The 72,089-nt window shown below is 41.3% G+C and overlaps 1 protein-coding gene across 1 annotated transcript; it reads left to right on the top strand.

Annotated features, from left to right (window-relative positions):
• Positions 1–22,115: 22,115 nt before the first annotated feature.
• On the top strand, positions 22,116–66,355 carry DOK5 (docking protein 5; the record flags this gene model as incomplete). Its single annotated transcript, XM_082325656.1, has 8 exons — positions 22,116–22,181; positions 42,914–43,021; positions 54,011–54,125; positions 54,226–54,345; positions 55,099–55,288; positions 56,655–56,790; positions 63,252–63,372; positions 66,288–66,355. 8 exons carry the CDS (start codon positions 22,116–22,118, stop codon positions 66,353–66,355), a joined length of 924 nt encoding a protein of 307 aa, XP_082181782.1.
• Positions 66,356–72,089: the final 5,734 nt, after the last annotated feature.

Here is a 72,089-nt window from a genome sequence, read left to right as displayed (position 1 = left end):
AGCCATGTGGCGTTGAGTAAGAAATGACAAATGGATGCCCTTAAGTTTGGATGTCTGCTATCTGGACAAATGGGGCTTGCTTGAATGAAATCCCTGTAATGAAAGAAAAGGAAATGAAGTGTTTATTCTTAAGTGGATTTTCTTGCTACAGGAAAAACTGCTGGAATGTTTTCAAGTAATCTAGGAAATAGTATTAAAACTTTTTGCTTGAGAGATGGAGGTGTTAGGCTTAATTTTTTAAAAAATCTGAACTCTCATTTCTATAACGTATAGACATAGTCATGCTGATTCTTCTATTAATATAGCGTGATAGAGGAGGGCAATATGCAAAGCACCTTTACTTGTTTGACCTGCTTCAAAGTTCAGTGAGATCAAAGGAAGACTTCTCAGTGACTTCAGGAGAGGTTAAGCACTTAAAAACAAAGCCAGCCCTTGTGCAAGGTTTTAAATATTTCTAGCAGAAATTTCTAGGTAAGAATGTCACAAGCTTAACTTCGTCTTTGCTGCTTTCTTATCCTTTTGTTTTTGGTGATCGCCAAAGCTCTGCAACCTGTTACACCCAGGTCAGATTCTGCATTGCATCTACAAACATCACATCTGCTTATTGATAGATACTAGCATTTCTAACCCACAGGCGTATTGTCGCAAACCCTTTCTGTGCTTTAGTATTGCAACATTCTCATTTGAGTATGTTGTTCTAGCTGCTTTGCTCTTTGTCAGGGATCTAGTTAAGTTGCCTGGTTCTCATTTTGTATTGTATTTTTCTGGCAAGTTTTCCAGGCTGGCGGTCTCACATGTTAATGAGCAAGCTATTGCCACTTTGTTGAGGTGAATTTTGCTCACGTAACCTGTTAATGTCGCTGGGCAAGGTACCAGTCAGCTCAGCCCAGAGTTTTTTAGTATGTGTCACTCTGACAAGAGACGTGCAGTTCTTCCTCCCTGGGACTTTTTATCTTAATGCACCGTCAGTCCAAGCATGCGTCCTTTCTGATGCAGAGATAGCATGTAAAAACCTCTTGCTCTGCGGATTTTTGTAATGATGACTCTGTGGATGCACTTTTTCTTACCTTCTTAATTGCATTTGATGCTGCAGCCCTGTTTCAATGTTCTTAAGTGAACCCAGATTTGTAACATAATAATTCTTTATGCAAGTTCAGGGGAAAAAAAATCATACCTGGCAAAGTAATGACAGAAGTAACAGTTTGTCCTTCTTTAGAACTAAACAAATATGATGATTTTCTTCATAACTGTAGCTACTGTCGATATGACATATGACTTTTTTTTTTTTTAATAAAGCAGAGAACATACAAGCCCATTCTATACCAAGTTTTAAAACTTGTCTGTCATCCATTGAATAGAAAAATTGGGAACAATAAGCACCTGTACTTCTACATAATATAGCTCCAGTAAGTTCACAGAACATATTACATAGAGATTTTCTATGAATTGATCTCTGAAATTGTACATTAGTACATAGGTAAGCTGGAAGATAAAGCAAAATCATACTCCACTGGAAGAACTTTAATTTGCATGCAAATTTATCAATGAAAGATGGATTCGAGAAGGAAAGAAAAAGTAGATCCAGGTATGAGACAAAAAGCATTTATATCCGGCATTAATAATGTATAGTGCCCCTAATAGAGCAGGGAACAGGCACGCTTCCTCTCTGTAAGGATGAACAGTTTTAATAATAATAATGATTCCATACAAGTGAAAACAGTAATTGATCTCATTTACATTATCATGTAAATTATTCATTAATGAACTACATAGAATAAAATGAGACTAGCCAGCGGAAAGACTTTTTATTTGTCTGTGTGTGTTCCTGCCCTCAGTGTGTGATATTTGCTGTACAGCTGGAAAATTCTTAAATGATACATAATTTCAGCAAAGAGCAATTCTGTGCAGATGACACACATGAAAACAACTATCCAAAATGTCATTATACTTTGGTAGAGACTTTTTTTTTGTATATTTCACAATTTAAGCAGAGATATAGCCAAAGCTCTTTGCTTTTAGTTTTCTTATACTTTATTTCCTGCTCTTTGTAATCCCTATACAGAAACTTGAACTTAACCCCTCTTTACTCCTATTACCCCTCATATGCCTTTCACTTAGCAAACATTTAATTTTGCTCTTTCTCCAATGGAATGGCAGTGAAACTGGGTTCATATTTAGGTATTAGTTATTTGCCCTCTCAGAAGAAGCAACGTTTGCCACACCATTTTTTCTAACTTGTTCTCAGGAAGGGATGTTTGTAGAGGCAGTCTGGGTACACGTATGAATAACACTCCATTTCTTTTATTCATTTATCTCTTTCACTAATGATTCAGTCCCATGGGAAGATCCTCTGTTCAAATCAGTGAGATCTGAATGTCATTAGCAACCCTTCAGTGATAGTTTGCATCCATTTCGATCAGCCCTTCTGCTGGCCAGGGAAAGTGGAAGGACTTGAGGGCTGTAGTTGTTCACTATGATTCTTTGGCAGAGATTTGGGGCAGTAGCAACTAGCAGGATGTCTCTTCTGGGTCATAGCTCCTAAAGGATGTTATTAGAAGAGACATTTTTAAAAATGATGTTTTCTTCAGGGACCTTCGTACTGCATCCAACTTGCTGACATGTTAGAAAATAAACAATAATACAGTGCTTTTCGGTTGAGCTTTTCTTCAGAAATCTCAAAGGGCCTTGCATAACATTCATCTGCACTAAAAGCCTAGTGAGATAATTTCATCCATCGCTAAGTACAACTAACTGAGGAGCGGGCTGCAGCAGCTCTTTCACAGTGACAAGATTACCGAATGGCTTTGTGAAGAGAATGCAGAAGAATATCACGTCCAACTGAAATTGTACGGGTACTTACGCTGAATGTAATTACATGTAATAGAGTTTGCCCAGAGCACCAAGAGTAACTACAGATGCCTCCTGAAACCCATCATCACTACAAGAAGTGATGCTGTGAGGCTGCAGCTGCAGTGGGGTACGTTTCGTGGAGTTTTGTTCAATGACCAAACAAAAGTTTAACACGCTGTCTACGAGGAAAGCCATCAAAACAGGGATTAGAGAGACTGAGTGGGCCTTGTGCACAAGTCTGTGAATGTCAGAAGTGCTCTAAATTAATCACATTAAATCTTTATAAATGGGCATATTTTCCGGAGAACTTAGTGAAATAAAATAGATTTAAGTGGTGTCTCATGGGATTCAAGAATGTCAGACTGTACTGATGCGAAAACATCTCGGTTTACATTTCTGATTTTTACAAAAGTGTGTGAGTAAACTTGATCAAGTTTTAATTGGAAAATCCCACTGGCTAAGCTTTCAACTTAAGTCAGTTTTAATGTGTCCTGGGAAGGGAATCCATGAGATAACAGGAAGGATATGTGGGTGTTGGTTTTTAGGTGATATTAAGTAAAACTCTAAAACCAGAGGCAAAAAAATCCAGCAGATAACATGTGGGGGTGTGTGTTGAAACAGGAGGAAGAGCTACTTGCAGTCAATGCTGAAAATAACCATCAAATTCAGTACCGTCATTTCAGCTAGTTGTAAATACTAGGATTGAATTTCCCTCCCCTTTATTCCAGAAATGACTTGTAGAGAGAAGTGAACTACTACTATTTTTCTAAATGCTATTGTGCTTCCTTTCATTGAGGAAATCATGGAAAGAAGAGTGGCTGCACACATTAAGGCCATACACTTTAGTGGGATTTACTGCCTGTGCAGTGTAAAGTACTTGTGAGCACCAGGCAGCCTGCCTGGAGTTATTGAAGACTCCAAAATTTCTGTTGAGTAGAAAAAGTTTCTTGACAGAAAAGAAAGATCTAGGGAAACCTCTGTGTCAAGCATCCCCCAGGACTGTTTGTCCTTCAGCTCTTTGAGCAAGTTCCCTGCCACCTCCATCCGTGATTTCTTCAGAAGTTTGGATCTGAACTTCTGCTTCAGTGTCCTCTGCCAAGTGCCTTTGGTTTTGCTTGCTCACCGTGTCCCTTGCCAGGGTTTCATCCACTGAGTTTGATCAACAGTTTGGCCAATAGGATTTTCTGACCCAAACCTTGTTGCTTGTTTTGCGGGTTGCCTTTTTTTTTTTGCATTCAGGACAATTTACTACTTTTACCTCACCTCCAGTTGTTCTGAGCAGCATAGAATGAAACACAAATTCAAATATAAAATTATTTCCATTACATTATTTCTTTGCTAAATTACTGTGGTTTGAATTCAGAAATTGCAGCGGGCCAAATGCTGTTCCTACAATAACTTCTGGTCTTGTAAAGCAACTGAGAGCAGAGTTTGGTCCGGTTTCCCTGTTGTTAATCACCATAATGGTAAACAAAACCTAATGTTATGAATGCATTAAAAGTAAATGAAAAACAGCATTGCAAAGTGAAGTGGCGGGTGGATGCATTTGCTCATTACATACTAAATAACCCAAGCAGTTAACGCCTTTGCTGGCTAATTGCTTTGCTTTCTACTTTAGACCAGAAGTCGTCATATTTGAATATAAATTGGGGTGCCATGTTCATCATGTACCATTTTTTTATGACTAATTAACTTTCTTCTGCATTTAAACCACTAAAGCCAATTGAACTTCAGACTCGCAAGCACTGTTTTCTCCATTTGGGAAAACACTTAAAATTCCAGCAAGGGATCGCAGACGATCTGAAATTAATTATTGGCTGTTACACCAATACTTCAGATCACTAGAAGAACGTAGTAGTACTGCAAAGATTATTTGTTGTGCAATCACTTTCAGAGCTCTCTGCTATTTGCAGAGCAACCTGGTGAAATATGGACATATTTACAAAAGATCGTTCATAAGAGATCATTTCAAGCACTCCAGTTAAATCTTTTTATTTGGTACATTAATTGCTCTTTTACAATAACAGTGGGGGGTTTAAAAGAATAGTTTTGTTATTGAAGATCCATTTCCAGATCAGAAGGATTTTTTCTTTTTTTTTTTCCCCCTGTAAATATCCACGAAGGTAAGTTGGATTATTGCAGATGGTTTAGCCTGGGGGAAAATATGTATTTTTAACAAATTGTAATTGCAAAACACATTTCCATGATAGAGAGCTCTTGCACTGTTCATCTCTTGAACATGCTTTCTTATTTTATTTAATATTTTGATAACTATCTTTTGCAGCTATAAATGCATAATGTTGAAAAGCCTTTCAAATATGATAATAGCAAGTGCTCTCCCACACATGATGCCTATTACGTGAGTTTTATTAACTGAAGGAAGAGTTTTTGCACAAGGAGGGTCTCACACTCTCAGCAGCAGTGGTGTTCGGGGAGAGGCAGCCGCATCTGGGGGTCAGCAATCAGCCTCCACAGGCTCCTTTTATTCTTGGGCAGATCAGTCTCCCTGCCCCAGGTGACTGTCTGATAAATAATACGGAAAGCTAAGGCGCCTTCTCTGTGCTGCGTGTTTGCACTGATTTAAAACCCAGAATATAGCCCAGTGTAGCGTATTCTGAATTGGCCTGCCAATTTTATTTTTTCTGGCTCTTCTGGGGAAATGGGGGACATGGGGGGGAAAAGCAAACTTCTTTTGTTTTGTCTAGTTCAGTGCTAGCTAAATTCCAAGATAATTTGTGCCAGATATTTCCAGAGAATCTGGATCCTTATGCAGGACTCACCAACCTGTCTTGGTGTGCAGATGTTACGGTGACTGCATGCCAACTTACTGAAATGTTTTCGTTCTCGGAGTGGGTTACTAAGACAACAGTTCCACTCAATTCTTTGAAGCAAATTCATTATTTGAATGAACATAACAAGTCCTTCTGCCACTCCTTGCATTCTCCAGTCATTTTTAGCTCTCACATTGCCTCAGGGTAGTTGCAGGGTGCTGGCTTGTTAATTATACAGTCTCTCTGTTCTCTGAAACTCCTAAGAATATGATGGCAGATGCTGCTGTATGAGTTCTTGTTCAGAACTAGTCCAGGATGCTGGTGTAGAGCAACTTCATGATGATCATTTTTGGCGCAAAAGGCAAGTGCTGGGTTTCTGGTACATAGTCATGTACCTATTCATCAGAAGAATGTGGCAGCATATTGTGGTTTCAGACCCTTGTTATTCAATCCACTCTATCACTCTGTTCCTCATAACATGCACTGGACTGAGAATCAAACAGTGGGATGAAAAGAAATAGACTTGGCTTGAGAAGAATTTCTTTAAGCGTACTAAAATATATACATTAACGGTCCTTAAGTAATCTAGGAATGTAGATCAGATGCAGCATTACAGAAATGGAGCATTACTACAGTGTTGTCAGTGGTCTGTGCAATGTATGAGACGTATGGCATAGATTTAAAATTAGTACTTCCAACATTTTTAAGACTGAGCAGTGAAATATTTTTTTGTCTTTATTCTTTAATTTGAGGCACTTTTCAAAAAAACATTAACTTCGTAGAAATTTGACTATTGCTATGAATTTTGCATCCAGGGTTCTCCAATATAATAAAGATGGTTGGCAGTAGAAATGCTGAAGACAGGGAGAGAGGTTAGATGAAGAAAACATCCTAATCACATAAATCATTACTCCAGGGCAAAATGTAATGAGCATTTTTTAAAACATGAGCTGTCTGCCCTGTGACATCCATTTAACATCGTACCATCATGTCACACCAATAATCTGTTAACTTTAATGAAATCCTCCTCCCCCTTCACGTCACCCGTGCTTTTGATTAGTCTGAAGGTATTCACAACAATACTCAGTATTGATTTCCCTATAAAGACGGCTTCTTGGTCCTCATGGATAAATGTGGGAGCAAGTGACACTTGTGACCGTGCAGATTTCAAATTAATGGGCTACTCTGGTATGACTAAAAGAAATGGTAGGTACCTTGTGGTATTAATCATTTTGTGACAGTCGGTCCTAATTGCACCATTTTTAAACCTCTATAGAAAATTCAGCTTTCAGGGTTAAATCATCCTATTGCATGTCATCCATCCTCAGTGACGTCCACGTTTTCAGTACAAAACATTGAACATAAATGGTGCAGAAGAGCAGATGCTACATTGAGGCATTTTCCAGATTTTGTATCACCTTTGACTGCTGAGCAGAGGTAAACAAGCTCCCATACAGAACACGGTGATAGAAATGTCTTTTCAGTCACAGGTGAAAATCTGGAGCAAAACTAAAGAAACATTTTTATTCAGTAATGGCCTCATTTGAAAGAATGATTGCAAGAGAGGGATCTGTCTGAGAGGCCATATTTATCCACTTGATGCATATGTGCGTTTACTTATGTTTAGATAGGAAAAATAGTCTGACACATTCAGCTTTTACTTCCCCATAGGGGAAATGCAAATATCCATTTAGCTAAATAAAATATGGCCGTCTTTCTGATTGCTAACATATTTTCCTCCTGATCTCTCATTTATAACGCGCTCTTGAATACCAAGGATGTTGATCACTGGAATCTTGTTAATTCCCCCATGGGGAACGGGGCTTTTACTGACTTCCAGCCTTATTAGCAGGGAGACAAATGAAGCTATTTGTCTTATTGTTTTCTCTTTTATTCAACGAATTACAGGTTTGATGCAAATCCCATTAAACTCTCAGTGTGTGTTGGATCATTTTCCTATTGCAAAGCTGCTCTACTTTTTCCGTCTGTTAGCTGTTAGGAAGAGGTGAGAGCCTCCGCCAGCTGTTGTCTGGGCTTGGTGTCGTGCTCCTGATGCTCCTTATCCGCTAGCCAACGTCATTTGCAGAAGTGCGATAATGCCAACATAGTGAAATCGTACTAAAAAAAGTGACTTAACATTTTGCCTGCATTTCAGTACTTGTAAATTAAAAACAAAAAGCAAAAAACAACAAAACCCCCCCCCACCAAACCCCCACATCCCAAAAACCCCAGTGATTCACCTACATGGTAGAGGTGTGGGGCTTCACAGAATGGTGCAAAGGATATGATAATTACCGTGCAGCTATATACATACACAAGTATACAGGCATGCATTTCTCAGTACAAATGGTGCTTTTATCTGTCTTCTACTCTTTATCTGGTGATGATTCATGCAAGATGTTTCTTGAAATCAAACATGCTCTGAAGCATAAAATAGGCATGTCTCCCTCCTGAGATATAACCACCGGGACCTCACAGTGTGCCTGAGGAAGGAAGTGCACGTTCTTTTTCCCCTGTGCAAACTCTGAATCACCAAGAACCTTGTTTGCACTGTGGTTTTGTGGTGGCGGATCCTGTATGTTGCCTCTTTTTCTGGCTCTTGCATTCAAACGAAGTGCTGCACTGAAACCAGAAAGGGCTTTTTCAGACCACAAAAGGGCAACACCATTTTTGCTGGAATTTGTACCAGTTTTAACACAGTAAGGTCAGGTCAAGAACCAAGATTCCTTAATGATAAAAAAAATAATGTTATTAGGGTGACTGTGTTTAAAGGGAAGACAGTGGGCTTTATCAAGAAATAAAGTGGAGCCACAAGCAGCTCAGCTCCTGCAAATCGTGTTGTCTCTAAAATGCTGGAGATGGTGATGGGTCTTGTCATAGCTCTTCCTAACCCCATCCACACTTGGAGGGGCTGGCAGAGTAGCTGTGGGACTGTGAGCATGCCACTGCCAGCCATAACCTCCTGAGCAGCTCAGTTATTGCCTACAGGGGCAACGGGGGTTTTCCTGGAATCAGGGTACGAGGAATGGTTTGCATCCAAAACCAGCAAGTCCCTACACGGGCCAGAGCGGGTGGGGGAAGTCTGGATACATGCCACGGGGAGAGCAGTCGCGTGTCCCTGGACAGACCACACTTCCCACCACAAACTGGGTGGCAGTGGTGGATGTGGAGTGAAACGCAAAGCTGGGCGAGGGCACTTCTTGCTGCTACAGAGTATCGATGGGAAACCAATAAAGCCATGTGTCCTTATGTGGTATCTGCCGATTTGCTGCTGCCGCAGACCGAGTCAGTCTCATTAGCACACCACTTCATTAAGTTTTTCTTTTAATTGCTTCATTGGGTTAAGCTTCAGTAAGCATCTAAGAATATTTTTGCATTCAGCAATAGAGAAAGCAGGAGCTGTACAATACGTGCTGTTGTTCATGGGTTGCCAATGGAATAGAGATGGGAATATTTTTACTTTCACACAGCAGATTTTGGTTTTTTTCCTCCTATTTATGATTAAAAGAGCAAACATCAATTGCTGGCATTACAGTGAATGAGAATTACAAGGAATGAATGTGAGGCACAAATATGATTTTTTTAACTGTTTTTTTTTGTTTTTAATTTGTAATTTTACCAAAGGCCATGAGGATTGATCAGATCCATAATGCCAGGGGACATCAAACTGGATAGTTTCATTGAAGCTGCAGTGGCTACATCTTCCAAAATACTGCTTTTGTCTAATTAAAAAAAAAAAAAATAAAGTAATTTCTGACTCATTCTAAAATCCTTGTCATTGAAAGACTTAGGAGTTGTAAGCAGTAGCGTAATATTTGCTCTTATCTGCCTGTCATATACATTCTCACTTGCTTTGAGTTAATTTGTCACATATTTTGTAATTACCATTAACCATATGAAATCTTCCCTAAATGAGATGCACTGCCGACATGGTCATTTGCAGTTATTCAGTTTCAATTAAGCAGATCTTTTTAATAAACCTGAAACCTTCTTTTGATCTTATTCTTTAGTTTAAATAGCTGCCTTCTAGCTTCATCGTACTGGATTTTGGGTTCTAATTCATTAGTTTTGAGCAACCTTTTTGGCCAAATATCCTTAGAAATATTGCGAAGTTCACATAGGTTGATTTAATCTGTCTTTTTTTCTATGTGTTAAATGACATTCTTGAACTATTACTTTGTTTTCCCCCTTTCCTATATTTATCAGTAAAAATATTTCCCAACTCAATTCATTCTTTACACTAAGTTACAAGGAACTATTTAGTTTCCATATGTGCACGCACACAGAAGTTATGGTGTGACATTCTTGCATGGGAAATGGTTCTGTTGCTCAAAGAGCATTTTATGTGTAGTATGGCTGTTCACATGTAGCTACTTTGGGAAATGAAAGGCAGCAGGTTTTCTTGGCTTTATGTATTTCTATTATCTGTACATGAGACCATTGCAATGGCGTTTCACCATCCTAAGCAGGTAAAAATTGTTGTCCTTGTAGGCGAGGTCTCCGACAGTCTTGTCCCCTGCCCTGCTCCTCTGTTCATATGACAGAGGAGGCGGAGAAGGGGATGGATGTCTGGACCCTGCTAGCCCCAGTGGGGCACACATGCTCTCAAAGTACCATTTCCTTCTTTCTGTCCTGGACCATGTCTCATTTCTGTTCGTTGTCAAACTATTAATTAGGCTTGTTGCATTGATGGGTTTTGTTGGCATCTCGGCTGTGAAGTGAGATACCTGGGTGGGGGGTACCTCCCAGTGCCTGCACTCTGGGAGAGGAGCTGGGCGTTCGACCCATGTCAGCCTCAGGAATGGCTCTGTCTGCTCCTGGCTCTTTCAAAATAGTTTATTTCTGATAAAAACTTTCTCAGAGACAAATTATATTTTGTTTAATATTGATTTTTTTTTTACATAGATGCAGTTTGCATGCAACTGTATGGTTTGTGCTTCCTTAAAGATTGGACTGCAATTTGCACTGGCTCAGTTATTAAATGCTAAAAAAGTGCATAGAGAGTTTAGTACTGTGGCTTTCAATTGTGAAGTACAATTGTTTATGTTTTGTAACATTTGGGAAATCTTTCACTGGCAGATAAGGTAACATCAAAGTCTTAATAGTTTATTTTACGGGGATATTTTGGAGTCTTTCTAATCTGCTTGCATGATTGCTTATCTTCTCCACTGCAACTTGCTGAATGAAAGGATAATCTTCCTTTTGGATTAGTTTAGGAAATTTAGACCAAGAAGTCCACAGTGTTTTATATATGAGAGTATTTTATTGTTGCTCATGGTGCTTCTGCTGAAATTCAATGTTACTAAGTACACACTAGATCAGTTTTTCATTCTGCTTAGCTGGTAGCATTAACTGAAAGTGTCAGTAAGTGAAATCAACATCAAGATATAGCATAAATTTCCTGCCTTTCTTCTAGAAATCAAGGTACAAGCAAAAAATGTCCAGAAATTACAGTGAATCAGTTGCAAAACATTATCTGGGATTATTGACATTGTCTGGGCAGAGATACCCGTTAAGAAATGCGCAGAACTGTGTGAGAACCTAAATCAAAACTCCAGTCATACATCTTCTGACTCCGGTAACTAAAAGGTGGTTCAAACGAAGCTGTTATTCAGGCTCATGTTATTACTCTGAAATTAAAATGCCTAGAAATGTAATTTACAAAATAAAATAAACATAAGTAGTGATATTAAACAAGGAGCTGGGGCTTTAAAAACCTTCAAATTTTCACATTTGCAATCCAGTCTTGAGAGGTGGAAACAATACCTGAACATATCTAAAATGGATTTACAGATACCACTGGATATATATTTTATTCTATCAGTGTTTTCAAGGAACTGTTAACAATGTAGTATAGTCAAGTTCCTTAATTTAAGATGGATACATACAGAAAAAAAGCTCATGGGGAAAAGGCGCTGAAGAATCCTATTCAACAAAATCAATTGCTTACACTTTTAAAGGTAGAAATCTCACAACTGAACCTTTAAAACTAGTAACAGTAGGTATGTGTTTTGCTCACGAAAAGAACCAATTGGCAAGCACATTTATGAAGACAATATGTGCAATTAGATTAGCAATTATACATTTTGTTTTATTGGCAAACATTCCTTCTCCAGTTTGAAACAAAGAAGAAAATGCGATGAGTAGCTTTCAGATGACACTAAATATTACACATAAATGCTTTTCAGCAAATCTACCCCAACCAAGTCTAATAGAAACCCCTGATTTTCATAAAAGGAAATAACATTTGGTTAAAGTTTAATGTTAAGGAAATGAACTGTCACAAAGTATAAGGCTTGAACAGACTGAGAAGGGATGACAGCAACGCCTGTTTCAGACCCAAATGCTGCTAAAATGCCATGGTAACACTCATGCATTATTTATTTCCATGACTAAATATAAGCATTACTTTTGCTATCCCGAACTGAACCACAGCTGGGAATTAGATTTTGCTTTCAATAAAGCTCATCAGTCTTACCAATCTATCAATCTTACCAGGCAGGCCTTTCAATTAACCAAGTAGTTGTTCGATCCACTCACACCAGCACAGCCGCACCAGCCGTGCCGTGGGGATGCAAACCGCCCCCAGGAGCTCGCACCAGCCACCAACAGATCCATGGGTTACCCGAGATAAATTGCCTGTATTTTCCTCAAGTGACAGATGCCCTATTGGCCCTATGTATAGTTGCAGGACGTTCAGAAAAGAGAGAGCAAGCTGCCGGAAAAATGTATTAGTTGGTGACACCTATCCAGATCTGAGGGATTTCTCTACCAGGAAGCTGGCAGACAATATGTTGATGGCCAAATGAATTGCCCTGGCAGCCTGCATGTCGTTACCGGTGCACCCACCTTCTGTATTAAAGTTTTCGATCTTACGTGAGCTCCTGCAGTAAAAGGTTAATTGTGGACAATTACTTGACATCTGAAGTTTGCAGCATGTGTTGGGATTGGAGACCGCGAGGAAAGCTCCCAAGACAAAAGATAAAGACTGACGTGTCTGCTGGTGCAAACTGGCATCGTTCAGCTGGAGGGAATGAAATTCTGCCAGTTTAGACTTACTGAGACTCCAACCAAAAGCTCATAATAAAGTTACAATGAGCAGACACCAGTTTCTCCAGAAAAAAACTCAAAACTAGTGTTATTGACAGAGAGTGAAACAGAGGCCTCAGAATTACTCATCCATCTCTTCAAGGAATGAGGCCCTGGAACAGCCATTGCCTGAGCACGTAGCAAACATTATTACAGGAGTAATTTATAACGTCACTACGGAACTACTTTAAGTTAGGTTCACAGTTGAGGCACTTGATGAGTAAAAGGGCTGTAGCATCTTAGTGCTCGTGGTCAAAAACACCAAGAAGAGGTTTGCAGGGGAGAAACGACTGCTTCCCCACATCCAGCCCAAGTGAAGGCCAGACTCCCGGGGGAGGCGGGGAAGGGGCGAGGGGAGCGTGGCACCTACTTTAAGGACAATTAAGCTTCCTGGTCAGGCGTGTGCTTTCACTGCTGCCTGGAGCCCCAGAGACGTATACATCTCTGGAGCAGGTTTGCTCCTTGCCGTGTTGATTGCACCTTATGGCCCTGCCTAAAACCTCCCAAGTCCATAGCGGAATGGGAAGATTCTGAATGCTCCTCCTGTACGTTGTAAAAGCCTCCTTCGAAACGTAATAAACAGGCTCTCAGAGGAACCTGGCAGAGGTAGGCATCCAAACCCCGCTGAAAATTCATTAAGAGCTGGGCTTCCTTAAGCTCTCCTGAAAAGCCCAATGCACACAAGTGATTTCTGAAGCATGAAAGCGATGCCCAGAAGTTCTGCAATAGTGCCAAGAGCAGAGTATACTGCCAGTTTTTCACTCCTGCTTCAAGCTCTGGCAATCGAAAGGGACAGGTAATATTGTTACAGTGAGATTAGTTACAATTTAAAAATTCCTCCCCCCCCCCCCCCGCTTCTTTTGGCCATAGTTTGTTTTGAAAAAGAAGGCGCTCTGAGCTTGAGTGTATAAATTCATAAGGACTCACCTCAAATGACCACAATTTGAATTTCAATACTTTAAGACAGATGGCAAGTTTAGTTTGTTCATAAATTGTACATGGAAACCTTCTGTCTAATTTCCTGTTGTTTACTAAAATGTATGGAAAGAGATCAATGCAACGCAGAGTAGATAATTATCGGGATGGCCGGTCACTGGCAGAGGCACAAAGTAGCAGAGAACGGCAAGCGCCCGAACTACCCGTGCTGTATAGCAATTCACATGAGTTAATCTTTCAAAGGAAAAATCAGTGTCATCTATTTAAAGGAAAATTAATTGTGGTTTGGATTTGTACCTGTGTCAAAGAATGATTAAAACTAAAAAATAGTGCAAAGTGCCCAGAGGGCACACTCCTCTTCAGCCTTCAGATACTTATTCGGCAAAGAACTGGGCTGGGTGCGGACTGGGCGGCTGGTCCTCACCACCAAAGGTTTCTGTCCTGGCAGGTGGGAGCTGGAAGGGTCATGAACCGGCATGTTAGCGTGCTTCAGAGAGTGCTCTGAGTCAGCTTAAGTAACTCGTAAGAGTTCCCTACAGAAAGATATAAAGTTTTAATACAATGATGGAAGTTTCAGCAAATGGCTTGTTACGGGTTATAGAGTACACAGGTTGTGCAGTGTGTTAGTAATTCTTCAGCACTACATTTCATAATAACGTATAACCTTTTTGCTTAGTGCTTTTTACCACCCAAATTCACATATTATTAATATTAATTTAACATTTTGAATGTGTTGTAGACTACTTATTGAAAGAATGTTAACATAAAGCGAGATAGATGAATCTGGCCACAAATAATGACAAAGTTGAATTTTAATTAATCTAACATTTAAATATCAGTAAGGAAACAAAGGTATGGCTGACAAGACTTGTTAATGTTCGGCAGTGCATGCTTCTCAAGTTGTTTTTGTTGGTTTTGTTTATGAATGAGTGCTCTTTGTATGTTTGTGCCTGTGCTTTTCTCCCCCTCTCTGTTCCTGCTAATCAATGTGTATATCCAGCATTTAGGACAACTGATGAGTCCCCAGAGCCAGCTGAGCCTTGGCAAGCAAAGTCACCTGTGTTAATGAATACTCATTTGAAATAATTTACATGAGAGATGCAATTTACAATATTTTCTGTGTAAATTGCATGAAAATCAAGGATAATTGGGCACTAAGTCATTCTTCTCAGTGCCTCAGGGAAGTAGCTGCATGAGAGAGGTCTGTAAATTCCACCCAATACAGCCAGATGTTCAATTAATGGCAACTTTGTTACAGAACTTGTTAAACTTGGGGTAATAGTAAACAAATATTTTTACTGATATATTCTACAGTCAAGAACACTGCCTTTTTTGCATTGCTTTTGAGTGACCTGACATAAAATTGAAATTAACCCTTTGGCAAACTTTTCCTGTTCTAGACAATCTATGCCTGTGCTGGAATCTGCTCCTCAAAATATTGACCAGCAGCAATATTTACCACCCCCAGGAGGTGTAAGCACGTGGAATGAATTCTCATGCTATTGCTGACCAAGACTCTGGGAAATCTGAGAAATCATTTAACCACTGAGAACCCTTTCCCATTTGTATACCAGGCTTGCTGGCGCAGTCTGGAAAGGGGACTAGGAAGCACTGTGGCTGAAGCCAGGCAAGTCCCCTTAAATCTTCAGTAAGACTTCAACTTCACCGTCCATGCAAATGCAATTAAGAAATGATGTCTCACAAAGAAAGGTCACAAGTGACTCAGTTTAAGGTACCTGCAGTTGCTGGGCAGTTAGCAGAAGTTTACAAAATCTATATTCTACACAGAGCCTTTTGCTGCCTGATGTTATGGAGTCATGCAAATAGCTCCGATCGCTTCTTGAGCAGAGGGCCTGTCATTTGCATTTTGCCAACTCTGAAAGTGTTCATAATATTTTGAGTTCAATACTGAAATACAAATTCCAGATCTGTTTGTATGCCGTAAAAAGAATGACTTGCTGTTCTGGTGTCTGCCTTATTTGAGTTAGTCTTTGTTTTATAATGGCTGTTTTGAATTTCCACCTTCAAAGTTAGCAAAGATCATCTGTAAATTTGGGCTGCCTTTTCAAAAACGTGACATGCAGGTTTTCACACGTGAACTGAATGTTTCCAATTGCATGTGCAGGAGGGTGACTGATGCAGTCTTTTGTCTCAGCTCTAGTTAAGGAGAGTCAGAAAGTACGTCTTTTTAGTTAGCTATCTTTTCTGATACTTTGTTGTGAAGGTACTGTGATTCAGTCATCATTCTTTCCTAGTAATTTGTCTTGCTTCTAAAGGGAAATGACTTGCTTTAGCCTTTTAGCGCATTACAAAGCACAACTCTTCTTGCACCACCTCCATGCAAAAGGATTGATACGTTGGGAGAATGACACGGAGAACAAAATCCACCCTCCACGTCTTCCCTGTTCAACAGCTCCAGGGTGTTGTAAGAGCTTTGGCTTTTCCTACCTGCAAGTCATGCTGCAATGGGGAATGGTGTTTGTTTTCTGATTCATTCATTTTATTCAGGTGCCCGGTTCTGGTAAACACTTATGCAAATTTAACCTTGCAACTGCACAATGCAGTGTTAAAATCCAGCCCCCAAATCTACTAATTATATAAGGCAGCACATAATATCAAACTTTGCATTGTAAACTGACACTTTTTGATATCTTTAGCAAATGCCATCTGCAAATACTATAATTAGAACATATACTTTTTTCTAACTCATTTAACAGCAACAAAAAGATCAAAAAACTTTCAGGCGTAAATTTTCAGTAGACATGCAGCAATAAATGCTTAAATATGTGCTGTGGCAAGATAAGAATTTGCCTTGTAGACATATTGTTAACATGGACATCAAATTAGCTTGACATTGGCTCAGTAATGAGTATTTAGGGCAAAACAACAGAAAATAAATTTCACTGGAATCAATCAGTATTGGAATATCTATAAATATATATATTGAAGTCTAATTTAGAAACAACTTCTCACATTTAAATCATGATATAATGTAAAGAAGCTTGAATTTTCAAGTGAAACCCTTAACATTTGGGTTTAAACTGAAACTTAGCTGATGCTTTTCTTGCACCGTGATAGTAGTAAATTATTTATTTAAATACACTGTAATAGCAACCAGCATCCTGTACAGCACCGATGAGGCATATTGCAGCCTGAGTGCTAGTACTAATCCCAAACCCTCTTCCTAGACAATGTTACCAAAAGCAAGATTTAGGTTCCTACAGAACGTCCTTCTTAAAAACTTGGGATACCATTAAATATAGGCCCTGGCTTAAATATTTCCCTGGGTCCCATTAATACTTTCCCAGTCAAGTTCCTTTGTGAGCATGCAAAAGGCAAAATGTCCATTTATGGTATGATTTCTACACCGTTGTCTGCTAAATCTCACTCACAGCTTGATGTTGGCAATTCAGGTCTTGAGATACCCTTTAGCAGGCTTGTCTTCACTGTCTTGGAGAATGCTGCCTTATCCCAGAAGACACTGATTTTACCACCAGTGCTGGTAAGTCCTGCTTTGAAGGATCTCTTGAAGGAATTATTCAACGTGCTGTGGCGTTTAGCTGGGCCAGCCCCAGTGACAACCACGTATGTCGTGCAGTGAAATCCACCTACACAAGCAACACAGTTAAATCCAAACACACAGACAAACACAAATGAGTCTTTTATGTCCACATGGTGTAATCCAGATTCAACTGTCGCTGAGGTCTGAGTCTTTGGCACTGCTGCATTGCATACTCACGGCTTGATAAAGACTACAGTTGTGTACTTTGGGACCTGCTCTGGGATTAATGTTCTTGTGCTGGCTCAGCCGGGAAATATCAAACAGGCAGTCAGGGAAACTGCAATTGCACAGGCTGTGTCACTCCAGCTCTGCCATAGCCAAAGATCAGAGAGAGCTGCCGGTCCCAGTGCTGCGCTTTGATACACTGCAGGCTCTGATAAATTACCTATAGGAAAAGGGAGGATGGATGGTGACCTTGTGACCCGCCACTCAGTCCTGTTTAATCCCTCCAGCCATGTTCTGCAGATGCAGGAAGGTCCCTTGATGTATGTCTCCAGGAGAGCGAGGATGAAAAAGTTGCTTAAATGCTTGTAACTGTCACAGAAATACAAAGCTAGCAAAATGAGTTGGGTTTTTCAATAGCTAATGTTACCCTGGATTCACTTTGCTTGCAGATTCAGTCAGCATATATTTATTTCTATCTTAACATTCACTGTGTTGACAGTAATTTTGTTAGGGACAAAATATTACAATCAGAACCACAGTTTCCAGTAAAAGGATGCATTTCATTTGCTGCTTCCCCCCGCCCCTGCTATCTTCTCTGCCTCTCACCACCTTGGTCTACATGAAGCAAAATTATTTGAATGAATTGTGCAGAGGCAAGGTAATTTCAGTGCCTGATACTGCACTATTACTGTGCAAAATGACATGTTAGCCTGGTTAATAGATTATTTATTTTCATTAAATATTGATTATCAGTGGCTTATGCTGGCAGGCACTTTCCTGTTTACTGTGCAAGTAGCTATATGCCTACATTCTGTTATGGCAGGGTTTTTTTTTTAAGTTAACAACTGTTCAGTCTTATGAATTTTTATGTTTTGGCACTGACTGACATCTGCATAGTAATTCTGCCAATAAGTTATGTGTATATTTCACTAATGCAATTTTATACCTAATGTATTCAAAAATCCCTGGAGCGAATGGGGATGTTTTAACCAAGGGTCCTGCCCTCACTTCCCCAGGTAAGCTACCTCAAAAGGCTAGCCCAGATTTTATGAAGGTTTCCTAAATTCTGTGACCCAACACACTACTCCTCTGCCTGAGGCCGGGCGGTGCTGGCCACTGCACAGGCAGCCTTCCTGGCATATTAGAAAGAAAGACACAGAAGATGTAACAGCAGAAAAAAGTATCTATCATCTGAGAAGTCTTCGTTCCTGCAGAATTCATTCATTGCAAATCAATCAGCACAATGATACATAAATGGTGAAGGAAGAGAATTTCTGAGCAGTTTTGTACTGTGGATCCAGCATATGGTTTTGCATTAGCACCAGCAGTAGAACAAGCCACAATTATAAGGCAAAACGAATCAAATCTCTGCATTGTGAAAGAAGTAAATCCAGAATAAACTTCTTTTTTTGTTTTTCCAAAATTAAATATGGCTGGCCTAATGATCCAAGGCACCACTACAAGTTTGGCTTTGCAAAAAGGAGAATAAGGGATTTCAAGGTTTGCAATAGCATAGGAAAAACCCCGAGTTTTTTAAAAGAATGAAACTCCCTTATTTTTGCTCATTGTCTGTTGCATTTCCTTGCAGCTAGAACTAGTCCGAATTCAGAATTTCCATTGCAAAACTCAGAATGAAATGTCAAAAAAAAATCTCACACCAAAACAAAATTAGACACAGGAATGCCCGACAGGTTTTCATGGAGAAATCATGTTTGAAATATTGCATTCCAGTAACCTTGAAGTACTTGATAAGGTCAGAACACTTCATTGTGATGTTATCGTTTCTAAACTACTCTGAAAAATCAAAACAATAGTGGAAAAATGTTGGCATCTTGACCTTATGGAGACAAAATGTTACAGGAGCTTTTCATAAAAAAGTATCGATGCATGTTCTACATTTCCAGAAAATCATTTCAGGGTGATCAAATGAGAAACTTTTTTCTCAGGAAATACTTGACTGGTACCAGCTCCATCTGTTCAAGGAAATAACTTCCACAGAAATTATTGCTTCCTTAAAATGGCCTCCGCAGTTTTCCTATTCTTTAACTTGGTAAGTCTCAGAGACGTTTGTTGAACTTCACCTGCAGACTGTGATGAAATAATACCATGCGCACGGGGGATGACATGTGGCAAATATAATAAGGTGAATGTAACTTCTTTTTAAAATGTCAGTATGGCATTTTGAAAAAAACTAACTGATACCTTCATTTTCAGTTAAAATGCATAACAGTGATTTCCATTTCCAGACCCCTAAAAGGAAACGAGCTCATTGTAGGGCACTACAATGATAGTTATTATGAGATTAGAATATAACAATAATCTACTTAAATTATTAACAGCAGGCTAGTACTTCAAAGTGACCCTTGACTCTTATCTTCATAAGAAATAATAGCAATAACATTGTCATTAAAAGGAAAAGAACTTGAATTTCAATGAAAGCTTATTAAAAAGGTTTTACACAGTTTTGAATATAGACAAACATGTGCAGCATTTCCTTACAGGGAGTGCAAATGGTCAATGGACCCCTAGGGAAATGAAAGAAGAACTCCTGTCAAAACAATGAGAGCGCACATTTGCATTGGTATTGAAATCCTGGTAAACAAGTTTTTTTCTAGTGATAGTATTGGGTTGAAAACCTGAACAATGAGATTTTCTGGCACATTCTTGGAACATATTGCACACATGGGAATTAAAATGGATTTTCTCTTTGAACCATAGCATGTGTAAGGGATTTATGTTGTTCAAAGTAAAAACGTAAGTGGACACTAATATCCTAATTCATCAAAGAATAAGCACAGGCTTAAATCCACCTTTACTTAGCAAAGCTCTTAGGAATGTGTTTACCTGCAAGAATATGCTAGTGGCTAATGAAATCAGCAGTAGGTGTTTACAGGTACTGGAAGGGATTAGAAGAAACGTCTAAACTTGTTGAAAAGACATCTGAAGTGGCTCTGTAATTTGTTTCCTGCTACAAATGTCTTTGAAACCAAAATAAGCAGTCTCTGTTTTTTTCTGGGTTTAGAATATACTTGACGTATCCAGCATTAGTATTTTTATGGTGCTTGAGATGGTGAAACATGTTTCTGTGCTGAATACACACTTCTATACAAGATGATGCAGGCCGGGTGTCTTTAACTTTTCTAGCTTTCAGCCAGCAATGAAATCTGATGAATGTACTGTGGGACTGGTATTAATGGTGTTCTTGGGTCTGTACGATATATTTAACAAAAACGCATTACTTTGCAATTTTGCAGTGAGGAACCTATGCTTTGTAATATACAACTTCTGTGTTGATTTAGGGTCATATTATCCTAGTGGGGGGACTTGTCTCAGAATATTCTTCTTGTTTCTGGCATACTTTGGTGCATGGGTGTGGAAGTTTTTGCTGTTTCTAGCTGAAGCTGCTCTATTTCATGCATTCTGTAAAATAGCTCAGTGAAAAGGAGAGGGAAGTGTAAAATGATAAAGTAGACTCAGAGGCAAGGACTGCAGACTTGTCTCCTTCATCCTAAGTGAATTAGCCCTTCAGCTAGAGAGTCTTACACTCTATCTCTGTAATCCACTCCATCAATTAATATTTCGTAAAGCCTGCAAAGCATAATCACCTCTTCCAGCAAGAACTGAAAGCACCGGGCTGTTACCACAGCAGAGCAACCACCATCATTTCTGGCTGCTCCTAAAATGAAGGAGCTACATATTTAAACCAGAAAGGGGCCAGTTTTATCGTAGGTAAATTTTGTAGTCATTGAACAACTAGATAAAAACGGGCATCGCTTCCACGTCACTCTGTGCTCGGCGCAGCTGCGAGGTGATTCTCCACTCTGCCTTTCTCCTTGCTACCCCATTCGTAATTTCCATGGCATGATAATTCTCAAAGTCAAAGTCATCTATCTGGCTGACCTCCTCAGACGGCCTATATTTGTAACGCTATTAAAAGATGTCATGAAGAGATGAACAGTCCCTCTTTCCAGGACGTAGTATTTATAGTGTGCCACTCACAGGTAACCCATGTAGAGCAAGCAGGGTCACTGGAGCCCCTCTCTCCTGGGCTCGACGCGTACTTGGCGATATTTGCATGTTCTTGGAAAAGGAGAACTCAGAGGACGCAGAAGGCAACCCCGGGGCCCAGTGCCAGGCAAAGTCTTTCATTACCGAAACCGCACATCGCCTAGAAAATGCAGCACATGCTCGTGTGACATTTCCGCGACACGAAGCGCACCGTAGGACAACAGCTCAGGTTACCGGTCTGTAGAAGGAGGCTCTGGAGCTGCGCCACTTGGCAGACTTTCAGGCATCTGAAAGACTTTCTGGGAAGCCCACTTTCCTGGGGAAAACCACAAGTCAGAGCCTCATCGCCCCGGCACGGTGGGGCAGATCTGATTATTCCCAGCAGACCCACCTGCAGCTGGAGGAAACTACGTGCTTGCTGCAGCGCGGGGTGGCAAAAACATTGAGGCAGCCGTTAGCGCCGCTCCCGAAACGGCCCGGGGCGGTGGGGGCCGGGGGAGCCCTCAGCGCCTGCTCCCCCGCGCCGACTTTGGGGAGGGAGGGCGGCGGGATGGGCGGCCGGGGGGGCCGGGGGCGGGCGCTGCCGCCAGCCCTTCCCTCGGCCCGGCCCGCCCCGCCGCGGGGCCGGGGCGCTCCGCGGGGCGGTGCGGAGCGGGGCGCGGCTCCGGAGGCTGCTGCGCGCCATGCGGGCTGCCTGAGCGGCGCCGGCCGCCGCCAACTTTCCCGGGGGAAGGATGGCCTCCAATTTCAACGACATCGTGAAGCAGGGCTACGTGCGCATCCGGAGCAGGCGGCTGGGGGTGAGTGCTGGCCCCCGCCCGGGCTCGCCCGCGGGGCACCTGCCTTTGGGCTTTTTTTGTTATCTTTTATTTTCCTTCCCCTTCCCTCCTTTGTCCTCCTCTTCTTGTGAACCGAGCTCAGTGGGTGCCTCCGCAGGGGAGACACGAAACAAAAAAATTGGGGGGAGGGGGAGAAGAATAAAGGCACCTAAATGCGCATATATATATATATATGCAATATATATATACACGTATATATATGTATTTTTTTTTTCTCTCTCCCGCTGGGAGATGGGGATGCTGCCTGCCCGGAGGCTGTGCTGCCTCCACCTCCCGGCCCTGCCCTCCCCACGGCGCTCCCCGGCGCGCCCGGAGCCGGGCAGCCGCCCCCAACTTTGGGCCGGGGCTGCGCGGCTGCCGCCGGCGGGAGCGCGGAGGGCTCCGACCGCCGGGGGCGGGGGGCGGCCGGGGGAAGGCGGGGGCCGGGGGTGCCTGGAGGTGCCTGTGCCCTCGGGACTGAGGGGCTGGGGGTGCGGGGCAGCTTTGGGCAGGGGTAAGGGCTGAGAGCGCTCTGTAGCTGCTGAAGTCCTGGGGTTCCTGGGGGGCTGCTGCAAATCAGGGCTTTAAGGTCTTGCGTGGGACAGGTGAAGACCTGGTGATTTCTTTAGGGCTTTTAAGTTCATTGCATTTGAGTTGCACACAGTGAAAATCCAAAAAAGCCCCCTTTACCTCCTTATTTAATTTTAAACTGATTTTAAGTCTGTCCTTTTACTGTCATGGCGTGTTCCTAGTTTCGGGTGTAGGTACTAGATAGGTAACGGTGGCGGGCCGGTTCCCTGCAGTACCTTGGTTGGCGTATGCTCTCTTAAAGCATGGTCTGTTCCTACAGTTCGTGGGCTGCTGCTGCCCGCTCCCCTGAACGGGCTGCCAGAGCCGCTCCAGGAACGGGACCTGATGCTCCGCACCTCCTGTCTGCCTTCCTGAGCCAGCATGGCTTAAGGGGGGTGCGAGCTGGAGGGAGGCTTTGGGTATGCTTTAATTGATGCATCTGCCTCTCAGGATGGGGAAAGTAACCAATTTCTTGTGTTTACTGAGAACTGATGGGTTGGCAATTCTGAATTGTTCCTAGCATGAGTTTTGCATCAAGATTTATTATGGGGGGGTGCGCACAGTCATCTGGAAGCTGTTGCTCGCTCATTACAATTACAGTTTCATTCTCTTGCTGTATCCATGTTCAATGGCTTCTCTACAGTTTTGATAACTTGCATCTACTTGACTTGTTTGGAAACTGGAAAGCGTTTTAAAGTATTCCAGCAGGCATCTCTGAATGGAAAATGCTATTTTTTCTTGTACCTGGACTTGCAGGCATAGTTTGTTCTTTAAGTACCACATGATTCTGTGACAGATGGAGATAACGTCATTATGAGAGAACTTGTAGTAAACTTACCAGAATTAGTGTATCGTAACTATCCTTTCATTACTGAATGTGTATTAGTATTCAGTTTGCTCTAGCATAAATGAAGAGTAAGATTAAACTTTGGCACATCTTTCCATACTGTAACAGTGAAGCCCAAAGGGCATGTGAATAAGGCACATCTAACTCTGAGATAGGTGTAAATTCTGTTCATGCCTGCGCCTTGCCTTTATTAAGGCTTTCCAAACGACTCTGAGGGTGGTGGTGGTGGTGAAGTGTTCAGTGCCCTCTCAGCAGGAGTGCATTTGACAGCTGAATGCAAAAACAGAGGAAGAAATGGAGAATGACACAGAGTCCATGGAAATGGAACAAATGTTAAACGTTTTCTTTGAAAATACAGTTTCTTTATTTGATCTCATTCCTTCTAATTCCAAAGGTTTGTATTGTTAACAATGGCTGGAACGTATGAAAGGAGTGATGGAAAGTGCTTTTGTGAAGAAGTCCAAGCAAAGTCCCAGAGAGTTCCCATGGCCATAGATTTGTTAAAATGAAGAGCCCGGAGTTTGTTGCCCTAAGCTGCCCTTGGCTCTGGGCGTGCTGTCCCGACGGCTTTCCAGTGCTGTGGAGAACATCAGGAGGGAAGCTAGTAGCTGCTGTGATCTGGCTGTCATGGCTTTAGATCTGGTGATGGAGGCCTATGCTATGAGGGAGAGGTGACCTATTCAAATCTTGCTGCTCCATTTGTTTGGAAATAAGTGGTTTCATCAGCAGTAATGCTTTTCTCTCCCTGTAGTTTTCAGTTTAGAGTATTGGCCCACTACTTAAGAACAGACGGTTGAAACATGGCTGCAGATTTCTTCCTGTAACTTGCATTTTCTATAAGCTGCTTAAAAGCCCAGTGCCCTGATTTACAACGCCCAAGTAGAAGCAAGTAATTATGATTAACCCGAGTTCTTTAAACGCAGGACAAGCTTGTGTTGCTTGCGGCAGCAGCGCAACTGTCAGCACCCACTTCTCAGTACGCAGCCCCAGCTAAAACGCGTCCTTTCTCCTTTGTGCATTTTCCTCCTTGCTGCAGGTGTGTATGTGTACGGCTGGCACTGAAGCTGGCTGAGCACCTGGGGCTAGCGCCTGGCTTTAGGAAGAGCTTGAATTCAGTCTTACTCAGTGACTAATGGGAGCTTGGCTTCTTCAGAGGGGAAGGAATGATGCAAACAGCTTGTTTTCTGGTAGCTGTCTTGGGGAGGGCTGTTGGATACCCAGGAGCTGGAGGTGGGAAGGGAAAAAAATTCTTTAGACCTTAAAATACTAACTTTCAAAGAACTTTCCTGTGCCCTCAAAACATTAGGAAGGCCAAGCCTACTCCAGCCCCTGTTTAATTGAGAAGGATTTCAGTCCTGTGTGTGTGGTGAGATGTAAGTGGGAGTTACTAAAATACATTCCAGTATTATGGTGGCACAGCTGTAATCAGTGCATTGTCTTTTCAGACTGAATTCAGCTCCTAGGTTTTTCTCTGTAACACTATGGTAATTCCATCACCAAGGGAACTAGGAACAGAGCCTGTATCTACAAATTATCTCAAGAAATTACTTTTCTGAATAACTGGGTGCAGGTGCTAGATTTGGGAAGAAAGGGGTGCAGAGAAGCAGCTTGCTCAAAACCAAACCTCTTTTAAAAGAAAAATGACAATTCTGGTAGGTCCTACTTTATAATTTCAAGATTGAATTTAGGCTAATTAATTTCGTACCTGGACTGTTTTTGAGCACTTTAAATATGTAAATTTAATTTAATATTATTTAATAGAATAGTCTCCATAGCAACATTTGTATCACATGTGTCTTCTGCAGAGCCAAATATATTCAGGAGACAGCGCGCTCTTCCCGATTCTTTCCGTCCTTATAGGGAGAAAACTAATTCCCTCAGCCAATGGCCTCCTTCTCTTATGTCCTCAGCAGTGACACCGAGCAGGTTGTGTGCTAGAAAACTGCTGACAGTGTAAAAGCCCAACCTGCCAGAGTTCCTTAAAACAAAAAAAAATGAGCTTTGCTCTGCGAGCGGCACAGATGTGTCACTGATGTGACCACTAGTGACCACTGGACCTATGTTTTGGGAAAGAAGATGCTCTGTTGCGCAGAGTGCTTTTGCTTGCAATCACCTTTCATTTGATTAAGAGCTTTATATATGAAACGGGGGAGTCGTTTTATGGCCTCTGTACCTAAAAATGCTTTTTTTGTGCTTATGAGTTTCAAATAGTGTCTTGTTCTGTGATACAGATGTGACCTTTCTGAGGGGGAACATTTTATGAGGATATTTCCTCTCCTTAATGAAAAGGCCAACTCTTTGTGTTTCCATTTTAAGGATGGGTGGATGTGCACTGCTTGTGAACGCACTTGGGCCTTCATTGTAGGTTGGACTGGCTCAACTGAGTGTTCAAATAACTATTAAAAATCAAAACAGGAACGAATTTTTGAAATAGAGGGCCTTTGGTGAGCCTGAAGTGCTTTAAAAGCACTTGATAGTCGTCTTTGAGGTGCAGCCAGCCCACCTCTCCTCACGAGGTGGGAGGCTTCCAGAGGTGTGTGTTGGTTGCAGTCTAACACTTTTATTGAACTCCCTGTTGTTAAGGCTTATCTTACCCTTCCTGGGTCCGCGCCTAAACTCAGTTTTGCTGGAAGCCACGTTTCAATTTGAGCAAGGATTATGCAGCACAGAAGCTGCTCTAAGGATATCCTCTACTGCCGTTGTCAAGGTGTAGGCAGAAGTAAGTGCTGGAGGCTCAAAGTGAAGGCAGGTGGTGTTCCTGAAGCCTGTTCCTCAGGGTACAGGCAGCAGCATTGGGAGTGCTGATGGTGTGTCCCCGGGAGGGTGCCGGCTGCCCTCCTGCACACAGGGCTTTGAAGACGATGCTGTTCCCCTTGGAAGACCCTGCAGAGTTCGCAGGCATCTGGCCTGTCCCTGCCTCTTGATGTATGGGAGACTGCTGGAGCGAGATGCCATGGGGTTAGCTGTCAGCCCCTACTTTCTGGTATGCCAGTAACACACTTGGAGTGTCTTGTTGCATTAAGTGATGAAGTACTGTTAGTGTCAGAGGGAAACAATCTCTTCGATGAACAGCAACTGCCTTGAGCTGTCTGTAGCTAAAAGCAAAATAGTGCTGATCAAACAGAAGTGCCTCAAAGAACCAGCTGAGATGGGCTGGTGGTGAGCAGAGACGTCTCTGTTAAGGAGCTGCACATATTCACAGCTATGCAAAGCCTTGCAGAGTCTGGCTTGGTTCTGCACAATACTTGGTTGACTAGAAATCACTGGTTTCCAAAAATGTTCTCTCTGTCTTGTTCGGAAACTAAGCACCTTCTTCCGCATAGAGGGTTTGGCTGTGGTGGCTTACATGTTGCTGCTTTCCAGGAGGGGTAGAATACCTTTCTGAACATACCTTAAGACAATACAAATACAACCGCACTCTCTCCCAAGCTTTGTCTGCTATGAACACATCTGGCTTGTGTGCAAGTATTTCCATTGTATCCCCATTTCTCAGATAGTATCACTTTTAAGCTCATTAATAGAACAGGTATATCAAAACGTGAGCTTCATTCTGTGTAGTGAGATGCTTGATCTGCTGTGGTACAAGGTGGATCAAAGCTCTGCATGGGCAATGTGAGGAGACTGTGTGACTGAACAATCTTCCAGGAAAAATCCAACAGCAAGGATGGACAGATTCTTTTAAATTTTTAAGGCTTAAAAATAGATGTGGAGCCATCTACAGTAGTTTGTGCTCTTACGTACTCTTCCCTCTGATACAAACTTCCCAATGCTGAAGCAATCTTTATCTGTCTTGCTAATAAAGCTCTTAAAATGTCTTTTTGTTCTGGAAGACTTTTGATGTAAGAGGTCTATGCCATAATCCAATATAAATCCACGTTGAAGTAAGGAATGAATTATGGTTAAAAAATTGAATGTACAGTTGTTTGCATACTTATTTCTTTCATTATAAAGCAAAGAAAGTATTACAGTTGTGATGCTTTCTGCTTCAGCAAACTTCTCTTTAACATTGAAACTATTTCTGTTCCCTGGCTATTCGCAACATGTTACTTCAGGTTGTCTGTTGCTTAATTTCATGGTGAAGATGCAAGAATTGGAGCTGTAAAACAACTTTGACTCTCGCAAATGTAGAAGTAGCCTTCCCAAGCTCAAATGCGTGTTTTCACAAAGGATTCAAGAAAACACTAAAGATCATACGTATCTAAAAGCAGACTAGGAAATGCTGAAATAATTTCCATATGAAAATTAAGGTGACCTGTATTCTAGAAGAGGATGAAGTTTTTTCCTGTATAAAGGCAGGGTTATTAAAATTAGAACAGTGTAGGACAGCATATGCTGCTGAATTAATATACATAGATTACTGCTTCTACATGACAGAAGTACTTAAAACAAATAGTCCTGACAATTTGTTGTTTGTTTTTCTGGGTTGTAAACATCCAGCGTATCTAGTTAGCAATAGTATATGTTCTAGAAAGACAAATACTTTGTAAGGCTTTTCTAACAATCTGCACACTAAAAATAATGTGTGGAACTCTCAAAATTGGACATTATTAACAGGCAGCCTGATTTATTTTATCATTGCCATGATTTTATGAAGGTATTTCTTGCATGTGGAGGTCTGGGAGTCTGCTCCACAAGTTTGTATTACTATCAAATTATTACAGGCTATTAAAAACACTCATTTGGGAGGATCCATTGACTTTAATGGAGCTGTGCTAACAGCTAAGTATCTGTTCCTAAAAATGCAGGTCTCTGCAGAGGCTTCTCTATCTGTTTGTCAGAGAATAAAGCTCATGGAGAAGAAGAGAGGAGTAAAGTGGAATTTTTTTACCTAGCAATCTGTTTCTCGTACCTCTGTCTGGCAAAGGAAATGCTGCTAACAGATTTTTGCAGAATCCTGTCTCATGAGGTATCTTCCACTTTGCACTTAGGAGGCGAGGCACAGAACCGTTCTTGCAGTCGTATCTGTTTAACAACACTTCTAATTAAATCCGCAGTCTGCGCAGCCTGCTCTTGGGGTTGTGTGTAACCCCATCTGTTGGAGGCACCTCCTTGTTATGCAAGGAATGATCAGCCTCATCTGTCTATTAGAGTGGGTCCTCCACGGAAATTTGGGCTGGATCCAAGAAAAAGATCCGAGCACCCAATGTGAGGGTTAGCGGGGTTTTAGCAGCTGAAGCCCAAAAGTGCAATTCTGATCCCACTTGTGTTTCTCCATGGGAGTTTCCTAAGGACACGGAGATCAGCCAGTGTCCTCCAGGGCTTCAGTCATGGCAAGCACTGGGTGGTCCAGTATCTGATGTGTTCCTGCAGCCCTGCCTGGGGGTTTCTGCCACTATCCTCTGATGGGGCCAGATCTTCTGGGAACAAATGCATAGAACGGAGTTTTAGACGATGGCTTTCACCACCTTTAACAAAGGTGGATAAACTTCTGCCTATATCTCTAGCAACAAGGCTACCTGAAGAACTAAAGACAAACTAAGCTCAGTCCAGACCTCTCCTTTCCAACCGCTCCTTTGGCAGGGCCCTTTCCTGGCTGTGCTGGGGAGCATGTGGGTCAGGGGATTCAGCCTTTCCTCCTCAGTGTCCTTGCCCTCACTGATGGGGCAGCATAATTTGATTTGTTGTGCCTCTCCAAATCAACTTGGGCATAATTAAGTGATTTCTCATTACAAGGGTGGCCTTACGCAAGTGCTGAATGTTACTGGAAATGTGGCTGCTAGGTAGGACCTGACTTCTTGCAGTGAAGGCAAGGAGAAAAATCAGAAGCTGTACTTGTGAAAGCAACTATGTTGATACCATTGATCTCGCTGGCGCAAGGATTACATTAACATACAGTCAAAAAAGTTTGTGTGGGTGCTGTTCTTCTGAACACTGTTTAACGCTCATCTGAACCAGCTTAAAGTAAAGTTCAGTAAAGTCTTGATCATAGTGAAACTGGGGAAGTAAAAATGAGGTAACTGTAACAGGGTCTCTTCTGAAAGATGTGACTGCTGGAACTACAACAGTAGACTTGTTCCCTCTTTAGTATTAACCTTGTTAAGGACAGAAACTAGATCTGTGCGTGTCAATTTTCTTTGCTTGATGGGTCTGACTAGCCCAAAACCTCTTAATCACATCAGTGGGAAGGAATGTGGTGTAAGTGGTGTGCTCCAATGCAGAACTAGGGCTCTCCTCGCCAACCCCATAACAGGAATTTGTAATAGTTCAGTCTTCAGTTTGTGGCAGAGGAGGGAGCTGACTTCTTCACAACTTTGTAACTAGTTGCTTGTTTCTAGGAAATGCTTCCTTAAGTGGAGTAACGTGTGCAGTACTTAGATATTTCTGGAATGATTTGAAAACAATGAAAAATCATTCTTAGGTTTCTGGACTGCTTCTTACTTTGATTAATGCTTTACCTGCAATATTAAGGATTTTTTTTCTTTAGTATTTAGAAAATAAGTGAAAAATTCATGTAAAATTAGGAGGATGTTAATCTCATGTTTGAGTATTGCATGAGTACTTACATGTTGGACAGTGGCCATATACTAGATTTAAGTGGGAAAATACAACAATTTATGCTATAGGCTGTTCCTTGGCAAGTATAGCATTAACGCTTACTGCATACACTTGCTTTAGGACTAGATGTGAAAACTTCAGATTCATGCCTAGAAGTTTGGAAAAACTTTTGTATAAAGTTTTGGACTTGTCCACTTCAGCTTTTTTTTTTTAAACTGCAGCAGAAATTTTTGACTGTCAAAAGCTGAAAAGAAATGAAGCTTTCAGGGTTTTCCATTCTTGATTTTAATTAAACTGACTTCTGTAGAAACTTCATTGAGAAGATTGGTGTTGAACGTTTAAAATGACATGTACTTTTACAAGTTTTGCATAGCACTGTTTCTGTGAAACCCAGTAGGAGGAGAGGTAAAATGGGGGAGAGACAATCTGCAGGACTAGAACCATATGGTTAAAGAGATTGGTGCTTGAATAAGCGTGCCAGAAAGTTAATATGGGGATTTTAGAGTATGAGCTGTGAAAACTGGAAAGAAGAATGATGTAAGGCTGGGCGGGGAAGGAGAAGTTGTCTGCCTATGTCTACATTGGAAGCAGCTTTATTAATCAAACTCTAGTGTTCACCTGTACAGCTCCTTTCAGTCTGGAAGCATTGAGACAGAGAAAAACTGAACAGATTTCTTATGTACCAACTTCAACCTGCAAGATATTAAGCCCATTGGATATTCACATTTGTAGGAAACTGTTAAATAAGGTGTTGGAAGATATTCACAGATATTAAGATTTCTTACTGCTTGGAACTTGTTAGTGGCAGAAGAGATAGGATCCAGGACATTGCTTAGAAAGTTTGAGCTTTTATCCTTGGGCTGATAAGGGGAAGAATACCAGTAAATGTCATCAAGACCTAATGTAGCTCCATCTGGCTGCTGGCATTAGGTCTATCGGCCCATGAGCAAGTTCCCTTTGGATTTCCTCTGGCACAAAGTTAATGGGATTTGAGTCCAAGTAGGTAGGTGTCTTGGTGGGGTTTCCTCTGGAATTGAAGCAAAGATCCTCAAAGCAAAGAAGTTGAGCTGGACAAAAGTGAACAGTGCTTGTTATTCAGGAGCTGCTCACCTTGCATGATCTATGTGTTAGAGGACCAGGGTACTTAGCACCATCTTCAGGATGAGTTAAAAGGAGGTTTTGCAACTCACGTGGTGGAATTACATTTTGTTTCTTCTCTTAAGGTGTCTTAATTTTTGCCTTGTGAAAACAGGATGGAGAAGCAAGGGTCTGATATCTTTCCCATGGCCTCCCAGTTTGCATCGCACTGCTTTTCCTATCTGAGTTTCATTTTGGGGCAGCATCTGAGTTTGTTTTGGATATCACTCATAGCCCAAGCTATGATTCTAAATGGAGCTGGGAAATCTGGAGGTTTGTCTATCTTAAAAATAGGCAAATCTGATCTTTAGGATTGTGTGGAGAGAAACAAGAGAGAGCCTAATTTGGTTCCAAAAAAACCCCACCAAAATCCCCCAAAACAAGCCTAAGAACTGTTCCAGTTTTTCTCCAAGAGGCAGAAGATGGGAGATTATGCAGATCATGATTTGGAGTATGAAATTCCTGTTTTGATGGTGGCCCTTTTTAGGAGCAGGAACAGCTTTTCTTGTGCTTTCCAGCATATGTTTTCTGCTAAATTACCTTCCACATTCTTCTTTGGAAGATGGGCTTAGTTTGTTAAGCAAAACAATGAGACTACAAATTTACCTTTTTCCATAACCTGAGTTAACTAGTAAACAAGTGGTTCTTACCCCTTTGCTATCTTGTTTTAAAGATGGAGTTTTCATTTTAACATGTCTAATGGAAACCTGACCAGAACACCCTTTTTCTTCTGCTTTTATCTCAAACACTTCCCTCATCTTCTGCCAGTTGTGGGTCCCAGTTCTGCATTTTCACTATTTGTTCTTCCTTTGTTAGACCAAGGTCTGTATGGTTTCTGGAGGTGACTGCACTAGCTGCTCTGCATACAAAAGGGTATGCCAAGAATGATTGTAAAGGCAATGAAAGAAAAAGAAAACCCAATTGTGAGCAGGTGAATTTTAGTTGTTCGTGGCTTTGATGCCTTCATCAATTTGTTACACAGTGTGAAGGCGCTTCTCTTGCTGGCGTGTATGGGCATTCCCCTGAAGTTACATCAGTGACAAATTAACATTTTGCAGTGTTTGTGGAAACACTTGAAAGAAAGTAACAGATACAAGGTCTGCGCCTGAGACTGACATCTTAATTTGATGTTTGTGTAGTTTTAGGTATACCATGGAAGTTGATGGACTGTTCCTATTATCTTCTTGTCTGACTTCAAGTGCTGTCAGAGATAGCAGTGAAAGTTCAAGCTATTGGAATGAATAGTGTTTTTTTTTTTTTTTTTTTTTTTTTTTCCCCTTTACTGAAAATAATGTAACTTGTTTCAATTCAAAATATCAGTACGGTAAAATCAGTTGTATTTCTCCCCAGTAACGTTAATGTAGGAGATTCAGTTGTCCCTTTACTTACTAACTAATGTTTTTCTGGGCAACTATCAATGCCCTGTGGTCAGCAAAGGAAAAATTCCACTCCGGAAAGGAGACATTCCGTTATTGTCTCCACATCAGCAAGGATGGATGTGAGCTGATTGTACTGAATTAACTGCATACTGTTGAGTGGCATACTCTTGGCACAGTGCTTATGGTAAAATACAAGTGGCTATTCTCTGTTCAATGAAGTAGTGCAAATTAAGACAGTATTCTGCTAAGCTTTTATAGACATTTTTTATGCAGCAGTCATACTTTCTTGAGGATGGAGTCTACCTAAATGTGAATGAACTCTTGAACTCTTTTCTTAATTAGTACTACACAGCTGGGACATGAGAAATTAATAGAAGTTGGGTTTGTCCATTTGAACTAATGTGTAGATCAGCCTAAGCAAATGCAAGAGGACTGCAAGAGCTAGTGGAAAGCTGAAGTCTACCAGGGAAATACTGGCTCTGGAATCGTTGTTTTAATCTGTGTTTCTTTAAGTCAATATTAGTCTTTCCCCCACAACCCAAAACAAAAGAAAAAAAAAACACATAAACAAGCAAAACTCTCCCCCCAGCCTCAGTTGCACCTTTACTAGAAAACTGACTGAATTTTGTTTTTTAAAATATTGGGCAAACTGGTGACATTTTTCATCTGGTCAGCAGCTTTAAAAGTTCTGGCAGAGCAACAGAGCTCTTACCTGCAGGGTCATTGGTTTATACCCAGGATGGAGTCCCTCTGCTGATCGCAGGCCTTGCGGGCTTTCTGCTGTGACTTGGATCCTTTTGTGCACGTGCCTTCAGTAATTCAGGATACACTGAAGGTTATCACTCTGAAGCCAGTGCAGCAAAGTGCTTGAAAAGACAAATGCATTTTGATTGCCATGGACTCGTCCCTGCAGCAGCCTTGAACAGAGTATCAGTCCATCTAGCAGTCTAGGCAAATGGCTTCAGTTATTTGGGGCAATCCTGTAAGGCAATGCTGAAGTGCTTGTTACTATGATTTAATGGGCTGTAATTCTGTCACTCTTAACAAAGCACTGTATTTTGGTGAAGTCCAGCTTGCAGTGACTCACTTGGTAGCATTATTTGCTCTTCCATGCATGTTCACTTTGATTTTAAAACCGATCCAAGCTCCAGAGAGGCTGGGGGAATGACCTATGACTGCATAGCTTTGTTGTCAGGATTGGAAGAAAAATGTGGAAGGAAAGCTAGGTTTACCTTGTGTTGAGACAGTACGATGGACTAACCTTGAGACTTACTTGAGGTGTCTGGAGGGTGTCTGGAGGGATGGGAGGTAGTTTATTTGTTACAGGAAACCTCTGATGCTTTCTGAAGCTTGCAGTTAAATTAATTGGTGAATGGCAAAGGATGCCAACAGGCTAGAAATGGGCAGTTATACCCATCTGTTAGTTACGGGCTTGCAGGGCATTTGTCATCCTTGGCTCTCCAAGCAGCACATAACGAGCATCATTAACTGGATTTAACAGGTGGGCAAGTGGCAACAGGTACACCTGAATTGTTCAAGTCATACACTGAAGACTGAGAAACTAAAGCCCTTCTCCCACGTCTGGCTTTGGATGCTGGCAGCTTACTGCTGAAGAATTTACCAAGATAAAGGCCCAATTCATGTGCAGTTTCTGCCCTCTTTTTGTCTCATTATGTGTAGTTTTAAAATTACAAGTCCAACTCTGAAATGCAGCTCTTACAAATGGTTGTATGCTCTGGGGGGCTGAAACAAAGCCTGTTGCTGGGAGTTTGTGAGCAAGTACGGTTCATCTCCAAAGATGGAGCAAGCCCCATCTGTGCCTTCTGACAGCTGAGTTCAGGAGAGCATCCCCCTACCATGGGTTTAGCAGGTGAGCTTGTGTTCTTGTTAGAGCTGTGAGCGGCTGATACCAAGGGTTAGCGCATGTGTACTCTGCAGCCTCTTTGCATCTGATGTACTAATTAGTGAGCTCTGTGAACTGTTAATGAGCTGTATCAATGCCATTTTCCCCCTATAGCCCATGTAATTAAACTAACCAAGTCAGACACTTAGTGACAAAAAAGAATAATTCCAAACCATAATTCATCGCAGTCATTTTAAGTTATTCAGCAGTTACCTAATTCTAAGACAGTACTAAATTGTGTTAATTCACTGGACCGCACTAATGGCCTGACCCAGCAGGACAGCACATCCAACTGCACTCTGTAGAGCTCAGCCAGCGCGAGCTGGCTGCACAGAGTCAGTTTTTAGTCTGCATTGAAGCCTTTACTATTTTTTCTTCCTTTAGTAGTTGGAGTCCTAGGCTGATTTTCTCCTATCCAGTTTCATGCCTAGAATTATCTGTGCCCATATATAACGCTTAGCAGATGTTCAGGGAACCAAATCAGATACTTAGCTCCAGTCTGACTTTTTTTAAACTGTCACTAGCAAGAGAGGGTTTCTGCTGTAAATGCTTCTTGGCACTTGGAGGCACTCTCCTCTAATGGCCTTACGCAGCCCAGAATTATAACCTTTTCTGTGTATGATTAAAAAAAAAAAAAAAAAAAACAAACCAGCAGCCCTATACTTTGAAGGCTGTAAGTCCATAAAGAAGGGTCTGAAAGTGGCAGGGTATTTCAGGTAATGCTCTCTTTCTAATGATACTGCATCCAACTCATCATTTTTGCAGGGAGAGTAGACTGGAAGTTGAAGTCTTGCTTTTAATATCTTTTAGGTCCTGACATTCTAGACAGTCATTAGAGAAACTGAAAAAGGGAGTCAAGTTCTATATTGCCCTCCATCATATCAAACAGCATGACTGCTTATCCCTTACATCTCCTGTGTAGTTTATTACACAGTGTACTTTACTTACACATTAGTTTATCAACAAGTCTCCTGTGAGTTGCATGTAAGGAGCACCTGCCAATGCAAATTCAAGGCACCATGAACTGAGTAGAGAAGGGGAAGAAATGACTCCTTTGCAGAACACTTGTGATACTCATGTGGGACAAGCAAGTCCTAAATCCCAGCCCTGTCTTCTTAATGACGTTTTGCATTAGCGGCTATCAGTGTTCTGTTTCAGGTGCCAACCTCCCAGGTGTCCTGCGTTCCTGGAGCCCTTTCCCTGCCCCTTGAGGTCCAGAATGCTGTTTTAGGTGTCCCCCCCAAGTCTGGTGGCTTCTCTGCCCTGTCTGGACTGAATAATAGCCCAAAAAGCTTGTATGTAAAGCTTGTATCCAAAGCCCTCAAAAGCTTGTATGTCAGAGAGATTTCACTGGTAATGTGCTCTGGCCAGGATCTGTAACTAAGATGCCTCTGAACTCTAGACTTCGAGCTGCTGAGTGCATCAGCAATTTGAAGGGGTACATTGCTTCTAAACTACTTTATTGACACTACTTTATTGGTTCACTGTAAAGGGCTCTCATAAGCTCTTGGGTGTCCCTTAAAAAATTTAAATATCTTCTACCAGGCTGGAATGTATCAGCAAATCCCTTCTTGTCTTTCAATGAGCCCATTCCATCTTGAAATCTGCCAGAGGTGACCTGTGCCAGCAGCAGCGGTTTTGTTGAGCATTTTTTTCCCTGGTATATGCCAGTTACAAGCAAAAGCTGTAAAATGCTGCTTGTGTTTCCCTGTCAACGTCCATTGTCACAGAGCATAGTATAGACATGAAATGAAACAAAGGCTCCGTTACTAAATTGTTAGGTAATCTTGGGTGAGCCATTTTACTGTCTCTGCTTAGATTATGCTCCTCACCACCCTGCCATGGCTTGGACAATGTGCCCGAGATCACAGCGTGCAGACTTTCAGTTGCTGAGGGTGTGTTGGCAGTGGGATGAATCTCACGTAATCATGAAGGACAAAAAAAAATCAGAACAAAGTTGCCTTCTAACTAGTGCGTCAAGTGGGAATGCATCTGTAGGCTCAAATCCAGCTGCTTGGTGTTTTAAACTAAGGCTGGAGGAATGGCTTTGAGTTCTGAGCCTGAACCATTAACAAAAATCCCACTTGTGGTTGATGCAATTCCAGTTGGGAGGGAAGGGGTAGAACGAAAGAGTTTTTGAAGAGGAAAGACTGATTAAAATGCCTCATATTTTAGAGCAGTAGGCATCTGTTGTGACTTGCATTAGTAAATGTAAGAGTAAAAGAAGGTGTATAGATTCATAAAGATCTGCCAAGCATTTTTTTGTGCACTGGTCTTATAGCAAGTTCTGGCCAGTGCCAAAGCTGGATTTTGTAACTTGATGAAAAAAAAACTTTGCAATACTGAGCAACATTGTGCATTCTGAACAGGCACAGAGACAAGATTACAGCTTCATTCCCTATTAGCAACTGTGGATGACTTCTTAGTGTAAAATATTGTTTCTGAAGATGTATACTGAATGAGAGGAAGGAGTGAGGTTTCTCTCTCCACAAATGTGTTTCCTGGGGGAAGGAGACATCTAGATTATTTTCTGTAGTCCCCCAGAGAAGAAGATAGCTTGATGTAAACCAACTATGATTTATGTAGTCATTATAACCTGATCACAATGAATAATGCAATATCGCTTACTCATAACACACTCGCATTAAATGGGTATCTGGGAAAGTGAAATCGTCTTGTTGCCAAGTGCAACGATATCTTTACAGACATGTGAACAACTTTGCTGCTTATTTTACAAAGCCAGTGAACCAGTCCACATTTCTATGCACCATCTAAGTCATGCTAAGCACATTTCAGTACAAGTTAACTATGTTTACAGCTATGTGATTCTTTCTAGTAGTCCATCTACTTGTAGTTGTTTTATACTTACATTGTGTTTTTTCAGAATGAAATAGCACTGAATACAGCTGCCAATACGGGGATGAAGTGGGCAAGGGACAAAGCTGAGCTGGAAAAGTAGAAGCAAGTCATAACCTTGCGAAGAAATAGTAACCATTCTAAGAAATACATTCAAATTAAGTACTTCCATTTTGTGAAGTCGTGGAAGGATTGTGGGGTCTTCACTAGAGCCACACAGTCCCATTCAACATGATACATAAGGCGTCATCATACTTGCTGATACGTAGATCTCTTTACTAGAAAGCAGTCCTCCAGTCTTTCACAAAGAAACAGCTACCTAATGGAGATCTACTGCTTCAGACATGTCTGAGGAGTGAATATAATTAAATGAATGAGCTGCAGTCTGTCTTTGTTGGCAATATTCCATTTTTCTAGATGCAAAGCAAAATTCTAGATCCAGTCGCCTCAAAAATTTCCTTCAGGCTAAGGATTCTATCTCAGGGCTCTTTACCACCTTTTGAATCCGAAGTGACATATTTAAAATAGAAGAATTAAGATCCAAACACTAAGCACTAGCTGGCTAATTTTCTGTGTGACCAGCTCCCTGTTGGAAGGGACCTTGTACCTGGAACTCCAACCTGCTGGAGATTCCCTGGCAAAGTTCAGCAAAAACACTCAAATAATTTTCCATATGCAGCTGAGGTACTTCAGTGGGTGAGCTATCTACCAGCCTTGGATAAAGTGGCAGCATTTTTTTCCCCACCAAAAAAAAAAATAAAATCAGAACATACTGTGGGAAATTTCTTGTGCTATTATGCTGTGCCTTTACTAGATTATCTGTTTCTAGAGGTTATCGCAGTCACAAAAGACAAGTTCCTGGCAGTAGCCTAGGCTTTCTGGTAATCATCCCAAGCTGCATAATAGTACTTTCAGCTACTGCTTTGAAAAAAGCAAAGTTTGTGTTTATTTGACAGCAAGTTCAGTGTCCTTGTAAATGCAGCTCATTGTAATTCTTTGTTTTAGGGCAGAGAGCAGAAAAACACAACGCAGGAATAAAATAGGGCAGCTTTCCCTGAAGGTTCACTTGTTCGCAAAGGATAAATTTGCCAGATGAGACTTTGTGCTGCTGTCTCTGACCTCTATATCCCTCTTAAATAACAAATAAGGGGTGGGATTGTTTGGTCCTGAAATAAAAGAGGTTTGCTTTGCCATAGTGTAGTGGAAGCCACATATCTTAGTTTTAAAAAATAGCCAGTTTTAAACTCCCTGCCCCAAGATATGAAAAATAGCCTCCCCCACCAATTTCTAAATGTTTGGCTATTTCCAGATGCTTTTTTAGATCAGTTGCTGAATAAAAGTATTGAGGGGTGGGGTAAACTTGCTTTGGACTGAAATGCAAATTTTAGTTTCTAAGTTCAAATGTTTGTTTCTTCTGTGGAATAGTTTGCGCTCCATGTATAAAGAATGACATTTTAGGCACTCAAAAATCTAGCTCTTCGTTATCTTGCTTTTCTGATCAGTTGGGAGGTGGTGAAGACTGCCAGATCTCCCTCCCCACACCCATTTCCAGGATGGTCCAGGGGTTTGGGTCATCACGTAGGACAGCAAGCCTCCGGTTTCAGTTTCCCTCTCTGCATGAGAGTATCCTCCAACCACAACTGAACCATGAAACCCAGGAAAGTCAAAAGAAATTTTTCCACTTTCCTCAGCCAGATGCTGACCAGTTCCAGCTGAGGTTAACAGCTCCTTTGCTTGACAGTGTATTTCCAGCATCAGAAGGAGCATGGGAATGGCTGAGCAATCCTGCCTGGTTTTGAAGGCATAGCACTGAGAGGCAGGAATTCAAATACTCAGATTGCATCATTCCTTTGAAGTCGCTCCTTCTTTGACTTCAGTTGTGGTAATGATTTATATCAACTGATCTTTAGAGCTAAGAATAGAACTGTTTTGACGTGACCTTGGACATGCATATTGGATCACCTATCTGGGTTTCAGATGATCCACTTCATAAACAGTTGCATTATTTCCCTCAAGTTTTACATTGTTACCTGCGTGATGGGCTGCTAAAAGCTGAAATTTTCAGGCGAGACCATAGGAAGTAGATGCTAATTTTTAATACTGAAATTAAATTTTGAGTTAGGCTTTCTCGGAAGATCTCACAGCAAGAACTTTGTAAGTTTTAGGTGTTATGCAAATGACAGCTATTACTGTTCTCTCTCAGCACATCAGATCCTGATTTGCTGTTTGGATTATCTAATCACTGTCAGCCCAAGTGTTTGGAGTGGAAGTAATTACAGCAGTACTTTGAACTAATTCCTATTCATGGAGTAGTAGTGAAAATGTTGATTTGAAGGATAAGTGAACTAAGTATTCATGACAGAATAGGCACCTAAGAGCATTTGGGGCTGGTTCTTGTTGCTGCTGTCAAAACAGCTGTAACAATGTAAATAATTCACGTGCCGTCTTCAACTTCAAGAAATACTGACAAGTCTCAGACACGTACTAGATCATGATGGCATCAAAGACCTAATTACTTGCTCTGTATTGAAGCTCGTAACAGCGTCTATGATTAGCTCTCTGTCTTGGGCACCACATCATCTCTTCTGTGCATTGACTGTGTTGAAGGGCTTTCAGTGCTCCTAGGCAGATGCTGCCAGATTGGTTATTCATAGAATCATAGAATGGTTTGGGTTGGAAGGACCTTTAAAGGTCATCTAGTCCAACCCCCTTTTTTTTATTGCCTTATTGCTAGAGGTTTAGGGTATCATGTTGTTTACGCTCAGTTAAGATGGTGCTGGATGTTCACCAGTGAGATATATGTGTCATGGGAGCATAGAAATGTGACTGTGATAATAGTACTCATTATTGATGGCTCCATTATCTCATTTTTGAAGGTACTAAGCAGGTTTCAAGTGAGGGGATATATCTTCTTTTTGAGTTTGTTTATATAAGCTCAGCAGAGAGGAGTTAACCATCACATCACTAACATTAATGGCATTCTGAACTGTATATTCAGGCAAAAAACTATTCATTGTCGTTAATCAAAACAAAATACTTTACTTTAAACTGCTATTGCAGTAGCATCTCTCTGCCTAGAGACTCCCCGAGAGGAGAGAGCTGACTCGCTCATACAGAAGGAGGAAGAAGTTCAGGGGAGGGGCCTTCATAACCTGACTTTCCTCCACTTTGCTCCAGTTAGCATCACGAGTACCATTTGTTCTTTATGGGTGAGATTACTTGGGTCGTGATGATATTGTCCTGAGGCACTGGCATAATGTATTCCAACCCTGGGACTCTTTTGTTAGAGAGCTGTTGTAATATGGGAGTGGAACCAAAACTCAAAGACCAGTATTTATATTATAGGCTGATTTGGCTTTTGCGTCCTTGGAGGTACTTACATGTAACAGGTTTCCCCCCGCCAGCTGTGCCCTGATTCTGATCTAAATCTAAGACTTAGTCTTGGATTAGTCATTGTTGAGCTGCAGTAATAAATTGCAGTAGCACCAACTTATAGCCATCATCTACCATGCTTGACTGGAGTTCATTGCTAATAGTACTTATGCTCCTAGTGGTATTTGGAAGGGTGATGACTATCCTGGATCTGTGCCCAGCTGGAGGCAGAGCAAAACTTTATTTGCTTATTTGTATTGGAACGTTACTCTCCTGTTCTGCCCCTACTTCTGTGTGCTGTTGAGCTCACGCACTGTTGCAGCTACAGCTTTGAGATACTTGCTGACCCAGAGAGGTGCTTCTGAGTGCAAATGGTCTGAGTAGGACATCATCATGTTGTAGTTGTCCTCATGTGTGTCGTATAATGGCAAATGCATTACTAAAGGATTCTGTTCTCTTCTATGGGCTTCTAATTGCTAAAGTTAAAACTATAGGGTTTTGAAAAACAAAAGGGCTGAATACTCAAACTTTTGACAATCTCTTTTGGATGGGGTTTTAGAGTTTTTCTTGTCAAGTGTGATGAGGTTATCTGGGCCCAGCAAACAAGATTCTCAGAAGGCAAGTGTAGAAAGTCTCCTCCAGTAGAAGTGGGTGCATATCTGAACTGCTTTTTTGGTGGTAAGCTCTCATTTTGGTCAGTGTCTAGTAATTCCTGAACAATTCAGTTCAAACCCTTGCATTAAACAGAACAGATCGACTGGCCAATAAGCTGGAAAATTGGAAGAAAATCTTGATAGGTTCAGCTGGTGCCTGGCATCAGAGCAGCCTGCCCATATGCTAAATGCTTCTGCAGCCAAGTGGGCCAGGAGTTTGAGTGCCCACATGTGAGGCAGAATAATAAAGCTGGGGGGAATAATAAGGGTCCCTGAACATCTTTATAAAAACAGCTAAAAGCCGGTGAAAGAAGCACAGCTAGTCAACTAACAATCATTTTTGGGCACAGAAATAGAGTTATAGATACCTTTCATGGGCATAATTGTTTTGTGCTGAATACATTGGTTAGAAACCCATCAAGGGTTCAAAGGATGGAGTTGCCTTGTCTGCTGGTTACCTGTTGGGTGCTGGCTTAGCTGGAGGCAGTGAGATGTTTTGATGGGTCTCATCACTGATCGCTCCAGTGAATTTGCGCTGCGTTGGAGGTCTGTCAGAGCTGAGAACTACTTGATAATGGCTGATCAGACTTTCTTCTTTGAAATCACACTAATTTTAGTGGCAGTTTTGTTTTATTTCTAACTTACCAGGTGTTACTTTGGAATTACTTATTAAATGTAGGCTGTGAACAGTTGGCAAGGCGTATAATTCTTTCCTTCTATACAGCCAGTATGTTATCTAAGCTGAGAGCTGTGGTTTTGAATGTAAGGGTATGGTAGAAAGTGCACCACAGTTAAAGAATAGGTGGGAAGATTGCAAGAAATGGTGGCAGAAGTTTGAGAAGTGAAGTGGCTTAATGCTATAGATGAAAAGGTGTTTTTTCAACTACTCTGCACAGACAGAGTCTGCCTCGAGTAACTTGAATTTAAATTCAACTGGACCTTGAAAGCAAAACACCGGTTGTCAGAATGGTCCTGGGTTCTATAGTTAAATGATCTGTCTTTTTCATTACCCAGTAATTCAGTTGCTTCTCTCTTAGGTATCCTCATTTACCCTTATACATAGAATATACGCTTACAGTTTTATCTCTCATACTTGTGTGATGGAAGGTCCATTCCTACCTGTCTGCTCAAGCTTTCTTCATGTCTGTCTTAAGCATGCAAGACTGGAACCAGTAACAAATCCACATGGAAAAGTGTGTCACTTTATTTTTAAAAAGCTGTTTCCTAGAAAGCCCTGCATTTGCAAGCATAATTACAGCTTTTTCTTCCTAACACCTTTCATGCAAGCATGTACTGTCTTCATAAGCATTTCTGATTGTATCGTAATTCAAAAGAAATAGGATGTAACTATCCGTTAGCTTGATTTTATGTTTTGTCTGTGCTACTGAGAGTCATTAATTGTAGGTCCAGAGCAACAGCTGATTTATGTGTTTAACTTCTATGCAAATATTAGTGATAGTCAAGTCATTGGAGATGCCAAATTTACTCTCTTGTGTTTCTAGATTTACCAGAGATGCTGGTTAGTATTCAAAAAAGCTTCAAGCAAAGGGCCAAAGAGGCTGGAGAAATTCTCAGATGAACGAGCTGCTTACTTCAGATGCTATCACAAGGTAAGACTTGGTAATAAGGTTGTTTCTCAAACTTTTTTTTAACGTATAATCAAGAATAAAACCTGAAGTTGACATGTATTCATTCGCCTGAAAATTAGAACTTTTTTATTATCAAGGTCCTAAACCCACTTGTATGTTCCTTCACTCAGCGAAGTAGAGGCAAAATAAGTGTTCTGTTTTCTGCTTTGTAGCAAACATCTTGCTAAGCTAATGGAAAATGACTTTCTTTTCAGAGAAGGGGTCCCTTTCTCTCCTCAGCCCTTTAAAATCAGATCTGAAATACTTTGCAGTGACTACTGCTCTTCATAATTACAGTAACAACCATCCAAGGTAACGTGTGAATTCAAAAAGCTGGGTACTTAGAGGTTCCCATTTTACTAGGATTTTGCATCTGTGGGAAGACAGTAGACAGCTACAGAAATGAAGGGCAACATGCAAATTTTTCTTGCAATAATGATGTGAAAACCTTTGCTAAATTCACCGGTATTAAAAGAATGAAATTTTTCCCTCTAATCACTTCTCTGGAGTTATGTGCACATTTCGTATTCATCTGAGGATTTACATGTGTAATTCTCCTGGGCTTGGAGATGAAAATAAGAAACTAATTTATAATCATTGTTGGCAAAAGCTTAATATATTAGAAGATTAGAAAGTATATGCATAAATTCCTAGGAGTTGGCGAGCACAGCTCAGCTTGAGGCTGATCTGCACTTACTCACTTTGACATACATTTAGGAAGAAATCTTGAGGGAATACTGAATCTGAATTCAGACTTGTCTACATGCCACGTAATTTGTAATTGATTGGTCATAAAACCTGTGGCTATTTGTAGTAAGTCATGCCCAGAAATAGTTCATTCAAATTTATATTAAGCAACTTTCGAAAGTAATGAGAAGTTCATTTTTTTTTTTATTTGATGTGTGTGAGGGTTGCACAGTGTGTATAAGACAATTTCCAGCTTTGTGTGAAATTTTATGTTTATATTAGTATGGCTCTGTCAATTATTGATGCAAATCTCTATTTCTTCTATTGTATTAATGCAATATATCAGCAGCACACGTTGACTTGAAGTTCAGATTAGGTAATGGATATGAAATCCATGAGGAATCTAAATGAGGCTGGATTTTTTTTCTCTTCTTTCAAGAAAATCTGTAGGTCAGCACTTACTTGTCGCCTATGAAACCTAACAGGAGTTTCCTACATCTGGATCTGCAAACTAAAGCACCATAGAAAGTCCCACTAGCTTTGAGGGATTTTCAGCTTTAAGTCAAGCTTAGTCTATAGTTAACAGTTACTTAATGTTACACTATTGTTTCTTCTATAAATTTCATATCTGGATTTCCCTGGTAGCTTATTTGACAGGAATAAACAATGGTCAAACTCCACAATCAGTCACTTTTGGAGGAGTAAAACAAACTTGAATGCAGGTCACTTGAATGTGGTGTGCACTCCTGAAAGCACTAGTTCCAGCTGGAGTGAACTGATAGATTATATCCTAATTCTCCTTCTCAGGAATTGGAGGGTGGTGTCTTGGGGTCTGGGTCTTACGCTGAGTATATCTGAGATGATCAGTCTGAGCTTCTATGTTTTTTTTGGTGTCTTGGACCTGCTGAGCTAGACTGCCAGCTCCAGTGCTCTGAGCCCTTCCCCTAAACGTCTGTCTGCTTCAGGTCCCAGGTATGCAGACCCAAATTACCGGATGCATTGCTGAGGTTTCTGCCAGAAAGCCTGTAGTCCTTCTGTATAAAATGGAGAGATCTCTCTTCCCAGCACCACGACTGGGCAGCCACGTCGCTGCCATTTGTGTGAGCTACCCTGGGAACGTTGCCATCAGCATTTGTTCGCCATGTTTATCACTCCTCTTTGCCACTCTGTAATGAAGCAGTGCTAACCGAGTAGAGCAGTTTAAATGTGATTGCCCAGGACAGCAGGTTGTCGCTTACGCCGTGTTGCTGTTTGGCAGTGGGGCTCTGCAGTGTCCCCATTTTCTCACTGTGATGGTAAATGAGGCTGTCTTCTAGTTCTAGAGTCAGCAGCTGTACAAGTTGATGGGTCCTGTTTATTTTTAATGAACCTTACTGAAAGGAAGCTAATGAATATTAAATAGCATTTTCTGGCAAAAATGTGTTAACTTACAAAGAGCACAGGTGGATAAAAATGAGTTTCTTTTTTAAATAAGCTTTGTAAATGTGTGAAATTCTAAGGTGGTGAATGATGCAGCTTCTAACTATTAAATAGGAAGTGTTGAAAAAGGAGAACATGTCACTGCTGCTCTATACTGCTCTATAGTTGAACTGATTCTTACAAAAAGCATAGTTAATTATTAATTAAAAACAAACAAACAAAAAAACCAACACAAAAAACTTCTGTGGCAGAGTCTTCAACTAACACTACTTGTCACCTGTTTTTGATGTATACTATTAACGGGACTTTGGTACTCAAGACATCACCCAGAAATCTAGGATAGTGATTGCTGTTGTCTCGATGTACATTTGGTCAGCAAGGGCAACTGTTGTAATAACAGCTTGATGGTGCGTAGATGGTTTTCTGTGACTATTCTAATTCTGTCATTCCTGGGCAGAAGGCTGCTTCTCGCTGTCGCTGACAATAAAGTTAATCCTACAAATGGAAGCCCAGCCAGTCCTGTTAACATGTCAAGTGTCACTGTGTCATAAGCTTGTGCTAATGAATCTAAGGACGAATGCAGTTCAGGCTGGTAGATGATATTGTAAGAGGAAAACCTCACTTAGAGATTACAGTGTTTCAGAAATATGGTCATTAACTTCCTACCTGGGTTCTGAAGTGATTCTCCAATGCTGTTGAAAGCAGCATCAAATCTAGAAAACTGAGGAGCCCCTGCTCACCCCATGAATCTCAGGAAAGGTTTAATCCATCATAAAACTGGAAAGGGTAGAAAAAGAAAAATGATGAATGGAGCTAATTTTTCAATAGCACCTGCCTCCTTCATTGAAGTGTTAAATTGTTTCATTTTGTTGCCTTTTTTTTTTTTCCTGTCATGAATTAAAGTGCAGATATTACTTCAATTTATTAGTGGAAAGAGTCTGTCCAGAGCGTTTGCTCTTGTTGGCACTGTGGTGGTACCAGTCACTGAAGCTGCGTTGCTGTGGACTGAGACTGTACAACATCTCCTTGGCACCTTTATCCAGTGAAAGTCTCTTCTTCATCCATTCGAAGTCTGGGTTACAAGCAGTGTTTCTGAGGTGTCTCGGTGGTGTTGCTGTCATATAGGGGGAGTCCAATTTGTTTGCATTTGAATGCATGATGTATGTGTCCTCTTCTGCAGCCCTGCACCAGAGGCTGAATTTTGACCTCCTTGCCACTCAAAGTTTAAAACAACAGAAGAAATAAGTACTTTTTTCTTTTTTTTTTTTTTTTTTTTTTTTTTTTAGAATACTGACCTTTAAATACTTTCTAATCTTGTTCTATTTTTTTAAACATGGAAAGGTTAAAGTGTCCTAAAATACAGGTCGTCCAAGAACAGTCATCTGTAGCTTATGAAGTGAACTGGAAATTTGCATACACAAAGCAAATTGCCCACTTAATTCATTTGGTCCCACAAGGGAGAGAAAATAATTAGGATCCAGGCTACAAAATCTATGCAGAGAGTTGCTTTTCAGGTAGCTGGTTAGTTTTCACTTGGTAAATAAGTAATTGACCACAAATTACCATATACTTTAACAAAATACTATTGGAGGAAGGAAGAAATTATTATTTCTCCAAGTGACTTTTGACTTTGCAATGTGCCAGAAGAATCCTTAATATTCCAGTACAAAACCAACTAATTGCATACTGCTGACAGGAATGTACTGATTCCTCGAGGGGATCTGAGTTTTAATCCGATTGTATTAATCTTGCCTTGAAACAGCAGAAGTAATTTAAACAGTCTTTCTGTCTAGTTATGGAATAATCCATTTGGAAAATTGAATTGTGTAATTTGTAATTGTTTTCCAGGCTTGCTAATGCAAAACTGTATCGGTAGCAAATTAAATGTTTAAAGTATGACCACTCTGCTAATAACTGGCTGTTAAACATTTATTTTAGTGAATACTATCACTTACTATGAATGAAATGTCTAGTTTGAGGCTTTAAAAGAATTAAAGTAACTTGTCAGGATATTTTGGTATCTTTTCTGTAATGCCATACAGCGAGGCTCACTGCAAGTCTGTGGGGCAGGTATGTGTCCTTCCATATGGAAGGCCTTGTTGAACCTCATGCAGCTGGCTTGGGGCCGTGGATCCGGCCTGTCCAGATCCCTCTGCAGGGCCTTCCTGCCCTCCAGCAGATCAACATTCTCGCCCAACTTGCTGTCATCTGCAAACTTACTGAGGGTGCACTTGATCCCCTTGTCCAGATCATTGATGAAGACATTAAACAGAACTGATCCCTGGGGAACACCACTTGTGACCGGCTGCCAACCGGATTTAACTCCATTCACCACAACTCTTTGGACCCAGCCATCCAGACAGTTTTTTACCCAGCAAAGAATATGCCTGTCCAAGCCATGAGGAGCTAGTTTCTCCAGGAGAATGCTGTGGGAGACAGTGTCAAAGGCTTTACTGAAGTCCAGGTAGACAACATCCACAGCCTTTCCCTCATCTACTAAGCAGGTCGCCTTGTCACAGAAGGAGATCAGGTTAGTGAAGCAGGACCCGCCTTTCATAAACCTATGCTGACTGGTTCTGATCCCCTGGTTGTCCTGTACGTGCCACATGATGGCACTCAGGATGATCTGCTCCATAACCTTCCCCGGCACCGAGGTCAGACTGACAAGCCTGTAGTTCCCTGGATCCTCCTTCTGGCCCTTCTTGTAGACGGGCATCACATTTGCTAACTTCCAGTCAACTGGGACCTCTGCGGTTACCCAGGAGTGCTGATAAATACCCCCCTGTCTTCCAGCTCAGGGGGCTGGGTACCGGGAGAAAAATTGGTCTGACTGTTAAAGGCTGAGGCAAAGAAGGCATTAAGTACCTCAGCCTTTTCCTCATCCTTTGTCACTATGTTTCCCCCCGCATCCAATGAAGGATGGAGATTCTCCTTAGCCCTACTTTTGTTGCTAATGTATTTATCGAAACATTTGTACAGGCAAATCTTATAAGCAGGACTGGGCTGGAATTGCAGCAGCAGCACTTTCCATTAAATGTTCCCCTGGCTTGTCCTGGGAAGTGTTCTACCTGTACTCATCATGGGGGGAATTTTCAGGAAGCCAAGACAGAAGCATGAAGTCCTTAATTAAGATTAAAACACAAGATACTTGAAAACCATTGAAGGTAGCTGTTGTGTAGGCAATAAATATACTCCTTTGTATTGTGCTCTGAAAGGCTACCCATGCTTGAGAATTATGTGCTAATTAAAAAAATAGTTCGAATGCTAAGGACCTTTTTTAGTAAACTGTGTGTTTGACATGTTTTTGAAGGGAATGGGCGAGATGGAAGAATTTTTGCTTGAGTGTATCTGGTCTCTTACCACACAGCTCTGCAAGTATTTTAGTTTTTAATCTAATGAAATGTATTTCAATTATATGGTTTGTCATCTTAACATAAAGGAGGCTTGAAAGTAAAGGGGAGGAGAGAAGTATGCAAAGGGATGTCTTTAACCCCTAACAAAATATCATTCTTCTTGTGATTTATCTGTTAATACTGTCTTAGGTCTGATATTTGTGGTTTACCCACCTTTTCAGAATTAAGTTTATAAATGCACATTACCTATTAATCTCAGACAAATAAAACATACATGAATTAAACTAACCATAAAATCACTGTTTTGCAAGAGCCTGGCAGGAGGAGAGTTATTTAAAAAATGCAAAAAAAAAGAAAACTTCAGCCTCAAATATTTGCAGGTGTTCGGTGTCTGCTCCTGAATCCTTTCCAAAAGCGTGGTAGTGGGGATGTTAGCAGCCTGCCGCTTCTTCAGTGTGAATTCGGTGCATATGTGCCAGACAATTTGAACCATCTGTTGCATAAGGGTGAGCAACAGGAAGGCTATTTAGGCACCTGAGATAATGATGGCATTTTGAAGCACCTCGCTGGGTGACACACCAGGTCAAATATCAAGTGATCTTTAGACGACTTCTCCCTCAGGAGCTCAGGTGCGCTGTTGAGCCTTGGCAGCAGGAATAGCTTCTTGGCTAAAGCTGGATCTTGCCAGAAGGGGCTGTTACCATACTGGAGTACCTCTGAACCTCTGAAAGGTGAAGGCAACTTCAGCGGCTCAGTCCCAAAAGGGAAGAGAGGTCAGCTGCTTATTGAGTATATTTTTGCCAGAGATAAAAATCAGGTGCCACAAGGTTGTGTCCAGGACGGAAGGCATGCATGAGCTGAAAGACTGAATTCAAGTGACTCTTCTGCATGCTGTCGCTTGTCCCACTGACTTCAGAGTCCCAGAGCGCCAGATTTTGTCCATCTGTTACTCTCCCTGTGTCTGCTAGGTCTGGTACTGAAGAAAAACTTAGTCTGAAACCATCTGGAAAGAGACTAGAGTGTGTGCATATTACTGTAGAAATTTGGACCTGGATCAGAGGTCAGAATTGGGGGCTACCTGTCTGTCACACTTCAAAGAGAGATGCTTTGGTGTCAGCTTGGGCAGCTTAACAGAAGCAAATGTCATCAGGAAATCTTCAGATGCATGTGAAGACTTTCAGACCGTGCTCTGTGAAATGCCATTATACAAGAGCTCTCAAACAGTCAATGCAGCACAAAATAACCCAGGAGCTGCCAAACGTTGTAGCTAGCATTTCTCCAAATATAAATACCCTTTTTTTCCCAGTTCAGAGCTAAAACATGAGTTACAAAGGATTTGATGATCAGTGAAATTAATGACACAATACTATTGATTTCAGTATTTCTTCAAGATACCACCCAAGGGGTGAAATCATGTGCAATTTTATTTGACCAGGCTGTGAGCCAGGGCTCTTGGAGTGTGTTTTTGGCACATGGCTGCCGTACTTTGCAGTGCAGGCAGTCTGCATTCACACAGGGCATAAGGTGATTCCTGGAAGCACCTGACTTACTGCACACTGCTGCAGTGTCAGGACTTACTGGATCCCTGTCCTGTCCCTCCTCCCTTCTCCCAGCACATAGCGCTTGGAGGTAGAGGCAAAGTGATAAGGAAGGGGCTTAGGATAGAGCTTTATAAACACATTAAAAAAAAAATCCTCATATAATTAAGTTGCTCATGTTCACCCCATCTCCCTTTTCCTTCCTCCCTTCACTATGCACCCACTGTGCAGACCCGGGGAAAAGCCCATCAGTCTGAGTTGCCCTTGCACTAACACCCAGGTCAGGGGCACACTCATGTGCTCTCTATCTTCATCCTCTGCTCTTCTGTTGACTTAGGGAGAGTTTTCACTTAGAGAGATGAATTAACTGCTGGTTGATACACCAGAAAAGCAAAATAGACCACTGTGAATACTGCAAAGGCAACAGATAAGAGTTAAATAATGTCTTAGATAATCTGCATTGTCTTCTTCATAACACAGTATGCTTAGAGGGAGTACAGTAATAAAAAGTAAACGTAGGAGAAGGCATATTCAAATGAAACATATTTTTCTGTTCAGAAGGATGAACTTTGGGATTTCAGGCATGAGCTGATTCTTGTAAAATCTCTACTGGGATATATTACTCTGCATTTGAGATTACAAAGAAGTACTTTACTGCAGTAACTAACTGGCTTTTGAGAGGAATCTATGGTAAGAAGGAAAAAATGATTGCTATTCTCAGCTCCAAAACAGTGATGCCATTATATTCAAGCTTTTTTCATATTTAGTTGTTTGTGAAGGGGAGTGCAGGAGTTGTGAGTTATGCTGTCATGAGGTCGTCACCCAGCCACCATACTTCTGGACACCTTGAGTTTTGCACAACTCCCTAATGGTCCACTGAAGTGACTGTAGCGTAAAAGTGTCTGTGTGCACTCGGTGGGAGGAGACGTGAGATTGCTGTGCTGGACCATAGGATGGAGGAGGAGCTGCTGTGTAACTTTGGGTGAAACTTTTCTTGACTAGGAGACCTAAAGAAAGAAAATTCTTGGTTGCAAAGCATGTCCATGGCTTCTGTTCTACTCTGTGTGCTGGGTAGATCTTGTTGAAATCACCAACTGCTGCTGATGTGAAGCCCTAGACTGGAGGGGAGACCTGAGGTATCTGGGATGTTGGCAGGAGTAAGTCTCAGTCCCCGTGGCTGGGTTCAGAGATGATGCAGCCCTAGAGCTGCAGTGTGGATATGACACATAAGCAACAGTGTGCAAGGCTGGAAGCCTTTGGGTGCGTAGGGGTGAGCTGGAGATCGGAGTGCGGAGACTGGAAAGTACAGGATGTCTCTAGTAGTACAGAAATGAGAGGAAATGGGTGATGGATACTCTGTGCCAAGGATGCAGAGACTGCAGGAGCTCATGCAGGGAGACTGGGCAGTAGTTGCAGCTTGCAGCCCTAATGAGAATAAAACATGACAACTTGAGGGGGTAGAGTGTGGTCTTAGGGATGCTGGGAGTGGTGAAGGTAAGATGTACAAGGTTGGAGTCATAGTAAAAGAAACAGTGATCAGAACTGTCTCTCCTTTAGTGTAGGCAGACAAAGCAAATGTTTTAATCTTGTCCTTCTCATATTCCTAGCAGTGTTATGAACATCTGCTCCCATCTGGCCTGGAGGTGCATGAATCAGTCTGAAAACAGCGTCATTAGTGATACTGTTCGGGTGGGTTGGTTGTTTTTTCTTTCCCAGCCCTGTGCAGTAGCTAGCAGCCTCCCACATGGCCAAGCGTCCTTTGCCTCCCTCGCTAGGCTGTAGGGTGTCTCCCTGCCAGGGGCTCAGCATGTGCTACCCATCACCGGGGGCTGACGGGGGGCATGGGCAGCAGCTGACCGGTTGGTGCTTCTGAGCCTCCTAACTGCTGAAAGTGCTTTTGGCTCCTGAGCCAGCACGGAGAGGCAGTGTGCTGTTCCCTGAGCAGTATAAACCCTTCATGATCTCACTGAGCCCCGTCACAGCATCCTCAGGATCCATCACGCTAGAGACTGGGATAGCCAGCAGTAGGAGTATGGCATGCCTGATTTTAAGAAATAAGCTTTCCATTAGGACAAATCCTAGATAGCTAAATGATTCATTACCAAAATATATGGCTACATTCTGCTTCTGCTAACTTTTGTACTCATAGGTACAAAACTTCATTAGCACGTTCACTTGCAGAAAATGTAAATGTGCTCAGTATAAATGTCAGGGTGGTTGCTGTCCTGAATGAAAAAGTGTAGCTCTTTTTTTCCTCTTGCATTTAAATCCTTTCTTGGCATATGAGAAAAATATATGAGAGTTGAACTTGGCAGCTGGCAATTTGTGCTTGACCTGTCATGGGCAGAGCATGATGGGAATAGGTTATGACAGATTTGTCATATTTAACAATGAGTTTGTCGGTGTCTCGTTAGCACTGGGGGATGTGCTTCCATCACAGGATTTCCTGGAAGAGTAAAAAATACTCATGCAAAATTAAGCACCGTTCGGAAGTCTCAGTTTTGACACTTCTCAAAATCTTAAACCTGGAGGCTATAGAAACCCGAGTTCTAAATTTGGCAGCTATGCAGAAGGTTTGGTGTGTTCCCCACGGGATGTTCCTTCCATTATTTCCTTCTGCTACTGCCCCTAGAGTGAGTTTCCAGACATTGGATGTGTTGCTTATTTTTATTTTGGCGAGACGTTGCCCACCAACTGCTCTTTGTTCCTTCCACTCACAGTAAGATTGCCTTTTCAGGGGTCTTGCTTGAAAATGGGATTTTGGCTGTCTCCCAGAGGAAAGTGACTTAGGATGAAGGGCAGAGAGATGCAGTGGGTGTGCTGGTGAACCCAAGGTGCTCTAGAGGAGCCGTTTCTGTTGCTGAACCCTGCAACACTGATAACTCTTTATCCTTCCTGAGTCTTATCTATAAGACAATTGCTGCATTTCTTTGTTTAGAGCTGACACAGTTTGATATGAGACTATTCCACAGGACTAATGAGACCAAAGCAGTGGAGTTGTTAGGTTGTACAGCTTTGGGAACATTTCTGTTAAATTCCCCCTCTTTCTTTCTCTCTTCAACCCCTACCATGTAAAAGAATCAGTGAAATGTTTTCTGATAATGAATATTTAAATATAACTTCCCAATTCCCTCTCTGGGTGTTAACCTGTACATTAGAAGGAATTTAAATAATGAAGAATTCCTCCTCAGTCAAATTTAGGAGTGTTACTTATGGTTGTGAGGGTGAAAAGTGGATGTTAGAAATATGAAGCAACTGTAGTATGTATTTACTAAAGCTGTATACAAGGTAACAGATACATGTTTATTTTTTTGGTGTGAAAGCTATTTTTTCAATCAGTTTTTGGCAACGAAGCAACAGAAATCTGTGTTTACGAGTCTGTGAATCTTTAAAGCTAAAAAGCTTTCTAATAACTAAAACTGTGATTTTTTTTTTTTTTTTTTAAGTGGACCATTCTAACAAATCCTCAACTTTCTATCAAAAAATAATTTAGAGAGCAGCTTTTCACTATTCTTACAGTTTTGTCCTCCACGATGAAAGCTGTACTGGAACTGGACTTGCTCCTCCAAATGGGTGAATCCTTTAGATTTTTATCTTCACCTCTGCTTCTGCTACATCAGGTTGGTCTTTCTGATGTCCTTCACGTAAATATTTCTCAGACTGGAGTGAGCATTGATTCTGCCTGCCTCTTGGCTAAAATCCTGTTCAGATGGTGTTGTACTGAAGGTCATGTACAGACAAGAGAGAATTAGAAGATGTGGCTACTTCATCATCCAGGGTCTTCAAGTTGATTGTCTAAGGTGATTCATGTCAAGGCTGCATTTCTTTAAGAGCAATCATAGGCATGTTCATGCTCTCTCTCCTTTTCTCTGTCCTTTGCAACATGATATAATTCTTTTCTCTCCTTCTCCAGTCAATAATGGATATATATCTTTTCAAGCTCCTAATTAAAGCTCCAAATTGTGCTTTTTCAGGTCACAGAGCTTAATAATGTGAAGAATATATTACGAATGCCAAAAAGCACAAAGAAGCATGCTGTTGGGATTTATTTTAATGATGACACATCGAAAACCTTTGCTTGTGAGTCAGGTGGGTAAAACGGCAACGCACATTAGAAAACATAAGAGCATTAATTGTGAAATTATGGATATATTATACCTACACACAGATGTTCTGGGCATTTATACAGAACTTGAGGCAGATGAGTGGTGCAAGGTGCTGCAGATGGAGTGTCTTGGAACGCGAATTAATGACATTAGCCTTGGAGAGCCTGACCTGTTGGCATCTGGAGTAGAGAGGGAGCAGAGTGGTAGGTACATAAATGTTGACCTTTTAAATCTTTAATTGCGTTATTTTAGAGTCTTTTGGACTGTGCATAAGAATATCAGAAATAAATTGGTGCAAAATTGTTTTTCCAAGCCTTCCTTCCTGTTTTGGGAGGGTGGTTTTGTTTGTTTGGGGTTTTTTGGGGGGTTTTTATTTTTTTTTAATTGCTACCAGAGATAATAAGTGAGGTAACTAGAATAATTTTGGAATAGCATTTTTCTTTCTCAGACAAGTCAGTTGCTCTTGGAGATGGGGACTGTCTTTTGTTGTGTGTTTTCTTGTATGATGTCTGTACAGCGGTTTCAGTCTGTGGCTGAGGCTCTTTGGCAACATTGTAAAGCAAATAATGAATAGTAATTGCATGCAAAACCTCAGCTCATGGCTACTTCACTTTCCTATGCAAATTAACTAATTACATGCACAAATGCAATTGCAATGTATTTATTCATGCACACAATTTTATTAATTGTTTGCAAATATCAGGATTATGATGGTGCAGTTCTCTTTGATATATGAATGCACGCACAAATGTTCGATGCCCTTTGAGTGCAGCATTCTGACTGCCCCAAAGATGGAGTTTATTGAGTTATTGGATGAAAATGAGTCTTTGTTTTTGAATTAATTGTTTAAAGTGGAAATAAGATCTTGTAATAGAGGTGGAAAATAGGAAATTCCTTTAATGACTTGTACATTTAAAGGGCAGGGATTTTAGACTAACCTTTTGTTTTTCTCCCAGAGAGATTCAATGTGTATTTGATGCCATCCCCTAATTTAGATGTGCATGGGGAATGTACCTTGCAGATAACATTTGAGAATATCTGTCTTTGGGACATCCAGAATCCCAGAGTAAAACTCATCTCTTGGCCATTAAGTGCCCTCCGACGCTACGGGCGGGACCCATCTTGGTTCACGTTTGAAGCAGGGAGGTAGGTGTGTGTTCGCTATATTGCGTTGCTTTGCTTTCCTTGGTGGTGCTGGCTGGTGCTCTGGACCACTTCTGAATGTTGTCGGAGGACATCTGAGCTTATCTTCAGACAGAGGCTAGTCTGTACCCTCTGCTAAAAAAACCAAAACACTGAGACAAATATAAAGACAAATAAAAAACCCTCTTAATCCCAGGTTGCAGCTTGAATGGAAGCAGTTGCCAAATAAAAGTGCCTGAGCAGGTGGGTGGGAGAGCTGTGGTATCCCAGGGGACTGCAGAGTGGAGGCTGACAGCATTATATATAACTGTATAAGGTTGTTCTTAAATAAAGAGTGGTATGAGCCAGAGAATTGGAGGGACAGATCTGGGAAGAAGGTGTGAACATCATTCCAGAATTTGTACAACATGGGCCTCCGGGCACAGAGTTACGGGTTCTGTACTAGGAGAAGTGGAGTTTGAAGTTGAGAGCAGTGAGTGCCAAGTTGTTTCCCAAAAGCAAACTAAAGTAATGGAGAAGGGACTTCTGGTTTTCATTGATTATATTCCTGGTTTCCATCTATTTGACAAAGGGATTTATAAGAAATTTGAATGCAATTCCTTGTTTTACAGATGTTCTCTATTGCTTCCTGCAGCTCAGCCTTAATGAGCTGAAGTCTTTGCGTGGCTGAAGTTGGAGCACTTATTTATTGAACTAAACTATCAAATCCTTTCTAAGGGATATGGATGCACTGTTTTAGATAAGCACATTAAAGAATTAGAATTTTAAAAGAGAAATAGATCATAAAATTAATTCATCTGGAAAGGGAAGAGGCATTTAAATGTCCATCCTCCATATTACTGCAGAATTTAGTTCTCTTGGGGGGTAAAAGGATACATTTTTATTTAGCCGATCATGCATTAGCCATGATAAGGCAACGCAGTTGGGATGCTGAGGATATGTATTTATTGTTTCAAGTGGAAGACAAAACTGCGCAAAACTCATTACAGGCAGTGTTAAAAGTCTGAAAGGGAAAGACAAATTAATCCTACCTGGTACAGATTGTAGATAGGGTCTAAATATTAAAAATCTGGGTCTTGCACATGAACTCTTTAGAGCTTAAGCACTTATGATAGATCAGTGGTACTTATCCGAGTCCCTGTTTGGTGAGAGCAATACAAATATGGGCTAAAATAGTAAGATTGGACTGGGGTGGTAAGACCCATACGCAAAGACTTTTAGATAACTTCGTTCCATATTTCAACATCATTTGTTTTCTTACTGCTTGTGCAATAGCGCTTTTAGAGCAACATGGAAAAGTTTTGCATGTTCATGGTGATCTGTAAACTTAAATCTCACACTTGGATCCCATCTGTTCTTGCTTTGGCAGGATGTGTGACACAGGAGAAGGACTATTCATCTTTCAGACCAGAGATGGGGAAGCAATCTATCAGAAGGTTCACTCGGCTGCTTTGGCCATAGCAGAACAACATGAGCGCTTGTTGCAGAGTGTGAAAAATTCAATGGTACGGCTGCTTATTATGCTTGTTATTTCGCACTGGGCACCAATGAACAATATGATTCTTCAATGTGATTTTAAGTTTTGAGTCACAGATAGTAAGAAATCTGATTATTGCTCTTATTAAATTCTGCTTGATTTTAATATTTAGGGCAGTATATATAACTGGGGTTGCTTTTCAAGGATCAAAACAACAGGGAGACTTATAGTCCTTGATTTTTGTCTTTGCAATGCTGTCAATAAGTGTGAATTAATACAGAGATGATAAGCTCCTGTCAGTGCACATTCTCATCAGGTTCCTTTGATTAATCAGCATCACGAGTTTGTTTGGAAGCATTTCTCATCAATCTATTTGCAAAATGTTGTGGCTCATGCTCAGTTTTCCATTTGCTAATTGATGTCTGCACTCCAAGGATGATTTGGAAAGAGTCATATGGTTCAGATTAAACTATGGGGGAGGACTAGATGTTTGTCTGGTCTCTCAGTGGATGTCTGCTTTCCACGAGTGCTTTTTGTGTCTAAAACTTGTTTTATGACACACATGACTGGTAGGAAATATAGGAGAGTAAGATGCAAAACCAGCATACAGATTGAGGACAGACATTGTGGCATCTCCAAAAGCATGTTTAAGGAAGGCAGTTTTATGGCACTTGCACCTAATGTGTTTCAGGATCTTATTAACTTTAATTTTTTTTTTTCATGAAACCTGTAGAGTGAAAAGGAATGTTCTGTTTATCCTGTATCACAATTGGTCTCTACACCCCAAGACTCACAGGTTGACTTTGACAGCAAAATTACTATCCTGAAGATAAGAGACTTTCTGGAATGTATAAAATGCCCAGAATGGACAACTGTAGAAGAGCCTGGCTATAAACATCATCTCTATTCCAGGCAGTAGTAATTGGTTTATGAAATCTGCAATAAGACTTACATCTTTCTCTTATTGTAACCGTAAGCGCTGCTGTTATCCACATCCATGTCTAATCCTTTCAGTAATTCTACTAACATCTTGGTTTCAGGGATAAGTTGTAGTGATGAATTATCCCAGTATTAACTGGATGATCCAGCTGGGATGAAACAGAAAATGCCATTACTACTTGTGGAAACTTAAGAAAAGATGAGAGTGGGTGTTGAGGGAATGAGGAAGGGAACAAATTGTCTTAAGTACTTGTGTTTCTTTTGTTCTTCCACTTTCTTGGACTTGAGACAGAATGGAAGTCAAATACATGATAGGGAAGTTATTGCTCTTAATAACAGCCCAATGAAGAGGAGCAAATGAGAAGAGAAGGAAACTCTTTCTAAGTGTCTCGACCAATCTTGTGGACTGGATACCTGCTTCAGCTGAGCACGCAGGCAAATGGGCAATTCTGTTGTTTGTAGAGCAGGTGGGATAACTGAAATGGGAAAGTAAGGAAAATTCAAGTCTGTTTCTAGGCAAGGTGGGTCATGCGATGTCTTTACTTTCAACAGGAAAGAGACTAGTTAGTGTTATATATATATTTTTATATATATGTATGTATTTCACACTATATATAGTGTGATACACCAGTTTTCAGTTGATGCTACCCTGTTAACTTCTGGCTGGTGTCATTACAATATGGTCACTTCTGTAAAGCCCGTGGGAGAGTGCTGTGTCTGTGAGGATGAAGCACTAACTTGGAGCCTTTCTAGTGACAGCCTCTGCCCTGTGTCCATTTAGATCATGTGCTTTTTTCCCAGCACATCCAGGTTCACTAGGAAGAGCTTGACACTTTGCTTGCTTTCTTTCAAAAACAGAATTAGCAGGTGAACTCTGCAGCCAGCTGCACTGGTATTTTTCCCTTTCCCAGTAAAGTATCATCTAACACCATCTTTGCTGTTTTTTGTTTTAAAGAAAAGTAAAAAACTTTATAGTTCTAGATAGCGAAGGGAGTTTTTGTTCAAAAATATCCAAAATTATCTAAGTTGAGACAGATGGGTAGGTGATACAAGTACTCAACAGTAACTAAATTAAGCAGATTAAAATTAACCTAGGCTAAGTCAGCATAACTAGCTAACATTTGTAGCCCACCAGGATCAGAAGCGATTGAGTAACCTGTTGAGAGCACAACTTCATGTGCAGAAAACAGAGATAAGTTCAGTAACAACAGTGAACAGGCTTACAGCCAATTTCATATTTGGTGGTTTTACATTTATGTAATAGCATCTTTAATAGATGATGTCTGATGCTGTGCTGTAAAATTTCCATCTTACAAGTGCCAATAGACTCAACAGATGCACAGTTGCTATAGATTTCAATAGAGAGCAGCTACACAACCTCTAAAAGCTTTTTCATGAACACTGTGTCCAACCACAAGCCCTAAATCTAATTTTATAGACCCTAGAGTGCTAAATGGGGGATAAGAACATATTCCTGGCGAACTGGAAGTCTTGTAATTTAGTAGTAGAATATAATTGTTTCAGATGACTCCATATGCCCCTGAATACGAGCTTCCCAAGTCTGTCATAGAAACGTTGTCTGGTTCCGAAATAGTCAGTAAGACTTGGTGGCTTCTCTGGGGATCAAGGATAGTCAGATTTAAAAGTTTAGGCAGAGGGTCGTTATATCAGTGTAGAACTCAAGTAGCTTATTTTGCTGATTACAAAATATTTGTAAAGTACATCTTTGTTCAGATTGATTTTTCCCTGTATTTTTCTTCTGCTTTTGAACACTTCAACAAGGAGTTAATTTTAGATGCTTGCATTTCATGCTCAGCTGTCTATATTGTTTCTATATCCAAGAATTATTTACCCTGTGTGAATTTTTGCATTAGTGAAGCTTGAGCTATTGTTTACAGAAAGGGTAAATAAAAGTAGAAAGTAGGAGATACTGATGGTGAGAAATTAAGTCTACACTGAACATCTTCTGTTTGCGCCTGTAATCCTGACCACTGCTACGTCAGTGATGTGATTATCCGAGACCGAGGTGAAGGTGGTATTAAGCTACCTGAGGGCTCCTGGAGCCTATGCAAAAAAAAAAAAAAAGATAAAAAGGGAGTTGAATGTCCCGTGCTGATAGAGCGAAATAAAGCTGCCAAGTACTGTTGAGAATGTGGGCTATAATGTGCCTGTCACCTCCCTAGCAGTCGCTCTCTTTATATTACAGCATGCTGGTTCAGTTCGTGACTATAACTGGCTCTGGCTCTTGAGATGCCTGTGGAAAATCGATGCGATAGTGGTTCCTCAGCTGGGAACCTCACCCCGACACTTTCTGTTAATGTGCTGTTGGTTTCTGGCAAGGCCTGAGCATATGCTGACCGGAGTCTGTGACACTTTCACAAGTGGGTTTCATTTGTTTTCCTTTTCAGTGAATTCAAAGATTTCTCCCTTTTCTCTTTTAAAGGGAAGAAAGAGCTGGTTTTGCTTAGCGAGGCATGAAGCCATTCCGGCCATTTGGTAACTCATCTCATCCAACTGTTTCTTTCCTTTCACTTTTGCATTGCCAGACAATGGAAAGAAAATATCTATTCAAGTTATATTTTCATGAGTACTTGGTTGCCATGAAAACTGACGGGAGTAGTGCTGTGGCTTGACTGCTGTCACTTACGCCTGCTCGCAGTTCAGGTTGCTTTAAAAAAAAGACATTACAACTTGACATCTTGCTAAAGTAATAACAGTGAACTTCCCAGGTTTGGCAGTTAAAGCTCAGTGCTTCACGGAAAGATATTATCAGCCAGTTTACCGGCAGCCTTCCCTGACTCTTATTCCCCTCTCGGCAACTCAAGTGTGTACTTTGCACTGGATCCATCTGAGCGCGAGTGCGTCTGTCCAGGCTGGAGCCTGCTATTATCTCTGGCCATTTCCACAGAGATTCATAATTAAGAGAGGAAATGGTGCTCACTGACTTTTGAAAGAAGAATATTGAGTATTAGTGTAAGAGAGATAGCATATTGCTGCCATTTTGACTACTACTTTCTGAAGTTGTTTTTATTAGTTTACCATACTGTACTTTTGCTGTAATGAATTTAGCAAATATTTCTTAAGCAATTATTGTTCTAATTGGTTTTCATTGATTACATGAATTGGCTTCACTGGGAAGAAAATTCCCTCAAAAACACAGTGAGTGCAATCTTCTCCAATTGGGGATCTGAAGATGAGGGTGTACTTAGTGCAAGTTGTTCTGCAGTATCTTTGAAAATTGCATTGTCCAGCCTGATTTACAAATCTTAAATAATCTTTCTTTTCTTTCCTTTTGGAGCCATGTTCACAGCTAGCTCGAGAGAATGTTGGTGGGTGGGTTTTTTTGTTTGGTTTTTTTGCTTTTTTGGTTTGGTGTTTGTTTTTTTTTTTTAGCAGACTGGTTTTGCGACTAATGCAAGTTTTGCCGATTGTTAAGGTGGGATCCAAGAAAGAAAAGACTTAATCTTTCCTCCCTGAGCCCCCAAGACTTCTGGGAACCCACCACACTCTATGTTTGACCCAGAGCTCTGCTTTGGCCCAGCAAACTGCCTCGGTATAGCCCTGTACGTCTCTCATCCCGGTGACAAGAGGTGGCCCAGCAGCTCCCCAGCTGCTCTCGGCACTGGCTGCCAATGGCTGCAAGCGCGGTTTCTCCGTCCCCTTTGCTCATGCGTGTTCCAGCATATCAATTCTGTTATCAACCTGCTTACGGTGCTGGGTGCTTCTGCGGCATAAAGCCAGGTCATTATCAAGTTATTCCTACTCTTTCGGTTGCTACAGAGATACAGTAGGTTAATTGTGAGAATGAAATCAATCATCATTAAAGCTGCCTTTGCTCGCAGTCCGAGGTGTTTTGATGAAACAGTGTGTATTCAGGACATAACATACTAATTCTTATCGCCAGCTGTGGGTTTTTTAATTTTTTCCCCTGCTGTTTGAGTTCAGGAGGGGCTCCCCTTCTGGCCCTTTTCTGTGTCTTTATCTAATCTTTCTCTAGCTGTGTCTCTTTTTTCTCCCAAGATAGCCTACTGCTTTTTTGCACTCCTCCTGACAGCCAAACTGTCGCTCAAACTGCCTTAGCTTGTTGTCCAACTCACCAATAAACCAAAAAAAAGTATCTCCAGCTGGGAAATGCCATCCTCACAATGCTCTGCTGATTTTTATTCCCAGTAAAAGATCCATCGTTGTTTGTTTCCATGGTGCTGAGATGTGTGTGGTGACATTGCAAAGGGTGTCGGGGCTTTAGTGAAGGAGCGGTAATAAATCTGCTGTATGATGTAGGTGGAACCTTGCATGGTGCAGTGATTCACATCCAGCTGACGTGGAGGTGGGTGTCTTAAAAGCAGGAGTTGATCTGGGTTTGGTTTGGTTTGGTTTTACCTTCAGATCACAGGCACAGTGTCCACCGTACAGAGAGGAGGTTGAAGGTAGATGGCACCTCTATATAACTTGGAAATGGGTCTCTTCGGATACAGCCAGCCCTCACCTCTTTTCTGTGCTTGCTTTGCCTGTTTGGTTTTGCTCCAAAATATACTGATCTTCTTGTAAAAGGTTCTTTCACCTCCGGTTTTGTGAAACTAAAATGTAAAAGCATGCTTTTCTGTAAAAAGCTATCTTTATAAATTAGAAAAGTCAAGGGCAGTCTTGGTATGTTTGAACTGATGCTTTCCTGAGCTTTGGGAGAAGAATTTTGGCTGTACTGTGAAGCTTATGATAAAATCTTATTATTTTTATCAGCTTGCACATACGTCTTAATAAATTAATGGAAAAGAATGCCTTAAAGTAGTCAGTTCTCATATATATTTTGTGTTAGGTACAGTGTAACTAATAAGGGGCTGTGATTATGTAAGAAAATGTAGCTGAAGGCCCTGTATGGAGGGGGAAGTGTGAGATGGGGCTTCCAGCGATGCCCTGCAGCCCACGTGCTCTCCTCTCAGCATACCTGGATGTGCTGTTTGTTCAAGGAATCTAGCTGAAGGATGCAATTATCTCCTGTGTTGAACTCCTGTGCCATCCAGCTGACACATTCCTCAGCTGTAGGAGATGGGAGAAGAATAGAAAATGCTTCAAAACTAACAAGAACAACTTGTCCTCACCCATGTGAAACATCTCCAGTCAGGTTCTCGATGTGCTGAGGCTGTATTTAGCTTTGGGAAGTTGCTTGCGTAGCTGGGAAGACCCTCAGATGGCTTTGCTGCTAAAGGGGGAGCATACCGGCACTTTCCTGTCTTCCACTGATCCCTGGTTTCTGTTTCAGCTGCTTGAGGTAAAACTTCCCTCAGGGGAAGCAGGGCTAGCCCAGGACCAGGGGAGCACCAAGGTGAGCTTTGGCGTGCAACAGCAGCCTGGCCTCCTAACCTGAGTGGTGTGTGCCCGTGGACATTAACCCCTGACTTTGTTGCCTCTGCTTGTGTAGGGTGGGCAGAGGGAGGCAGGGAGAGGCTGTGCTGGCAATGTCATGAGAAGTCCTTGCAGCCAGTGGCCATGCTATTCTCGGAGGATTTGCAGTAAACGTGACTGTCTCCTTCACATCAGTTTACTGCTTTGCAGCTTCAGATGAAGATGAGCGAGCGAGCCGTGTCCCTCAGCACCATGGTGCCCTTGCCCCGCAGTGCCTACTGGCAGCACATCACACGACAGCACAGCACTGGTCAGCTCTACGGTCTGCAAGGTAAGGGGCTGGGGTGGAAAGAGTCAGTGCACAAAGCAGAACACAACATTGTTGAATCATTTCAGTATCTGTCCATCTCACTGAAGGCTGATGTTCAGTCTAAGCCAGTTGCCGCTGCTGTCTGGTTGGTGGAGAGAGAAGGGCACATCCCACCTTAAGATAGACAATTTGGCAGAAGGCTTGTCATCAGGAGGTGCTCTTCTTACTTCTCATTGGAGAAGGATCCTTCATTTGACAAGTTTTCTGACCATTTTTTGGTAAACAAGGAGAAATTACTGTTACAGGATGGCCAGTGATCAAGGTTGTTCAATCCTTCCTACTACCAAACTGTTTTTATGGCACCTGAGTTTTTTTGCCAGACTTATAACCATTTGGCTCCCCTCTCCTTTGGATGACTGCCTCGTGCTAAGAATGATGCAGTCTTCATTACTCATTTTGTGTACTTGCTAACATTCAACCTAAACAACTGCATCCTCGAAAACAGCTGAATTAGGGAGAGTAAAAGTAAATGGCCATGATAAGTAGTTCTAGAAAACTGTTGCTTGAACAGCTGCAGTGCTGGCACCGTGCATTGCAGCGTGGCCTGAAGATGGGCAGATGTCTTCTCCAAATCCCCTCCTTGCTGTCAGCCCAAGGGGCAGCAGAGCTCAGTCCCCTCATGCCTGAAAACCTTCCCAGGCTGCAGAGAGGGAGCAGTCGCTCCCTGGGGAGGTCTGGGCACCCAGTTGTCCCTCCGTGGTCACCAAGGGACATCTAGTGGTTACTGAGCGCAGGGATGGGGAGACGGAAAGGAAGCCCGCTGCACCTGCAGGACGGGTGGCTGGCAGGGGCTCGCAGGAGTTCTGACCTGAGCCAGCTCTGCCCGTGTATTTCTGAGCGTGTTTCAATGCTGAACTTTAATCTCCTGAGATAAAGTGAAAACTCCAGCCCCGGCCATGCACTGTTGTTGCTTTGTGCCGGTTTCCCCAGAGGCACCTCTGGAGCAGGAGCTGCAGGTGCTTAATACCTCTGAGGAGCTGGTCCAATGTCAGCATCTTGTAGCCATGCATGTTTTTAGAGTTAAAAAAAAAAAAAAGCCCATTTGTACTTCAAAACACAGTCTTCCACTCTAAGCTACATGGATTGGCTGAGTTAGTGTTTGTACAGAAGCTGGTATTGATGAGTTGTGAAGTCAGGATCAGGACATTACTCAGAAAAGCCAGCAGAAAACAGACTGAACACTTAATAGAAGGGGGGCAGCCCTGGAGGATTGAACGGAAGGAGCCAGTACCTGCCATAACTTTATTTTCACAACATATGGAACAAAGGCTGAGCTTGATTAAACATCTGGATGATGAGGATGGACTGAAGCAGTTTTCCTTCACTGTGGGGGCATTAGAAAGTGAAGCTCAGCTTGGTCATCAGGATACGGGCTGTTTCTCTGTCATCCCTGAAGGTCAGGGCTGGCGTGTGCTGCTCCAAGGGGCAGCCCTGCTCTTGGTGCCTCATCCTGCTGCAAAAAAAACCACAGGTAAACTTGTGTTTAGCAGAAAATCTCAGGAGCTGGCAGGGCTTTCTAGTACTAACATGGAGATATCATTTACCAACATCAAGCATTCAGAAATCACTAGACAGATATGTTAAAACATCCTGGTTTGGAAAACTTTTGCAGTCTTTTTTTGTTTGTTTGTTTCTTTCTTTTTTCCTCCTCTCAGATATTAGGAGTTTCTCAAGGATTAATGAATGATAGATATTTATTTTACTTTTTGTGATAAAGCGGGAAACCGTAGAGGCTAGCAGCTCCAGAACATGAAATATCACAAGGTGTAATTAAAAGCTACAAGCACTGGCAGCCCTGACATACATAGCCATATTCTATTCTGGTCCTCTGATTTTGAGTAAATCATAAAAGCTAGTATTTTTCCTTTTTCCAACACTAGAGGGGGCAGGCAGCACATAAAAAGCCCCAGCTAAACCTGGCAAATGTTCCAGAGGAGGAATGAATAATAAAAGCAGCACTTACATGCCTGTTCAAATTTGTTCAATCAATTAGGGCATGGGAAGATGACCTGCTGGTGGCAGCCTGTGGCACACGAGAACAAGACTGCTTGCAGCACTCTGACACAATCAGTGGATTGAGCTTACTGTGCCTTACTATAGAGTCCTTTATTAAAACAATAATTCAGCATTGAGTTGACACAAGATAAATAGACTGTGTGGGGGTACAAACCAGTTGTTTTATATTTAGAAAAATAGCTTGCTTGTTAAACTGGAAAAAAAGGATCCTAGGAGATTGTCGTCATGAGAATGGGGTAAAAGTCTTTGAAAAATAAGCCAGCCATGCAGCCAGCGTTGTAATTAGGAGAGACACTGAAGTCCTTGTCTCGTTCATCAGTCAGGGCTACTACTTCAGTGGTACCCCAGGCACCTCTAATTAGATTAGGTTGCCAAAACCTTGAAATGCTTCAATTACTGCTGGAAAAAGAAATATGAAATAATTGTTATACTGAGTTGTATAATTCCATAGCTGTGAAGGAGCATTTCACTCGCTGAATGGTAGAGGCATCTGAAACCTTGTATGCAAAAACTTTTTTCCGCCATAGTTGGAATTTATAGTTTCTGAATTGACTCCTTTCCCCTTTTCTAATGTACAGAAAAGAACTGATGCTAATAGTGTGAGCTAAAGTGCATTTTTGGTTTAAAATGCAAAGTGAGAACTTTTAAAAAATTCATTTGCTTTGTACAACTCTCTGTTCTGAAGGAACTGGGAAAGAAAATCTGAGTGATGTTTCTGAGATGGAGTAGCAGATTAAGCAGGGATAGGTTTAATTAAAAGGCTGTAATCTGTAGTTCGTGTAGTCCTTTATAAAATGCTGAATAAGGTGCCTATGTCTTACTGAGTGTTGTTCTATTTTTTTGCATCTGACTCGGCAAAGATGTTTCTAGCCCAATGAAGCTTCATCGCACAGACACTTTTCCAGCCTACAGGTCAGACCATCGATAAAAGCCTGTAAAGAACTTTACAAACTCTTTGTCTTCTGACAAACTGCCCCAGTGGATGACAGTGACGATGATAAGCAAGGACGGAAACACGGAAGAGTTCAGGTTGGATGAAAAATTCTTGCAATACAAAGTTTTTTTTAAACTTTGCCAAAAGTTAAAACTATTCTGTAGATATTGGGGAGGGGAACAAAACCAACATACCCTCCAGTGTTTCTTTTATATCTTACAGCTGGACAGAGAAGAAATCACTCCCTAAATATTTCCAAATGTTTTTGTATGATAGGTATGTTGTAAATATATGAGACTTTCTTGTTGTAGTGTGGTTCCATTTTGTCTGTTACAGCTGTGTGTTCACTGATGTCAGCTGTGTCACCCTTGTTTGTTGTAATGCTTATCTTTAGTTATTTACATTATTGTTCAGCCTAATCCTTGACCTTTGAAATGGTGGCCAGTTTTAAGCAGCTATTGGATACAATTTTTCCTGTTTGAAGCCTGATGAAGACTTGATTGATTTCTTTTAAAAGCTCCCTCTCTATCTTCTATTTCCTGTATTTATTTCCACCTCTGTAAATGCTTAAAATAAAAAAAAAAAGTCCCACTTAATTTGTAGTACAGTGGTTTTTGTTGTCACTATCAGCGTCATGACCAGAGCTGTTGTGGAGCCACTAGGGCAGTAGAAGGAAGGATGAAGGGGGTCAGTGGTTTGCTTTGGGTGCCCCTTCCACATCTAAAGCCACACAACCGCTCGTTGGGTGTCCTAGTGAAGCAGAGTAGTCGATTCAACAGGAATCTCACAATGCCACAAACCATTTTGTGGCAGAAAGCCAACTTTTCTGTTTTGTGAAAGCATCCATGGTAGGCACGACTAGATTGGCACCAGCATCTTAATTTAACAGCAAACAGACTTTTCAAAATTAGCGTGGTTGACTACTGTGTGCTATGCCAAATGGTCAGAAACGTGTAACAGCTGTAGATAGAAAGCTATGATTACCCTGAATCCAAGTGAAGCACTGTGCTTAGCGAGGTGTAGTTAAATCATTTTGTTAACAAGCTCTGAGTAAGAATGCCTTGTCAGGTTACACATCTAACTGATCATCTCTAACCATCTCATTCCTGCTCACCTAACAAACTTAAGGACTAGGACTTGTTTTGATTGCACTAGTGGGGAATGTGGTCTCCGCATACTTTTAATTGAAAAACTATGGGATACAATTCTAATAATAATTGCATTTATCTAGGCATGTATAATGCTAGCAGCTATTTTTTCAGCAGATATCCTGGAAGAAAAATAAAAAATGGCCAGAGTAGGTTTGTAGAGAATGAGCTACATTTGTTCGTGATTGTAGAGAATGAGTTAGCACAGGCTAATTTTCTCATATGACAGAGGTAATGGTCTTATGGTTTGAGTAAATATAGCAAATATCTTAAGCTTGGCTTTTAATTCTGAAGATGAAGTTTCAAAGCAGACTGGGAGAACATGATGTTGGTCATGACCCACATGATGACTAAAAGTAGATTTCAAAACTATACTCGTAGTTACAGTGAGCCGTACTCGGAGCTGCTGTCAATGCTTGGTGCTGGAGGAGGATATCCAGAGTGGCGTGCGGTTCTGTGTCCGGTTCCAGTCCTGGTTAATCCCTTGGACGGAGCAGTGGGGAGTGTGTTTATTAAAACTGCAGATCTATAAAATGGGAAGGAAGGACACAGGAATACAAGATTAGAATACAAAATGATCTGGACAAATTGAAGAAATTCAATAGGGACAAGTGCTTCTAAGCAAGGCTAATGGACTGCAGAAATACATAATGGGAAGAGAAGCAAGACAGCAGCCCTTTAGAAAGGGATGTAAGGGTTATAGCAGATTACAAGTGGAACATGAGGCAACAAGGCCGTGTTGCTGCAAAACAACTAAATGTCGTAAGGGAATGTAAAAGCATTTAGCTTTCAAGACAGCTGAAGTAATTCTTCTGCTCTGCTTGAGGCTGGCAGGGTCTCAGCTGGAGTCCCGTTTGGTGGCCCATCCCAAGCTAACGTGCTCAGCTACTGCAAATGGCTGTGCCCTGTACAGTGCTGACATGTTGGGATAGTTCGGCTCTTGAATTGCACTGTGCGCTGTATAATGTCTTTACCTTCCGTTATTAAACAGATTTTCTCTCCAGGAATAAGGAAGGAGCAGATGTTTCCAAGTCAATTCAGCCTTTCTGTTTGTTAGTGTCCTGAAGTAACCAGTCACTGCAGTAAGAGCTCTTTTAACTGGTTTGGGCTTAGGATCCGTATATCAGTTTAACAAACACATTATCAGCTGTGAAGTAGAACACTGGGAAAATGTAAGATGTTGGCTTTCTACATCTGAAAGGGTTGTTCTAACAGAACTGGAGGTGAGGGAGGCTTTCAGGGAAGCAAACTGATGAGTGTGGTGAAGGTAAATGTGTTGCTGAAGGAAAAAAAATCAATAGGCCATCGTTGTTTAAGATACACCATAGTGCAAAGATAAGCTTAATTCGTTGTAAATAAGGATTATGTTCGCTTTATTTCAAAGCTGAACTGCTAACGTAAATAAGTGATTGAAAGGCATGTTATGACTAATAGGTCTTTATTTTTCAGGTTTACTTCTGCTAATGTATTCCCTTTAGAGCTGACAGCATCTGTTGTTTTATCATGGATGTGACAGTTCAGTAAATGCTTTTACTCACCTTTCACTCATGCAGTGATTGATATGGTAAGACTATCTGTGGTTGAACAGTCCAATTACAAAGAAGACAAACAAACCCACTCTAACCTTGGCCTTTAAATGAAGGGTCATTAAATCAACTAGCTCTGATATTACTCTTTCTAGTGAAACTGTCTGTGAAGGATGCAAAAAAGTCCTAAAAGTCACTTTGCTTTGAATTACTGTGTTTATGACACAATATCAAGAAGTTGTTTTGTTTTAATTTGTGGTACTGACAGATTAAGTCACTTAACTTTGCATCATTGCTGACTTGCTTAGTTAGCAAGGTCATTAGCTGAAGGAAGTGAGAGGGTTTGCTATTCCTATAGTTACTGGCTTTATGGTGAGGGAAAGGTCTTCACTGTAGTTGGAGTTGGGTTGTTTAGACTGTACAGCAGACTGCTTATTTACGACACCGATATGACGATGCCATTGCGTGTGCCAGTTGGGTGTCAGCGGTAGCTGATACACCGGTGAAGACAGATGCAGAATTAGAGTGGAAATCCTTCAGATACCTGAGCTACGCTCTGTCTGAAGAGATGTACTTCAGAAAATATGCTGCAAATCCATTTGTAGAGCTGTGGGGCTCAGGGTTACTATGGGATTCAGGGATCAGTGTGTGACAAATCCTTGAGAACTACTTTTCTCCAGCCTCTGCCCTACACACAGGCCCTCCAATTTAACAGGACTTCACAAGGGGTTTTTTTTGCACTTGTCCTGTATGTGAAAAGGAGAATAACAATTCTACGGACTAGTCTCAATTGCTCCACCAAATTCCAGCACGCCCTTTAATATCCGTCAACCTTGTTCTTTCTCGAATGTCCACAGATCTTCCTAGATAGCTTTTTTCAAAGGCAGAAAAGTGTTCTGCAAAGTCATCCAAATGAGCAGGTCTTTGGCTCTGTGTAACCTCTCCCATTCATATGGCTTTAAGTAACGCTGTGCGATTTCTCAGACGGCCGCTCCTCAAAGACCGGACAGAAATGCTCTACCCTCTGGTCCCTTTCAGCCCGCAAAAGACCAGTGACCAGTCTGCAAGCCATAATTATGGAGATGGCAGAATATGTTTTAGGGGTAAAAGAAGAAGGGATCGGAAGAGAAAACGTAGAGCTGCTTACCCCACTTTTCAAATCCGTACTAAGAAAAGTTGTTCTTTCTTTTGAGCAGGTATGAACCAGGAAACTGGTAATAGCACAGTGGGTAGATGGAGATGGTCCAAACTGCAGCAGAACTCGGTGGGTAATGATCTTAAAAGGCTAATCTTGGAATCAAATACATAGAGAAAAAAAAATCATAGTATCAAAACTTCAAATTACATTTCTTTTTCTTAGATGTGCTTATTACAGGTAACGGAATGCAAATGCCATTATCTAAAATAGCATAGAGGGCAACGTAACTACCGTAAATCATTGTGCTGCCGAGAGAAACGGAATGGCTGACATCCTCTCCATTTCTATTTTATAGAGGGAGATGGAGTCACACAAGGACTTGCCACAAGTTGATCAAGACCTCAAGGTATTTTCATCGTACTTCAAAACTTTTTTTTTTTTTTTTTTTAATAAAGGAGATCTTGCACTTTTTGCTTGACCAAAATATAAGAAAAAACAATTTTTGCTTCCTTGAGGGAGGGAGGGAAGCGGTTTAAGTGGGTTGTTTCAGCATTTGGCTGAGTGAAACAGCTTTATTTTTCATGCTTGTACTGTTGTTAATATTTATTCTTAAAATTGTTAGTATTTAGTTTTGCTTTCTCTTCTTACACCTTACAGCAGAAAAGCATCATTAATATTTAAGCAGATGAACATCTCTTGAAGTTTGTGACTTGCAGCCAGAATGTCATTAATTTAAATAACCACACAGATAAAATTAATGCAATAAGAGTTGTATCTGAGTCCTGTTGCTGAGCAATTCTGGTGAGTGCATAATAATACTGCTGCCTCAGGCATTGAGATCAGGGGTCATGATGTGATATTTCTGTGTATTCATTAACTTTCACAAGGGCAGATTGATCTTCTGTTTCCATGAACACTAATGAACCGTTTTCTTATTTTTAGGGAATATTCTATCACTACCACTAGCCACGTAGTGTTTAAAGAAAAGCTGTTTTCAAACAGAAGGCTCTAATTAGAACTTGGGCCTCAGCTATATTGATTGTACTACACTTTCTCAGTGGATTTACAAATGCCAGCAAATAAACTTGCCAGGAAAAAGTTTATTGTCGTGGTTTTCTCTTTACTATTCAGCCTATGCATTGTTGTGTTTCTTTACAAGCCTAAAAAAGGGAATTAGGTGCTGAGACATTCCGAATGGTTGGGTTTGTATATGAGTACTTTCCCAGCTATCTGTCTTTTAAATACTCTGGAAATCTTAGAAATAAAAGGTGTGAGGTGTTCGTCGTACTCTAAGCCATCTAAAAGAAGTTATAGTCTCTCTGGTGAAATTAATTCCTGGTCTTCCAGCCATACGAATGTGAGAAAATATAGAAAGGAATAACCAAAAATAGCTGAGGGTGTGTTCGGCGCTTGGTTCGCAGGTCTGCGCCTGCCGAGCGCCCCGCCGGTGCCGGGTGTCTGCGGTGGCGCGATCTCTGCCTCGGCCACCGGGTGCCAGCCTTGCCGTGGGAAAGGGAGCAGGGGGCTTGGGAACCTTCTCGCTGCCTGCTCGCCTCTCGCATCTTCCGCTAAACTGGGTTAGAGCCAATAACGTCCACATACCTCATACCTTTTTTTTTCCTTTATCTGGCTTGTCTCGCCTTCCATCATTTCTTCCATATCAAGCCTGTATGCTCCATCTCTTCCCTTGCTTGTGTATCAACAGAAACAAAGTGAAACGTTTGCGTTGTTCTAAAAGGGATCTCTATGGCTAAACCTTATAGAAACACAATAGAAGCGTAAGTGTTTTGGAGAACTATAAGTTCCCTTTGTACAAGCAATAAATGTGTAGGAAAAAATGCTTTCCTGTGCACTGCTGGTGCCATTTTTGCACTGTGTGGACAGGATTGAGGAGGGCAGCAGCGTCAGCCCACCAT

This window comes from Platalea leucorodia, assembly GCF_965183815.1.
Source record: "Platalea leucorodia genome assembly, chromosome: 13".
NCBI classification, from domain to species: domain Eukaryota; kingdom Metazoa; phylum Chordata; class Aves; order Pelecaniformes; family Threskiornithidae; genus Platalea; species Platalea leucorodia.
This window is presented reverse-complemented; position numbering and strand designations above follow the sequence as displayed.